The sequence below is a fragment of the Chelonia mydas genome, chromosome 24, assembly GCF_015237465.2.
Source record: "Chelonia mydas isolate rCheMyd1 chromosome 24, rCheMyd1.pri.v2, whole genome shotgun sequence".
Taxonomy (NCBI): domain Eukaryota; kingdom Metazoa; phylum Chordata; order Testudines; family Cheloniidae; genus Chelonia; species Chelonia mydas.
Window position 1 is genome coordinate 13,783,617 of NC_051264.2, and position 71,443 is coordinate 13,855,059.

The window sequence follows — 71,443 nt, forward strand, 5'->3', positions numbered from 1 at the left end:
TTGTAAAGGAAATCACGCCTCACCAATCTATTAGAATTCTCTGACGGGGGACAGAAAACATGTGGACAAGGGTAATGATTGGCTATAGTGTACTTGGACTTTCAAAAAGCCTTTGTCAAGATCCTTCACCAAAGGCTATTAAGCAAAGTAACCAGTCGTGGGATAAGAGGGGAGATCCTCTCATGGATCGGCAGCTGGCTAAAAGACAGGAAACAAAGGGTAAGAATAAAAGGTCAATTTTCAGGATGATGAGAGGTATATAGCTGGTATAGAGGTATATACTCCCACAGTATTCTTGCCAGCAAGTTAAAAAAGTATGGATTCGATGAATGGACTATAAGGTGGATAGAAAGCTGGCTAGATTGTCGGGCTCAATGGGTAGTGATCAATGGCTCGATGTCTAGTTGGCAGCCGGTATCAAGCGGAGTGCCCCAGGGGTCAGTCCTGGGGCCGGTTTTGTTCAATATCTTCATAAATGATCTGGAGGATGGCATTAATTGCACCCTCAGCCAGTTCACAGATGACACTAAGCTGGGGGGAGAGGTAGATTGTTAGGATATAGATATTCAGGCCTGTCTGTAAAGGCCTGTACTTTAAGAATTTAGGGGTATTCTTATCACTTGGCTAGTTCTAGAGGTATAAAAGAAAGAATGAAAATCACTGTCTGCTGGTGTAAGGGCCTTCTCTTACTGTGACAGTTTGAGGCCCTGTTCTTAGGCTAAGGCCTTTGGCTAAGCAGCAGAGGCAGCCATAAGCCAGGAAGCGACCGGTCACATCCTCACATTCCAAACTAGTCACATTGAAAGAAGGTGCTATTGGGCTGTTAGGAATACAATCCTGTCCTGAATACAATCCTGTCCTGATAATTCCTATCACCTCCAGAGAAAGGGAAGTGCCTAGAAAATGTAAAAGGAAACTTAGTTTGATAGCGTCCTGTCTGGCAAGAACTCACTTATCAATAGCTGGGATGTGAAATCCTCACTTCTGTATTGTTTTGTCATTAGAGTTCCCACTTTGCTATTGTTTGTCTGTATAATCTCTGTCTGGTTCTGTGATTGTTCCTGTCTGCTGTATAATTAATTTTGCTCGGTGTAATCTAATTAAGGTGGTGGGATATAATTGGTTAGCTAATCATGTTACAATATGTTAGGATTGGTTAGTTAAATTTCAGTAGAATGATTGGTTAAGGTATAGCTAAGAATATTACTATATAAATTAGGGGCAAACAGGAAGTAAGTTGGGATTCGAAAATAAGGAAAAAGGAACTTGTATTTAAGCTTGCTGGAAGTTCACCCCAATAAAGATCGAATTGTTTGCACCTTCGGACTTCGGGTATTGTTGCTCTCTGTTCATGCGAGAAGGACCAGGGAAGTGGGAGAGTGAAGGAATAAGCTCTCTAACATCTTGGTGCCGGGACTTGGATACATCGCATTGGATAGGTGAGTGGCAGCCTGTGAGTCCCCCTCCCCAACAGTCCACGCAGCTGCTTGGAGGGGGTATGGCGAACTCTCGTGATGGTAGTTGCGGGTTCTGGCAAGCTGGGGTAACGGATTTTTTGAACAAATGGATAAGGAAGAATCAGGGCCCATACCAGGTGCAGGGGTTCACCTGGGATGAGATTGAGAAAGAGATGGGAGAGGTTTTGGGAGACCCCAAGGGAAAGGAGTGTAGGAAAAAGGGAATGGTATTACAAGGTTTGTGTGCTGGGATGGCATACTGGGTAAAAAGGGAAGCTGATCTCCTCCAACACATTAAGGTCTTGGAGGGGATTGTGGATCAGCAACGCATTTTAACAGAAAAATCTGTGTTAGCAGTAGAGGTAGCAGATTTGAAGGCACGGGATGCTGCACGGACAGAGGAGTCTTGTGAGGCAATCCGGAGAGAGAGGGACGAACTGCTGGGGAGAGTAGGAGACTTAGAGGAGGAATTGTATCATTGTAAACATGGGGGCAATGGACTTGGGGACCCCAAACCATCCGCCCCACTAATGGAACTGAAGGAGACACCTCCACCACCCTACCCTGAAAAAACACTGTACCCACCACTGCCGGTGGATGTTGTAAGCCGGCGATCCACAGTTACAGCCCCTGCGAGAGAGGCTACCCGGGAGGAACTGCAGGAGGCAGGAATAGTGGCCCCGGTTGCAGGGTGGGGGGACCATGCCCCACAAGTAGTAGAACAGGCAGAAATCCGCCCCTTGTCCCTGAAGGACTGGGAGGCAGTACTGGGCCGTTTGGGAAAGGTACCCCGGAATGATTGGGATCAGTTTGTGCTGTGGCTAGTGGAGGTGGACAGGGAGATGGAGGGTCTAACTCGTGAGGACCAGGTGATCTTATGGCGTAGTCTTTTGGGACGAGGTACCTTGGGAATCAATGTGGCAGGAGTGGCACACCCATTTCTAATCCCCGGACAGGTGGCAAAACACTTGTTTGGGGTGTACTCTCGTACTGCGGGGATGAATAAGATGAAGCGAATCCCTGGGGAAACAGGGCGGGATACACTTAATCGCATACAGGCATGGGCACGGTGCTGGGTGAATCCCCTGGATGGTCCATGGGTGTTGCCACAGGCAGGGGCACCGGGACCTGGTGGGGGTGTGGAGCAGGGTAGGGGTGTGGAATTGCTGGAGAAATGGTTGGAGCTGAGCAATCCGCAGTTCGTGGGGCATTTAAGGTTGCAGCACCCTGAACTTGCTCCCAATCAGCTACCCCAGTTTCTGGAACAGGCAGACGTGTGGAGGCAGATGCATCAGGGGGAAGAGCCAGTCCATGCGATTACTGCGGGGGATCAATACAAGGTGGAAAGGAGTGGGTCAGCCTGGAGAGGAGGAGGTAGAGGGAGAGTTCGTGGCTTTGGGGGGGTAGTCAGGGACGAGCGGGCAGCTATAGAGCAACAGATCCAGAGACTGCAGGCTAAACTGACTACCCATGATCTTACCAGATCAGGGGGAAAGTGGTCCCGGAGACCAAGGGACTGGGACTGCCTGAAATGCCAGACACACAATTTTGCATGGAGACAGGAATGTGTTCAGTGCCAGGACCCCCGGTCCCCCCATGAACCAGTGGGAGGGACAGAGGTGGGTGCTGCAACTTAGGGGTGCCCTGGGAGGCGTCCTGTCCATGTTCTCAGTTTAGGACGGGATGCATCTGGTCGCCCCACGCTCCAGGGGGCAATCGAAGGGAGTCCCATGAGGGATTTTTTGATAGACACTGGAGCAGCCATCAGTTTAACCACATGGGGGCAGGGGAGACCCTCAGAAGGGACTGTGACAATTGTAGGGGCAACAGGAGGGGAGACACAGTTAACCCTGAGGCGGGGACAAATCAAAGGAATCTGGGGGGAAGGGGAGATTATGTGGGGTTGTAATGATATGCTTAATCTGTTGGGGGCAGGAGATTTACACAAACTGGGACTTGTACTGGATTTAGCCAATTGGGTGTGTTTACTGGGGCAAACGCAGGACGGTCAGGGCTATACCATTCCCATGGGGATAGCCACTATGACCATTAAAGCAGCACATGCCCTCCCATCACCCCCGGCTGGGTGGGAACACATCCCTGTGTGGGCGAAGGATAACCTGGATTGTGGTAGGGGCAGCATGGAGATACTGATGGAGGGAGGGGACCCTCCCCCACAGAAACAGTACCCTATTCCTCGGGAGGCATTGGCAGAGGTGGGGGCAACTATTGGGGAGTTGGAACAGAGGGGACTGATTCGGGCAGTTGCATCCCCTTATAATGCTGCTGTGTGGCCCGTGAGGAAGCCAAATGGTACCTGGCGCCTCACTGTGGATTACAGGGCACTAAATGCTCTGGCCAATTCGCCAGCCTTAGTGGTGGCAGCGTACCCTGAAATGTTGGCCCGTATTGGACCCCAATTCTGAATTTTCACTGTTTTGGACATAGCTAATGGGTTTTGGTCTCTGCCACTAGCTACCTCGTGTCAGTATAAAACTGCATTCACGTGGGAGGGCAGACAATTCTGCTGGACAGTCCTACCCCAGGGATATAGGGACTCCCCTGCAATTTTTCACAGATACATGAGACAGGCTCTGGAGGGGGTGGATTCAGCAAGGTGCATACAATATGTAGACGACCTGTTGCTAATGTCAGGGACAGAGGAAGAAGACAGGGAACTAACTGAGCAGGTCCTGCAAGCTTTGGCAAGAGCAGGATTGAAGGTCAATGGGAAAAAGGCTCAGATGGGACAGACAAGAGTGACCTACTTAGGAGTGGAAGTGTCTCAGATGGGAAGGGAAATCGATAAGGGACGGGTGCAACTGATCCAGTCCCTGCCACTGCCTACGGATGTTAAAAGCTTGCAAAGTTTTCTGGGTCTAACTGGATTTTGCAGGGATTTTGTGGCCAATTATGTAGAAATAGCCCAGCCTCTATTTGACCTAACCCGAGCCTCAACTTGGGAATGGTCAGAAGAGTGTACTGAGGCAGTGAGAGTGCTGAAGGAAAACCTGGCCAGTGCTCCAGTGCTGGCCTCCCCGGATGGGGAGAAATTTTTTTATCAGTATCCTTTGGTATCGGACACTACCATTGGTTGTGCATTAACACAGGAGTATGAAGCAAAGGACCTGACCTGTGGCCTTTGCCTCTCGACTTTTGAGTGCTGTGGAATTGAAGTACGGATGGTGTGAAAAGGTGCTGTTGTGCACCTACTGGGGGGTAGGGAAATTTAAATACCTTACGGAAATGCAGAAAGTAATAGTCCGATCTCATCATGACCCCCTGCGGCTGTTAAACATGCACACTATCTTACAGGGACAAGTGAGTGGGCAGCTTATTGCTAAATGGTTGCTGGCTCTACAGGCAGAAAACATTACAGCAGAGGTGTTAAAGGAACCCACAGTCTGGGTAGCTGGATTACATCTGGCTGGCACCCCACACCAATGTGAAGCCAGCCCAGGTAAAACCCAACATCAGGTGTTTCGGGCGGCTAACCCCAATCAGGTAAAAGAGGGGACACTGGTATGGTTTTTGGATGGAAGTTGTAGGTATCAAGGGGGACGGAAAACTGCAGGCTTAGCTGTTGTGGGAATCAGAGGCAATGAGACAGCCAGCAACATTGGTTTCTCACTAGAAGCAAAGTCAGCTCAGGAGGCAGAACTGGCAGCCTTGCTAACAGCTTTAAATGAAGTGGATCCCAAATTTGAGCCAGAATGTTGGGTGGTGGTAGATTCAGATTATGTATTTCGTGGTGCCACATTAATGCTGAGATGGTGGGCAGATAATCATTTCAGGGCAACAGACGGCTCCACAATCAAGCATGCTACCTGGTGGAAGCGAGTGGAGGAGCTGAGTCACTGTTTTACACGGATCAATGTGGTAAAGGTAAAGGCACACAAGAAAACAGGACCTCTAAGCAAAGGAAATAATCTGGCTGATGTAGAGGCCAGGCGGGCTGCAACAGAGGCACCCCCATGGCCCTGGGAGCCAGAAGAGAGAGTGCCTGTAGCAGTGATAACAAGAAGCGGGGTGGATACAGATTGGGGAGGGCGAATTCGAGAGTTGCAGGAATCTGACCCAGGACTGGAAGGCATCATGAAACTTGGGGACAGGCATGTGCCAAAGGTGGAACTAATGGAAGGGATTTGGTGTGTCTTAACAATTGAGGGACCGGTAATGTTGTGCCCTCAGGGAAGTCGGACGGCTTTCTTAAGCTGGGTGCATGGAAGCTTGGCAGGGGGACACCCTGGGTTTGAGGAGGCACTGGGAACTTTAAAAAGGTTGTGCTGGTGGCCAGGAATGGCAGCTGATTTAAAATCACATCTGGAACGTTGTTTGGACTGTGCCAGGCACAGCCCACCTCACAAGGTGCTAAGGGGAGAATTAATGAGACAAACCCCAAGGGGACCATGGGAAAGAATACAGATTGATTACACAGGACCCTTACCACCAGATCACAGGAAAAACAGATTCATGTTGGTGGTAGTGGATGCTTTCAGCCGGTGGGTGGAAGCTTTCCCCACAAAGTATCAAACTGCCCGGGTAACTGCTGCAATACTGGTAAATGAGGTATTCACTCGCTGGGGGGTCCCAAAGGTGATTGACTCAGACCAAGGAGCTGCTTTTCGGTCAGATCTGTTAGGGGAGCTATCAGCCCTCACTGGAATCACACAGTTGTTCCATATTGCTTATCACCCCCAGGCTGCGGGGCAGGTGGAACGCATGAACCGCACCATTAAAAGTGAGCTAAGAAAGGGAGTGGAAATCGGAGGAAAAAACTGGTCACAGTTACTGCCCTTTGTCTTAATGAGAATAAGGGCCCGAGAATCAAAGGGCACAGGATTTTCTCCATATGAAGCTCTCATGGGAAGGCCTATGGAACGGTGGGAAAATCTACTTACCCCAGTACCTGGGGAAGTCACTACACATGGCTTAACACAAGAATGGATTTTAACTTTAATCGAACATGTAAAACAAGTACAGCAGGCGGTGGCCTGGCGAGATGAGCAAGGAGCAGCAAGAGTCAAAGCATGGTATGACCTGCCTGGGGAGCGTAATCTACCCATGGTGGGAGATCTAGTGATGTACAAGATTCCAGGTCAACACCATCCATTCCCAGCTCCTAAATGGAAGGGCCCCTATCTTGTCCTTGACCAATTAGGGCCCAGTCTGCTATTACTGGGTACAGAGAATGGAGGACGGGAGTGGGTTCACTGCACGCAAATAAAAAGGTACAAACAGGGGATTGGGAAAGGGGACGTGTAAATTTTGTTATGTGTGTATTACAGGTTAATTCAAAAAGGAGAAAAGGATGAAAATTCCCTGGCCCTGGATGGAACAATTACTAGTGCTAATCACAATTGTCACATTTACAAATTCTATTCAGATCCCACGATGTGAAGTGTCAAAAGGAGGAAACACATGGACGGCTACACATGCAACCTGTGGTAATAAAGCTAATGAAGACTATGAGAATCTCCCCATAGAAAGATGTACCACTAATACTCCAACAGGAATTTGGCAGTGTCGGTATATGGTTTATGGATTAGATGGGGGAATCCCAACCAAGTGGAGAATATCAAATTTATCAGGAAATATCGCATGGTACTCCCTGGGTGCTGCCATGATTAACGATAGTGGAAAACACAGTTACCCAGCTATGTGGTTTGTTACAGAGGGTCCAAAGAATATAACCCTCTGGTCCCCTGGAGCAAATGAACCCTCTTGGGAAAATAGGGCCCCACATTTAGGGTGTGATGTTACCATATGTAACCACAATGGTACTTCCATGGAAGATAATCCCCAAGGGTGTGATTGTTATGTACATATTACATTAGGTGTAAAATCCCCTTTGGGACGCTGGGTGTACGATGAGTTAACCATTTTACAGAATGTAACCCTACAGGTGATATGGATGCCAAGTTGGAAGAATCCAAATTTAAAGTGGCCACAGCCTGGAGCCAAGAATATTCCCCGACGAGCAAATGTCTGGGAGCCATTGTGGGAGCAGGTGCAGCCAGCACTTTTTAACGTGTCCTTTCACTCTATTACATGGGTGGTACGCCCCAAGGAATGGTGGGTGGACCAAATCCATCCTAATTGTAGTATGTACATAAAAGGATTGAAACAACAATTCAATGCATGGGTGAGGGGACACACCTGGAATCGTCGTCGGAAAAGGGGATTGTGGGCAGCTGGGAACACTATGCTGGGTACATGGAATCTGGGGGACGAGTGGGTAACCAAACAATTAGTAAACCAAAATGTGAAATTTCGACAACAAATTAATGAATTAATGGCACAGCATCTATCAGCAGTTGCCACAGGGTGGAGGACAGCAGTAGAGGTAAACCTGCAGTTAACTCATTGGGCAGGGGACCTGGTGACATGGGTAGAGGATGGCTTCAGAAGACTAACATGGGGAGAAGTGTGCGTAGGTATTCAAAATGCTCAGTTAATAATGTTAATGGATATTATGAGAGATGCTTGGTCAGAACAATGGCCTTCAGTATTAAATCGGGAGGCTAGCCCATATCTATCCACAATTGCAAAAACATACCCATCTACCTGGAAAATAACATCCCCGACCTGTGGGGAGAGTTCTTGTGTAATTGTTACTATGATACCATGGGAAGGAAATGCAAATAAGGTGGTTCCCTTGACCCCTATGGGAGTAAGTAGGGAAGGGGGAGCACGTTGGGAGCCACTAGGGAATAGGTGGGGGGGATGGAATGGGGTAAACTGGACTGTCATCACATTAAGCAGTTGTATATCCAGAGGAGGAATATGGATGTGCCCCTCTCCTATGACTATGGAGGAGCAGGATCAATGGCCTATTGCAAAGGGGGGGCATTTAGGGGTAATGTATATGGGGTACGGTGTATTCTGTTGGGAATGTATCCAATCCTGCAATATAACACTAGGAGGCAAAATCCTTCCAGTGTATGACAAAATTATGAGCTTCTATACACTGCCACCTGGACTATGGTGCACCAATGGATCAGTGGACTTAATCGTTGTAAACAATCGAACCAGCACCTACTACCCCATACCGTACCAAGTAGTTGAATTGGTTTGGACAATACCAAATTTCACTGTGGATATTCAATGGACACACAATATGGACAAAAGTACACAAAGATTACGAGAGCAACTTGCTGCAAGCGCCAACAGTTGGACACACTTACAATCCACACTACAGGATGGCGCTGACAAAATTTTAACCTTATCAAAGGAGGAGAAGCAGTGTTTTTGGTGGTGGCCAGGATGTTGGACCATACTGCAGTGGTCAGGACTCTCGGTGTTGCTGTGGATTATCATAGCAGCTGGTGTATTGTTAATTATATGTGTGTTACATTGCATATGGAAACGATCAAGGGGGGCACAACCCCCTAGAGAACAGCCACTAATTATAACCTATAAGTAATGTAGTAAGCCCCCCCCAAGTGTACTAGACAACCTGGACCCAACCTTCTCGGGCCCACTATACTGGGAAGTCTGGAACACTAATTGGGATAGGTGTGGTATGCCCGTACGAGAGAAGGTGCAGGGCACTATACTACACAAGGGGCAGTGGGACAAATGGAATATCGACACCTTCCACCTTGATGCCTGGCCCTATCAGGAAATGTGTCGCCATATGTCCTATGCTTTTCCAGGGATACCTGGGCAGGAGGATCCCAAAAGAAAAAGAAAAAAAGGGGTGGAGTGTTAGGATATAGATATTCAGGCCTGTCTGTAAAGGCCTGTACTTTAAGAATTTAGGGGTATTCTTATCACTTGGCTAGTTCTAGAGGTATAAAAGAAAGAATGAAAATCACTGTCTGCTGGTGTAAGGGCCTTCTCTTACTGTGACAGTTTGAGGCCCTGTTCTTAGGCTAAGGCCTTTGGCTAAGCAGCAGAGGCAGCCATAAGCCAGGAAGCGACCGGTCACATCCTCACATTCCAAACTAGTCACATTGAAAGAAGGTGCTATTGGGCTGTTAGGAATACAATCCTGTCCTGAATACAATCCTGTCCTGATAATTCCTATCACCTCCAGAGAAAGGGAAGTGCCTAGAAAATGTAAAAGGAAACTTAGTTTGATAGCGTCCTGTCTGGCAAGAACTCACTTATCAATAGCTGGGATGTGAAATCCTCACTTCTGTATTGTTTTGTCATTAGAGTTCCCACTTTGCTATTGTTTGTCTGTATAATCTCTGTCTGGTTCTGTGATTGTTCCTGTCTGCTGTATAATTAATTTTGCTCGGTGTAATCTAATTAAGGTGGTGGGATATAATTGGTTAGCTAATCATGTTACAATATGTTAGGATTGGTTAGTTAAATTTCAGTAGAATGATTGGTTAAGGTATAGCTAAGAATATTACTATATAAATTAGGGGCAAACAGGAAGTAAGTTGGGATTCGAAAATAAGGAAAAAGGAACTTGTATTTAAGCTTGCTGGAAGTTCACCCCAATAAAGATCGAATTGTTTGCACCTTCGGACTTCGGGTATTGTTGCTCTCTGTTCATGCGAGAAGGACCAGGGAAGTGGGAGAGTGAAGGAATAAGCTCTCTAACATAGATATGCTGGAGGGTAGGGATAGGGTCCAGAGTGACCTAGACAAATTGGAGGATTGGGCCAAAAGAAATCTGATGAGGTTCAACAACGACAAGTGCAGAGTTCTGCACTTAGGATGGAAGAATCCCAGGCACCACTACAGGCTGGGGACCGACTGGCTAAGCAGCAGTTCTGCAGAAAAGGACCTGGGGATTACAGTGGATGAGAAGCTGGATATGAGTCAGCAGTGTGCCCTTGTTGCCAAGAAGGCCAATGGCATATTGGGCTGTATTAGTCAGAGCATTGCCAGCAGATCAAGGGGAGTGATTATTCCCCTCTATTTGGCACTGGTGAGGCCTCACCTGGAGAATTGCATCCAGTTTTGGTTCCCCCACTACAGAAGGGAAGTGGACAAATTGGAGAGAGTCCAGCGGAGGGCAATGAAAATGATCAGGAGGCTGGGGCACATGACTTACGAGGAAAGGCTGAGGCAAGTGGGTTTATTTAGTCTGCAGAAGAGAAGAGTGAGGGGGGATTTGATAGCAGCCTTCAATACCTGAAGGGGGGTTCCAAAGAGGATGGAGCTCGGCTCTTTCTCAGTGGCGGTAGATGACAGAACAAGGAGTAATGGTCTCAAGTTGCAGTCGGGGAAGTCTAGGTTGGATATTAGGAAACACTATTTCACTAGGAGGGTGGTGAAGCACTGGAATGGGTTACCTAGGGAGGTGGTGGAATCTCCATCCTTAGAGGTTTTTAAGGCCCGGCTTGACAAAGCCCTGGCTGGGATAATTAAGTTGGCGTTGGTCCTACTTTGAGCAGGGGATTGGACTAGATGATCTCCTGAGGTCTCTTCCAACCCTAATATTCTATGATTCTCTGATCTGTACTGGGACCAGTGCTGTTCAACATATTCGTAAATGAGCTGGGAAAAGGGGTAAACTGTGTAGATTGTGTACAACATTACTCAAGATAATTAAGATCCACAAGCTACTGGGGCTCTATAATCTCAGCTCTGTTGTATGGAAGACTAATTCCCTGTCCAGGAGGAATTATTGAGCAAGATTCTCTGAAGCACAGCCATGTCATTGCAAAGGTGTCATTCCACATTCCTCCATGTGTCAACCCAATGTGGTTCTGCCTCCTTCCAGGAAGCAGTCAGACCAGCTAACGCACTGTGCTTCCCCTATCCCTCCAGGATAGGAACAGAGAGGGTAGACCGCACAGTGGTCCAGTGCCTGGGTTGCTGGTCTTGCACTCTGAAGAGCTGAGTTCTAATCATGACCGAACTGTCTCGCAAATTGCTTCATCTATGTTTACGCTTGGAAGCATATGAAAGAAGGGAGGCCACTGAGTGTGCTGCTTTCTGTTAAGGAAAAGTTAGCACATGTGACTCCATTTTGGTTTGGGGCCCACCATTGTTTAAATGCCAGCACATCATACACCAGGAGGAGTGATCCTTAGATACTGAATCCCTGTGAAAATCCTCCTCCTTGTCTCCTGCCTGCCGTGACTCCCAGTATCTAGTTTTTGTTAGTCTCTAACTCCCTGTCTCTTGGCCTTGATTTGAGGCCTCCCATTCTGATAATAAAAGTTACTGATGCATGGCTTTAGGACCAGGCTGTGTAATTAACATACTGGTATAGCAAGAGGAATGCACCAAGCAGGGATAAGTGGTAGATAAGACAAGGGTTTGTTTATTGGCTAAGGTTTCCGATGCACGAGGGCAACATGCTTTGCTAAAAAGTATATAACCTTTGTATAATCTGTATTCAGGGTCCCCTCCTGGCTAGCAGGGGGGCACCACGCTCGAGCGTAATAAACTTAGTGTCTTTTGGGAACTCTGCAGTTGTGGACTTTGTTTCTGTGCCTCAGCCTAGATTCGAACTGTGCGTGACCTATCAGGCATAATTCACAGCACTGGTGTGCGTGTCCTATCAGGTATAATTCGCAGCATTTGTGTGCGTGTCCTACCAGGTGTAATTCGCAGCAGTTGTGTGCGTGTCCCCTCAGGTGTAATTCGTAACAGTTTTGGCGATCACGAAGGGACTCTAGGCTCGCCCCAACAACCGAGACTACACTCCTCCTCTCGGACAGCTCCAGCCGGCAGAGGGTGAGTTCACCTTTGAGAACTCCGAGGAGGGGGGGTGTGAGCCGTCGCTTAGGCGATAAGGTGGCACATTTGGTGTCCTTTTGGTAGCCCATTATGGGTTCTGGGCAGAGTGTAATTAAGGGGACCCCTTTGGCTGAAATTCTCGAGAATTGGGGGACTATTTCTGGTACCCATGGGTTAGGTAAAAAAAAAAATAAGCTGTAATCTTGTGCAAGGTTGAGTGGCCAGCACTAACAACTCAAACACCTTTTGACTGGCCACCGGATGGTTCCTTTGCTGGGGAAAAATTAACAGCGCTTAGGAAAAGGCTGGAAAACAAAGCTCCAGCCCAGATGGATTATTGGTATGTATGGAATAACTGGGCTTATGCACATGCGAAAGGACGTCCTCTTTCCTCCTCCTTTTCTTTTTCATCTCAGGGGTCTCCAGCCCCGCTCTGTGCTATGCCTGCTTCTGCCCCTCCTCCGGCTTACCCTCGGCTTTCTGACTTATGCCCGTCACCTCCTTGCTTGCCAATTAGCCGTGCTTTCTGTCCAGGTGACAAGCCTCATGGGGGGAGGACTCGGGTAGCCCTTGTAAGTAAAAATATTTAAGAAAAAAGACCAGGAGGGCTGGGGGCTGGTTAAGAAGCCCACCCTCCTTGTTAATTTGGTAGTGAAACAAAGCTGGTGCTCATGGAAAGGACAGTTCAGAGAAAAAAAACAGGATCATGCCCAAGCGGGCAGGCAACAGATAGAGAGATTGGAAAACAGGTTGGAAACTTGAAGGTCATAGTGAAAAAAGAGGAGTAAATAATTACAGGAATGGAAAACGTAAATCCCGGAATAATACTTGGAATGGTAAAATCTAAGTTAATTGGGTGTTGTTTTGGGAAATAAACAAGTGATTTAAGAAAGAAAAGTAAGAAGTTAACTCTTTAGTTGCTGGAAAAAATTAAGCAGTTAAACTTTATAAAATACTGAAAAAAAAAATTCTTGGTTTCTTTGCAGCCATTTTGGAAAAAAAATGGGCCCTTTTCCAAAGAAATGCAATTATACAGTGCTACTTAATTAATATCTTATTAGGCTCCAAGGGGCTACAATAGGTGGTGTCTTCCTTTTCAGGTCGCTGTGTGTTTGACAGCAGGAGTTAAAAGTAAAAGGCAATCAAAAGTCTGGTAAAGTTTATTGTGCCCTTTTTAAAGTAAAAATCTTTAACCTGTGGATCCAAAAGCAAGCCGGAAAGCATTTGTTTTAATGTAAATTACCTAACTAATAAGGTAGAGGCCACTAAAACCTGGGCTGCCTATAAAACAAATACAAGAAAATATGGGTAATTCCTCTGTTTTGCCTGCAGTTAACAAGGGTATTTGTATAAAAAGGAAATATTTTAAGCAATGACTGACTGCCCAAAAGGGGTAGATCTGTGTTTTATTTTTGTCTTTCAGAAAATCAGAGAAAACTGATGCCAGCTGAAAAGCAATTCAACATCTCATGAATTTACTGGCACAATAGGAATTCTGTTCTGTGTTCTATGTCCTGTCTTGTGGTGTTTGTCTTGTGGCCAGAATTGCTGTGTTTAATTTTTCATAGGACAGTTTAGTTTAAAACTAAATAGAAGGGTTAAATCAAAATGCAGATACTTGTTTTATTCAACTTGAAATACAAAGTGTTTGAATAATATCAAAAAATGTAATATACTAAAGTTTAATACATTTGCTTAAGTAAAAAAAAAAAATTTCATTGGCCAGATCTTTTAATTAAAAAAAATTGTTGTTAAAATTTGCACACCAACAGTCTTTGGAAGCAAGGACATGAAAGGTTAACCCACTCCCCATATTATACATGAGATCCTTCTGGCTACCTCACATTTCTAGCCAGAGGGCTGGGGACGGAGGAAAGCTATTGGACACCAGAGGTTGTACCAAGTGGACTCCTCAAAAGTGGGTGTGCTTGTCCTGGCTTGTTGCTCCAAAGCTCTGTAATAAAGTCATTTTCCTAGAAGGGTGTATGTGGCATACATTGAACAATAAGAACTAAAGTGCTGTATAATGGGCAATGTACATGTGTTCCTTTTTAAACAAAGGTGTATAAGTAAAAAGTGAAAGTTTCCTTTGCAGGTTAATAAAAGCCAAGAAGGGGAAAAGAAATAAAACGGAGAACGAGCTAATTCAACGCTGCAGCTGGCAGGCTCGGTCCAAAGATAAGACACTGGCCTGCCCAAGGACACTACTCACAGCTAGGATTTGGCTAATAGCCAAGAAAGAGGGGGGCTTGAATGTGCCCAAGCAGCTGTGAGATCTGCAACACACTGCCAGACATTAATGAAATGTGTTAGGTCTCTGTATTTACAGGTAAAAGAAGTCCTGCTTCAAGAATCCTGAGCAAACCTGCCATTTGTTAAAACCAGGTGACTGGGTCTAAATAAAGGTCCATCAACAAAAGACTACTCTGGCCCCATGCTGGAAAGGCCCTTATTAAGTCCTGCTAACTACCAACACCGCTGTAAAGTGCCAAGGACTGACTGCCTGGACCCATGCTTCTTACTGCAAAAAGACCCCTCCACCTCGAGATGACTTCACTTCGACTACTGATCAGCCTGTCCCTCCTTCTGGGTTTTTTTTCTTTCCTCCTTTTAAACAGCAGGAAAAAAAAAAAAACCAAGGTGAAGTGCTAGTAACCTCTCCCTTGTCCACTGACAAAGCTAACCTGCATTCAGTATTTGCTAAAGAAACCAAAGCACTACAGGGTGACGTGCTAGTAACCTCTCCCCTGTATAATGCAAAACCATGACTGTTCCAAGAAAAAAGAAAAAACACCTGCTCTGCTAAAACCACCAAAACCCAAGGATTCCTGACTGCAAAAGACACTGAAAATTGGCCTTAATGGCAAAAACAGAGCATTGTACATTGGCAGGGAGGAAGTTGCGGGATGTATTCTTGAAAATGTGAAGTGAAGTGGTGGGGTGGGTTTATTCCAGAGGCTGGAACCTGTGCTTGTACGCAAGTATAAATACCAAAAACGCCTTACAGCCACGAACATTACTCCCACCATCTGCCACCACTCCTTTGCAGGTAAAGGTTCCTGGATCCATCATAGCTACATTAAGTTGGCGCTGGGACCCCCACCTGACCCTGACAAGCCATTGGATGACCCACTTCACGAATGAACACCACGACCAACCCATGGACTAAGCTTTCCAGCTACTGGGACCTTCACAGCTCACCAGGACTTTTTGTGTTCCTGTTTATTGGATTTACATTGGGGGTAGTGTTTTTTGTATGGTATAAAGGAGAATGCCGACATTGGTATGGTTTGCCTGGGGGGTCCTCTCCCTATTCCCAAGTCCAGTACAAGGATGGGAGCGCAATAGTTTCTTGAATTTAACCCGTGCGATCAAACAGGGTGTAAATCGAACGCAGTGTTGGATTTGTATTCATACCCCCACATATTTAGGTCAGGGGGTCCCGTTGGTAGGGGTACCTATCCCCCTTAATCGAACACTCCAAACTAAGCTATGGGCAAACACTACATTTAACTGGAATGTTACAATCCAAATATGGTCTATTAATATGGTGGCTCAGGGTAATTATGCTTTATGTGTGTCACGACGTAAGGGTATAGAAAATACCGTTTTTGTAGGGAATTTTGTGGGGTGCCAGAACACCACCCAAATCAGCTCTGGTGCGGGAGGCCCCTCTACCTACTCCAGGACCCCGTGGCCAGTCCCCAAGGGGTCTGGCTGGTATTGGTTATGTAATCACACAGCCTATAAGGTTCTCCCAGCAGGATAGTGTGGTACATGTACCTTAGGGGCTATAGTACCCGCCGTGACAGTACACCAGAACCTGACTCGGGGAGAGATCCGCAATCTAGTATGGAGGGACCGACGAAGTATTCCTTTAAACCCCCTTTCTTATTGGCCCAAAGGCTTTCACTCCTTTGTGCGTTGGTTTCTGCCATGATTGGGAGTAAGCGAGCTGGAAAAAGCTATAGTTAACATTTCAGCTGCTTTGGAACTAATAGCAAATGCTACTGCAGATGCTCTATCTGCCCTTCAAATTGAAGTCACCCAGCTATCCCAAACTACATTGCAAAACCGCCTAGCCCTGGATTATCTCCTTGCAAATCAGGGCGGGGTTTGTGCTCTGGTCAACTCAAGCTGTTGTGTATTTGTAAATCAGCACCATAGGGTGGAAACTGACATCCACATCCTCAAGCAACAGGCAGCCCTATTCCACCACATCAGCCTCGACACTACCAGCGCGGGAATCCAGGAGGTCTGGGACTGGCTCACCGCATGGCTCCCGGATGTGGGGACTTGGGGACGGCGTATTTTGTATTTACTTTTTTTGACTGTTATTGTTTTTGCGTTATTTTTTGTATGCCTACAATGCTGCAGTATGTGCTGTCGGCAGTTGCTAACCCTGCAGCGCGGTTACTCAGCCCCGATATAGCTTACTGATGTACAAAAAGAAAGGGAGGACTGTTAAGGAAAAGTTAGCACATGTGACTCCATTTTGGTTTGGGGCCCACCATTGTTTAAATGCCAGCACATCATACACCAGGAGGAGTGATCCTTAGATACTGAATCCCTGTGAAAATCCTCCTCCTTGTCTCCAGCCTGCCTTGACTCCCAGTATCTAGTTTTTGTTAGTCTCTAACTCCCTGTCTCTTGGCCTTGATTTGAGGCCTCCCATCCTGATAATAAAAGTTACTGATGCATGGCTTTAGGACCAGGCTGTGTAATTAACATACTGGTATAGCACGAGGAATGCACCAAGCAGGGATAGGTGGTAGATAAGACAAGGGTTTGTTTATTGGCTAAGGTTTCCGATGCACGAGAGCAACATGCTTTGCTAAAAAGTATATAACCTTTGTATAATCTGTATTCAGGGTCCCCTCCTGGCTAGCAGGCGGGCACCATGCTCGAGCATAATAAACTTAGTGTCTTTTGGGAACTCTGCAGTTGTGGACTTTGTTTCTGTGCCTCAGCCTAGATTCGAACTGTGCGTGACCTATCAGGTATAATTCGCAGCACTGGTGTGCGTGTCCTATCAGGTGTAATTCGCAGCACTGGTGTGCGTGTCCTATCAGGTGTAATTCGCAGCACTGGTGTGCGTGTCCTATCAGGTATAATTCGCAGCACTGGTGTGCGTGTCCTATCAGGTGTAATTCGCAGCACTGCTGTGCGTGTCCTATCAGGTATAATTCGCAGCATTTGTGTGCGTGTCCTACAAGGTATAATTCACAGCAGTTGTGTGCGTGTCCTACCAGGTGTAATTCGTAACATTTCTGATGGACAGCGAGGGTGTGTGTGACATTCTATACCTTGGGGGAGTGTACTGTAACCCCCATATGCCTTATTTTCATATAATCATAATCTTATACATAAAGCATGCCTTGTAAGATATCAGGGGCAAGCTTATGCTCTGCTGGGACTTTCCAGTCTAAAGAGCTGGCCACTCCCACCACACAAGCCATGCCAGTGATCTGATCGTAAATAGGCCTCTTGCAGCTGAGAAGGAGTTATTTATTGGGGTTGCAGTGTTCTTGTAGCTGTGTTGGTCCCAGGATATCACAGAGACAAGGTGGGTGAGAGAATATCTATTATTGGACCAACAGAGGTTTTCTTCAGGTCTGAGACGGCTTGTCTCTTTCACCAGCAGAAGTTGGTCCAATAAAAGAGATTCCCTCACCCACCTCTCCTCTCTCATTTATTGGGTGCCAGGACACAGACAGAATTAACTAGCCCAGCGCTGGCCGAGCTTGTGAATTTCAGACGCACTAACAGAGCTGTCTGGTTTCTTAAATCTAAAACAAGTTAGGAGTTTAGGGACCAGGAAATCGAGCGGTTAGTTTGCTATGGAGCCAGCCAGACATTCAAGAATCTGCGCAGGAGGAAGAGCTCTGTGTAAGCTCCAAAGCTTGTCTCTCTCTCACCAACAGAAGTTGCTCCAATAAAAGATATTAGCTCACCCACCTTGTCTCTCTCATATCCTGGGACCAGCATGGCTACCACACCACTGCCTACAAAATTGCAGGATTCACACTGACAGCCCAGAGTTACCATCACACCAGAACACTATTTTCAGGATTCAGGTTCCGAGCATAACGTCTTCATCACACCACGGCACTGACACTACCAGTGCTCTGAGATACATATAGCAGGGTCTGAGTGCCAGGAATTCACGGTCCACGCACCCTGGGACGCATACAGCCGGGTCAGACTGCATGCTCACAATACAGCTTGTACTCAGGGATTGGGTGCAAGGGTTCAGCTGAACACAAGGGCACCTGAAAACAGCTGTACTAACAGCAGGATCTACACTACTGGCCCAGGAGGAGTTACACGTCAGGGCACTAAATCACAATCCCAGTGCAGGATCGGCCCTCGGGGAGCACCCTGCCTCAGTCTATCTCCCTGCCAGTGCGCAGGGCTGCTCCTTAGAGCACGTTTGGCCCAGTCTCCTTTTAAAAGTTCCAAGCATTGGGGTTTCCAGCCCTTTCCTTGGGAGACTGTCCCACATGTAAGCGGGGGATGGTCCCGCTATTATGGGGAACTTTCCTGGCTTATACACGACCCCAGTGAAATGGGCTAACGAAAGGATCTGCGTCCTCGCTCCCACTCCCTTTACCCAGATGCTTGCCTGACCTTGAGGGCTCCCCTTCCATCTCCTGTGTGGCAGAGTCCTCATAACCCCAACAGGGCTGGGCCCAGGATTCCTGGGGGGCTCCACCCCCAACCTTGTCGTGGTCACTCAGGGCAGGGGGTAGGGTGTCCCCACTCCGGGTGCTCTCTCTGCACTGGATGCTTCCCTGACCCACTGATCGTTACAAATATTTCAAAGCAAATACAATTTATTAAATAGCAACCAATTAAAAAAATAAGGAAAAAAACGGAAAGGTGAAAGGAAAACCCGTCGCCCCGCTCTGTGGTATGGGGACGTCACAGCCAGCGTCTCTGGGATGTCAGGGCAGTTCAGTCTGTTCCTCACACGTCCCAGGCCCCTGCCCAGGCCCTGGTCGGACACTTGCTCTGGCGGTGGCCACACGCCCCCAGGCTTTAGGTGGCAGGACCCTTCTTCCCAGCGTTGCCCCCGCCCCGTCGGGGTTATGATCCCTCCCACCCCCCAAGTCTGGCCTGCCAGGCATCTTGGCTGGGGGTGTCTCCCTGTGCTGGGCCCACTGCCCAGGGTCCCCCTCGCTCTCCCCAGCTGCTCACCGCACCCGGCTCCAGACAGCCCCAGCCCCAGCTCCAGCTCCAGCCCCATCTCCACCACTCTGCCTCACCACTGATGCTTCTGCTGCTGCTCTGCCTCCAACCTCCTGGGCTGCTTCTCTGGCCCCTCTGGCTGCAGTTGCTGCAGCTCTCCCCCTCCCAGCACAGGTCTGCTCTGTGGGCTGCCTCTGTGGCTCTGCTCCCAGCACTGACCTGCTCCCTGGGCTGCTTGTCTGGCCCCTCTGGCCGGCGTGGCCCTGCTCCCCCGCTCCACTCGGGCCCCTGCTCTCTCCTGAGCTCGGCCCCACTCTGTCTGACCCAGGCAATTCTAGCTCACTAGGCGGATGGGACCCCCCCTCGGCCTCCTGACTCCCTCATTAGCCTGCCCACCCTGTCAATCAGGCTGACCTGGAGCGTTGGCCTCTCCCCATTGCCCCTGGGGACTGTCAGTCTCAGGGTCCTGATTTCCCATTGACCCTTCTCCTTCCTCTTGGTCCTGGGAGCTAGCCAACCAAAATCCCACTGAGTTTTAGTAAGGGGACCCCTTACACAGAGCCTAAGACATAGATTGTACTGCCAGGAAGGTCCCCCGATAGCTTTGAGTTTCCCCCTCTTAATTTAGTGCTGTTACTCAGAGGACTGGTTTGTGCAGAGCAGGGTAACAGTCCTAGGAGTCACCTTCCCGGCAGTGAGAGAGCTGCACATCAGCCCCTGCCAAGGGGGATCCTCACCTCCACGGCCTTGGGGGAAGGTGTCTGTTTCACCAGGGGGTGGAGAGAGAAGGATGTCGCGCCCTGGGCTCTGGAGAGGGTGTGCACATGGGGAAAGGGGCAGACCTGCTTGGCTTCTTGCAAGCAACTTAAACCACAACAGGGAGGTGTCCTGGGAAGGGAGGAGGCCCAGGTGAGTGGGGGGGCTCTGGGTGTGTCCCTAGGATTCTGGATTGGGATCCAGCAGAGAGAGAGACTGGGCTGTGGAGAAGGTATCCCCATGGGGTGGGGGGATCCCAGGCTAGGGATGCATTGGGATCCCAGGCTGTGGAGAAGGTATCCCCATGGGGGGGGGGGGGGGATCCCAGGCTGGGGGTACATTGGGATCCCCGGCTGTGGAGAAGGTATCCCCATAGGGCGGGAGAATCCTGGGCTGTGGAGAAGGTGTCCCCATGGGGCAGGGGATCCCAGGCTGGGGTGTACATTGGGATCCCGGGCTGTAGAGAACGTATCCCCATGGGGCATGGGGATCCCGGGCTGTGGAGGTTTCCTCCTCAGGCCAGGGGCATCCCAGGTGCTGGGGGCGGGTGTCCGGGGGGATCCTGAGCTCCGTGCAGTGGTGCACTGTGTGGGGCAGGTGCAGGGGGAGGCAGGGCAGAGGCTGCCATAGCCCCCAGGATCTGCTCACTGCACTCCAGCCCCTGCACCCTGCACCACAGCAGCCGCAATCAGCAGCTGGAAGTTGCAAAGTCCTGTCCCAGCCTCTGCAGGGAGAAGAGCCCAGTGGGGCCGCAGCCCCAGTGCCGCCCGGGGCAGAGCGAGAGAGTAGGTGACCGGGAACAGCCCCCCTCCAGCGGTGTTGCGGAGCCAGATACTGGGGGGCTCCAGAGTCTGCTGGGACGGGTGTGGGGGGGCAGTGAGAGCGAAGATGGGTCCCAAGGGGCAGGTGTGTCCCCTCCCCATCACCCAACACTGCACTCCTCCCCCCCCACACCCGACTCAGCTGAGGCCGGAGCTGGGAGCTGCAGCCTGACACGGAGCCTGCCCATGAGATGCAGGCAGGAGGCGGCCCCGGCTGAGCAGGGCCTGGTGTGGGTGGATGACGTGACACTCCCCACTCTCGCCCGCCCCTAAGGCTGGTTTCGTTTGTTAAAGAGTGTCAGGGCCTGGTTCTCCCCGGCCCCCAGGTCTGGTGCCCCTTGACCTGGCGCTGTCTACACCAGGGGTTAGGGCAGCTTAGCTCTGCTGCTCAGGGGTGTGGACTTTTCACACCCCTGAGTGATGTGGCTGGGTCAACCCAATATTTTAGTGTGGCCTGAAGGGCTCATTCGAAAGGCCTGGCCGAGGCCGACCACATGTCAGTGGAAAATCCAAACGACAATGGAGAACCCAAACACCTGGACACAGATGCCTAGTGTAAGCGGGGGATGGTCCCGCTATTGTCGGGGTTACGATCCCCCTCCACGTCTGGCCTGCCAGGCATCTTGACTGGGGTGTCTCCCTGCACTGGGCCTGCTGCCCAGGGTCCTCCTCGCACTCCCCAGCTGCTCACCGCACCCGGCTCCGAACAGCTCAATTCCCAGCTCAGCTCCCAGCACAGACCTGCTCCCTGGGCTGCTCCTCTGGCTCGGCCCGGCACAGCTCTGCTCAGCTCCACTGCTGCTCTGGCCAGCTAGGGTTGCCAGGTATCCAGTTTTTGACCGGAACGCCGGGTCAAAAAGGGACCCTGGCGGCTCCGGTCCGCACCACTGACTGGGCCATTAAAAGTCCGGTCAGTGGTGCAGCGGGGCTAAGGCAGGCTAGTCCACACCTGTCCTGGCACCATGCTGCACCCCGGAAGCGGCCAGCAGGTCTGTCTCCTAGGCGGGGCTCCGCACGCTGCCCTGTCCCCGAGCACCGGCTCTGCACTACCATTGGCTGGGAGCTGCGGCCAATGGGAGCTGGGGGGGCAGTGCCTGCGGGCAAGAGCAGCTCGCGGATCCTCCTGGCCCCCCAGCCTAGGAGCCGGACCTGCTGGCTGCTTCTGGGACGCAGCACGGAGCCAGGACGGGCCGGGAGCCTGCCTTAGCCCTGCTGCACCACTCACTGGAGCTGTCCGAGGTAAGCCCATGCCCCAACCCTCTACCTCAGCCCTGAACCCCCCAAACCTGGAGCCACCTCCGGCACCCCAAACCCCTCCTCCCCAGCCCCACCCCGGAGCCCGCACCCACAGCCCAGAGCCTGTACCCCCTCCTGCACCCCAACCCCCTGCCGCAACCCGCAGCCCCCTCCCGCACCCTGACTCCTTTGGCCCCACCCCCCAGCCTGGAGCCCCCTCCTACACAGCAAACCCCTCATTCCCGGCCCCACCCCAGAGCCTGCACCCCCAGCCGGAGCCCTCACCCCTACCCCCTGCCCCAGCCCAGTGAAAGTGAGGGAGGGTGGGGGAGAGCGAGGCACCAAGGAAGGGGGAATGTAGTGAGCGGGGGCGGGGCCTCGGGGAAGGGGCGGGGCTAGGGCATTCGGTTTAGTGCAATTAGAAAGTTGGCAATGCTCTGGCCGGCGCGGCTTCACTCCCCAGCTCAGCTCCGGCTCCGGCTCTGGCCCCTGGCAGCTCTAGCTCACAGGGAGGACAGGACCCTGCACTCCTGACTCCCTCATTGGCCTGCCTGTCCTGTCAATCAGGCTGACATGGAGCATTGGCCTCTCCCCCCTTACCCCTGCAGACCGTCAGTCTCAGGGTCCTGATTTCCCATCTACCCTTCCCCTTTCTTTTGGTCCTGGGAGAGGGCCAACCACAGACCCCCTAAGGGTCAGTGAGGGGCCAGCAGCCCCTGACACGAGCAACCAAGGCCCCACCAAGAGGTGGATTTCCCCGCCTCTCGGCAGGGAAGCTGAGTGCTGACCCCAGCGGGAGACCAAGGGATTGGGAGGTGTGGGGAGAGAGGGCTGGGGAAGCAGCTGGGGGACACGTGGGGGCTGACCCAGGAGATCAGCCGGAGACAGAACCAGAATGGTCCATGCTTTAACCTTTATTTCCCTGTGCTGACCTAAGGCCGTTCAGCTTCTGAAGCCAGGCGGTAATCAAGGCTGAGCTTGTTTTGCAAAGGCTGCTGGTGCCACTGTAAATGCTCCCTGAGAGCCTTGCTCCATGAAGGGCCCATACACGGTTGCCACAGGCATCTGGCGTGGCTGGGTTCACTGCAGGGGCCATGGAGAGAGACAGGGGTCGCTGGTGCCAAAGGTCCAGACTTGGAGCCAGGGAGGCCACGGGCCTGTCCCTATGGAGCTGTGCGGGCCCTTGGGGTGCGGCCCACTCAAGGGGTCACTCTTGTCTCTCCTTGTGTGTCTGGGCAGTGCCTGGCACTGTTAGGTGCTGCCCAATCTCAGGGTTGCCAACTGTCTAATTTCTGAAAACTGGAGCCACCTGCCCCACCTCTTCCTCCTACGTCCCCACTCCACCCCGCCTCTTCCTCTGAGCCCCTGCCCTCCTCTTCTCTCACAGCCCCACCTCTTACCAGCTTCTCTCCCCCCGGTGGCTTGCTGCTCTCCCCCATCCCTGCTAGGAAATCTGCCAAACCCTCTGCTGCTTTAATGTGTATCCCTCCACACTCGAACTGTGATGTAAGAGTCACAGAGAAATAAATTCAGGCCTGGCGTAAGCAGGGGACCCTCCCTAGGAGTTAACAGCCTCGAGCCCTCTTCTTATCATGGGACTGAATTTGGCCTCTTCCCTTTAAGAGGAGGCCTAACAAGCAGCTTCCCGTCCCAGCGGCACCTCTCTAAACCTGGGGCAACTCCAACTTGAGCAGCCCCAAAGGACTTGCAAACCCCAGATCCAGCAGGCTGCCTGGGAGAGCAGGTCAGAAGGGCATCGCGGCCGCACAGGAGCAGCCAGGCAGCCCCGCTGACGAGCTAAGACACGGCCGGCCTGCACGGCAGCCTCCCGCCTCCCTCTGCGTTGCCTGCCCAGCAGCCTCCTTCCCTGCCCACTTGAGCCCTCCCCACCCTGGAGCTGCCTGAGAGCACGGCCGGGGGACGCGCTGGCTGGCCGGGCAGCTCCCGTTCCGTCCCTCCCGGGGAACGTGCCATACCCTGCTCGGCATGGGCCCCGCACTCTGTCCTCTGTCACAGCCCCGCAAACCGTGCTCCCCAGCAGGGCCGCCTGAGCTGGTGCTTGTGTGCTGCCGCAGGAGCCTCTTCAGGGCTGGGCGACAGGCCGCCACTCCCCACTCCCCGCTCTTGGTAACTGGGTTTTCAGTGGCTCGTCAGTACCACGGCCGGGTGCCCTTTTTGACCGGACTTTTTGGCCGAAAACTGGACACCTGGCAACCCTAGCTGGGACAGGGACTCTCTCTCGCTATGTGTCTGGTCAGAGCCCGGCCATCATCTCAGTGGGGCCTGTAGGTGCTGCCATAACAATATAGGCTGTTTAAAACCAGTACACCTCGTCTTACAGCAGAGATTAACTTCTATGGGATGGTTCAGAAAAGGGGCCATACCTCCTCGTCTGTATTACAGGGGAACATGAGATCCTGCGATTTCAGGGCCATTCTGCTAAGTGTTGTGCATAGCGAGAGACAGGTCATGAGGATCTTAACAATCTAAACAGACTAAGGGTGGTGGGAGGAAAGTGAGGGGAAGATCACACAGCAGCAGCGCCAGAAGTAGAAGCTAGGAGTCCTAGTCCAGCGTGTATCCACTGGGCCACACTGCCTCCCAGACACAGGGGGACTAGTATTCCCACTGGTCAGCCAGCGAAACTGAGTCACATTGCAATTTAAATCTGTGGCAGATCTGGGAATAAAACCCAGAGCCTATCGGCACTAGTCTATATGCACAAAGACATGATCCCTCTTTATAGTCCCACAGGGTGCAAGAAGGGGGGCATTATCTGTTATCTTTCTTGTATCATATAATTATTTCACTTTTTGCTACTTCTGTATTTTTTATTTTCCCTTCCCTATTTTTTCTTTCTTTTCACTTTTTCTACTTTGTTGTAATTTGTTTTTCTGCTGTTTTAAAATCTATTACTATTGTTTCTATGACTTGGCTTTTCCCTGGGGGCAGCATCTGTTTCCACTCCCTTCTGGCAAACAACCACCAGACATCTTGGCTCTGGGCTGCCCAGACGATAAACCGCACCCAGCTTTCCCTGCAGCTGCAAGGGGAATCCCGGCTTGTCCCCTGTGCAGATTCCTGAATGTATGGCTGGCTCCTTAGCAAACTTGTTGCTCAGTTCCCCTGCCACCAAACTTCGAATTTGTTTTGGATCTAAGAAACTGGGCAGCTCCACAGGTGCATCTGAAATTCACAAGTTCAGCCAGCGCTGGACTAGTTAATTCTGTCTGTGTCCTGGTACCCAATAAATGAGAGAGACAAGATGGGTGAGGTAATCTCTTTTATTGGACCAACTTCTGCTGGAGAAAGGGACAAGCTTTCCCACATCTGAAGAAAGTGAACAAACCCACATCTCTCCCCCTGGTTAATTACAGCTGGCCTCCTGATGGCCAAATATGAGTCAGTCAAAGCCTCCCTAAAGTGAGAGGCCAGGCTGCTACTCACTTCCCATTTGGGTCCAGCAGGTGATGGCGAAACTCCAGTCCCAGTGGAGCCGAGGGAACCTTTCCCAGTTAGTTCATCATCACAAGGGTTTGGCATTTGGTCCCTATATAAAGGGAAGAAGCAGAAGCAGAGATACAGACAGAGGGAGAGGGACAAAGTGGACAGCTCCCTCTTCTGCTCCACCTTTGCTGCGATAAATCAAAGGGGCTGGAGGTAAGTGCGCTGGCGGTGTCTTGTTCTGGCTCAGTAGCAGCTGCTGTTTGTTGAGAGGCTGTTTGGAACTAATCCATCCAGCCCGGAATCCCGCTGCCCATCTTGAGCAGGCAGCTCCAGGAGAAGAGACCTGAACCTCCCCAAACAGACCTGCCTAGAGAGGATGTTTCCCCCATGGCTCATGAGTGGTTGGCTTGTGTCCTAGATTGTGAGGCCCCCCCAATCCTACCTGGGATGACCATGGAGCGGTTTATTATCCACAGACATGTCTAAGCCTTTGGCAAGTCCTGTCGAGTGCTTTGCCTTGATTAGGTCATGTGGCAGTGTGTTCCACAGGCTGATTATGTCTTAAGGAAAAAATGTATTTTCCCCCCTTGAATCACTCTTCAGTTTGTCCGCTGGCTCGGAGAAAGGTGGTGGGCTAGACTCCTGGCCTGGGACTCTGGACACCTGGGTTCTCATCCTGGCTGCACTGCTAGTTGACTTTAGGGAAAGTAACTTCCTCTGTCTGTGTCTCAGTTTCCCTGTGTAGAAAATAGAGATAATGCTCACAGCTGCCTTTGTAAAGTGCTTTGAGTGCCACAGGTGAAAAACTGGGTATGATGCTTCCTAAAGGGGCACAAGTGGTTAGGCACTAACCTATCTCTTAGGTGCAATGGCATCAAGTCCTTACTAAGCTATAGACTTTCAGGGTATCCTTGAGCAAGTCACTTAGCCTCCCTGTGTACTGGGGACACCAGCACTTCCCTGTGCCCCCAGGGTAAGCACCATGATGACTGTGAGGTGCTTTGCTAATGGAAGGCCACATAAGTATCTAAGCTACATAATAACATCCAGTGCTGTTCACCAGTAGATCTCAAAGCGCTTTACAAAGGAGGACAGTATCATTATCCCCCTTGTACAGATGGGCAACTGAGGCATGAGGAGGGGCATGACTTACCAAAAATCATCTGAGCAGTGGCAGGAATAGAACCTCGACTCGCACCCTCTAGCCCGGCAGGCTACTCATCAGGCAACATTGCCTCTGTAAGAGCAGCTAAGTCTGTGATAAAAACCGGACCATGGGAGGACATTTCTTCCCAGCCTCAGGGGCTGCATCAGGGAATCTCAGCCCTGGGCCGTTTCTGTGCAGCGCGCCATGTGCTCGCCATTAATTCGAGATGTGTCTTCCAGCCGCTGGACAATGCGCTCGGACATGGGGCTCGGAAAGGCGAAGCTGCTCCTGTGGGCCAGGATGTTCGTGCTCTGGGGTGAGTGATCCAGGGCTCACAAAGGCACCTCTGTCTCTTTCTTCGCAGCATGAGAAGCTCATCACCTAACTGTGGGTGATGCCCAGGAGTTTGTGGTCATGTAGCTTTTACTTGGCCCCCACTCTCGTCCCAGATCCAGGATAGAACCCAGGAGTCCTGACGGGGCTCGCCATGCTGCAGGGAGCAGGATGGGAGGCTGAGCAGGAGGCGCTGTGCTGTGCGGAGTGGGACAGGGGCTCAGCATGGGGCGCTGTGCTGTGGGGAGTGGGGCAGGGCCTGAGCAGGGGGCACTGTGCTGTGGGGAGTGGGGCGGGAGTTCAGCATGGGGTGCTGTGCTGTGAGGAGTAGGGCGGGAGTTCAGCAGGGGGTGCTGTGCACTGGGGAGTGGGGCGGGGGCTGAGCCAGGGGCGCTGTGCACTGGAGAGTGGGGCAGGGGGCTGAGCAGGGGGCGCTGTGCTGTGAGGAGTGGGGCGGGGGATCAACAGGGGGTGCTGTGCTGTCGGGAGTGGGGCGGGAGTCCAGCAGGGGGTGCTATGCTGTGGGGAGTGGGGCGGGGGATCAGCAGGGGGTGCTGTGCACTGGGGAGTGGGGCGGGGCCTGAGCCGGGGGTGCTGTGCACTGGGGAGTGGGGCGGGGGCTGAGCAGGGGGCGCTGAGCTGTGGGGAGTGGGGCAGGGAATCAGCAGGGGGCTGCAGGGAGTGGGGCTGGGGAGGCTAAGCAGTGGTTTCTAGGCTCCAGAGATTGCAAAGGGGGCATTGTGCTGCAGGGAGCAGGGTGGGGGGACTTATTTGGGGTTGCGCTTCCCTTGCAGTCAGTGCTGATCCAAGAAGAGCTGGGGACTAAACCCAGGTTGCTGAGCCCCGTCTAGGGCCTTGACCACATGACTCTTGTTCCTCATTTGCCCAGCTCTCCGAACACTCGGCAATAACAGACAGCACGAGCCAGCAGATCCTTGTGGATTTGTCTTAGTGCTTCAGTTCACGGCAACGGCCATGGGTCTCTTTGTAAACCATTCAGCCTCCCCTGGCTCTAATTGTAGGCTGAGTGGTAATGGAGCTGGCACCAAATGACAATAACTCCTTTTATCAGACATGTGATGGGCTCCTGTACCAATTTCCAAACAAGCCCCTTTGTGCTTTCCCCCACTCTGCCCTGTATGGTGGGCAGGAGCGCCCCGCAAACCTTCACAAAGCCAGCAGATTCTCCACCTTCAAATCCTGCCATGAGGACTACAAAAATCTTGACAATGGTTACGCCGCTGGTCATCTGACAACCCGCCATGCTAAGTGGTGTTGTCTCATTGGCTGTTCCCTTGTTCTCCCGCATCTGTCTGTATCCATCTGCTGTTGCTTGTCTTATGCTTAGTTCAAAAACTCATTCTCTTGTTCTGTGGGCCATGATCAGTAATGCAACTCCTAGAACAACAGCTGTCTTCTTCTTCCACCTGTCTTTCCAGGCATGCCTAACCTTCCTCTCAGTGTGGTATCTGGGGAAATTCTGGGGTCTTCCCCTCCGAGACTTCTTGGAAGAGAATTCATCACGGCCTTCATGCAGAATGGCTTACAACAAACACTCAACAGTGACTTCCAGCTACTCATCACAGGCTATGCCCCGACCACATCGATCACCATCTCCATGAAGAAGCCAGCACTCAGGGTGTCTCTCCAGGTGAATGCTGGCCAGACTGCAACGGTGATAATCCCACCCAATGCTGAGATGGTAGGGGCCAAAGTCTTCGACAACACAGTCGTTGTCCAGGCTGACTATGATGTCTCCGTCCTCTCTCTCAACTCCAAACCCAACTCGGCCGACACCACCCCCGTCTACCCAGTGCAGAGTTTGGGAATGGAATATTATGTTGTCACGCCGACCATGAGAATGGATCGCTATGGAGAGGTTGCCATTGTGGCCTGGGAGGGCCCCACGACAGTTGATGTGTACCTGAAAGGGGCTGTCATTTTCCAAGGAAAGACGCACCTCGGAGGGAGCAGGCTTACCATCAAGCTGGAGGCAAACCAGGCTGTCCAGCTGCAGAGCCCAGTGGACATATCCGGCACAAAAATCATTTCCCAGAAGCCTGTGGCTGTCTACGTTGGACACACCTGTGTGACAAGATCCATCCAGTGTGACCACGTGTCTGAGCAGCTCCTGCCTGTCTCCAACTGGGGGACCACCTTCATCGTGCCCCCGTTGTCCTTTGAGATGCAGTCTGATATTGTCTATGTCTCCACCTCCCAAGCAACTGAGGTGGAAGTTCAAGTTGGGATGAGCAAGAGCAGTAGGGAGCTGCTAGCTGCGAAGGCTGTGCAGTACAGAATCCCTAGCTCCAATGCCTTATACTTCTCCGCTAGCGCTGGGATCCAAGTCATCTTCTTCTGCGATGGTGGGACCAAAGGAAACATCAGATACAACCCATTCTTCATGGCCATCCCAGCCGTCTCAAGCTACTGCCAGTCCTATCACATCTACGGGCTCAAAGAGTTTGAGAACTACGCACTGATCATCGCCAAGACATCGGAGTCCGCAGGGGTCACCGTCAATAAGAGACCACTGCGCAATGTCCTGTGGAGGCCAGTTGCAGGCACAGAATACTCTTGGGCTGAATACAGCCTTGGCAAAGGGTTCCAGGTCCATAACGTGGAGCACGCCAGCTCCCCCTTCGGCCTGCTGAGCGTTGGGATCGGAAACCAGAAGGCGTATGGCTCCCCAGCCATTTGTGCCAGTGGTGAGTACCGTGTCGTGGATTCTCTCCACCTCTCCTTAGCACCCTCCTTCTCTCCCCTTGATTCAACCTCAGGATTGTTCTCTATAAATAAGGCAGAGAGATAAACACCAGGGTGGGAGAGGAGTCATTTAAGGGTCAATGCTGACACAAGAACAAATGACTATAAACTGGCCTTGAATAAGTTTAGGCTTGAAATTAAATGAAGGTCTCTAACCACCAGAGGAGTGAAGTTCTGGAACAGCCTCCCAAGGGGAGCAGTGGGGACAAAAAACCTAACTTGTTTTGAGACTAAGTTTATGGAGAGGATGGTATGATGAGACTGCCCACAATGGCGTGTGGCTCATCAGTGACTGCTATAACAAATGTCTCCAACTGCCGGTGATGGGACACTAGATGGGGAGAGCTCTGAGTTATGACAGAGAATTCTTTCCCAGGTGTCTGGCTGATGGGTCTTGCCCACACACACAAGGTCTAATTATCACCATATTTGGGGTTGGGAAGGAATTTTCCCCTAGGTCAGATTTGCAGAGAATCGCTGGGGGTGGGGGTGGGGGTTGCCTTTCCCGGCAGCATGGGGCACGGGTCACTTGCTGGTTTGAACTAGAGTAAATGGCAGATTCTCTGTCCCTTGAAGTCTTTAAATGATTTGAGGACGTCAGTAACTCAGACAGAGGTTAGGAGTTGGTTATACGAGTGGGCGGGTAAGGTTCTGTGGCCTGTGATGTGCAGGAGATCGGACTAGATGATCATGATGGTCCCTTCTGGCCTTGAAGTCTGTGAGTTAGGGGGAGCTGCAGTTGCTCAGCTTCATCTGAATCAGCCCCTGGGTTCTGTTGGCCATCCCACGCCTGGCACATCAGCTGGTTCTGTTGAGCACTGGGGCCATGTCAGGCCTCACTCCCCAGCAAAATCCATTGGAGATTATGGTTTTTTTCAGATCCATGCAGAACAGTGAATTGCCGGGAGAAGGAAACATGCAGGATTAAGAACGGCCAGGCAATATGCTTCCATGACTACATGGGAACCTGCCAGGGGTCCCTGACCTCCCAGTACTATACCTTTGATGGTCTGACCATGGACATCCAAGACACCTGCACCTATACCATAGCCAAGTACTGTGGCCGTGACCCCACCCTGGAGCCCTTCACCATCAAGGAGAAGAACAGCAACACGGGGAAACAGGACAGTTCCAACCTTGGGTTGACCACCATCCACGTCTATGGCTACAACATCTCCATCTACAAGAGAGAGAGTGGAGAAGTCAGAGTGAGTTGTCTGGCTCAGTTCACTTTTTCACTTATAATTAGAACTGGGCACATTTTTTCAGATAAATACTTTATTGAACAAAAGAGGCAGTTTCAGTCAATCCAAACCTAGTCCTGAATTTGACACAGACGGTTTTAGCCAGTCACAAAATGGCTGAAGGAGTTGCTGCATGGCCAGTTTTTAGCCCATTCTTTAGGGTTCTCAGCCAGGAAACAAAAGATCCTTGTTCAAATCCTACCTCTAGAACAGGCCCCAAATGCGCTTTAGCAATTCCCCAAAAATTCATCCCATTCTACATATAATACAGTGTTGTTCTGTAGCCCTCCACCCACACTGTACGGGAGTGAAAAACTTCAGAAGTGGAGACAGCTGAGCGAAAATCAGCATTTCAGTCCCCTGAGGAAAGTCTGGATGTTTTAATGTTTGCTGCCATTACAAATCAAGATGAAGTTGAAATATCAGAATTTTTCCTACAACGAAAGTTCCCAAACATTTTGATTTGGAAATGTCACATTTCTAGTGTTTCAAAGTGCTCTAGAATCCACATGCATGCTCAGATTGTCTTGAAAATTAGTAAAAAGAAAAGGAGGACTTGTGGCACCTTAGAGACTAACCAGTTTATTTGAGCATAAGCTTTTGTGAGCTACAGCTCACTTAGTATGCTTGTTCGAGGCTGGGGTAGAGACAGTGGCGTGAATTTGGAGTAGTTTGCCCATAAGAACAGCCATACTGGGTCAGACTAATGGTCCACCTAGACTGGAATCCTGTCTCTGACAGTGACCAGTGCCAGGTGCTTCTGAAAGTTTGAAGTTTAGGGACACTGGAGCTTAGGGCTGCGTCCCTGACCCTCATGGCTAATAGCCATTGATGGCCTTATCCTTCATGAACTTAGCAGATTCTTTTCTGAACCCAGTTATACTTTTGGCCTTCACAACATCCCCTGGCAACAAGCTCCACACATTGTGCGTTGTGTGAAGAGGTACTTCCTCTTATTTGCATTAAACCTGCCGCCAATTAATTTCATCAGGTGACTCCCAGTTTTTGTGTTACGTGAAGGGGTAAATAACACTTTACTCACTTTCTCTGCACCAGTCAGGATTTTATACACCTCTACCAGATTCCCCCTTAGTTGTCTCTTCCCCAATCTGAACAGTCCCAGTCTTCTTAATCTCTCCTCCACTGGAAGCTGTTCCACAACCCTAATCGTTTTTGTTTCCCTTCTCTGCACCTTTCCCAATTCCAAGATACCATTTTTGAGATGGGACGACCAGATCTGTGCAGAGGGGTTCCAGAACCAAAGGGCCAATCGCTCCGTTTTGCCTGTTCTTGTGTTGTGTTTTCCTGCACACCCGCGGCTCAAACTATGGTACTGAATTACCCTAAATTCAGTTTACCTGGTTTAATCTGACCTCAGGTGGGGTCTAGCTCCCAGTTCCAGGCTGGGCAGAGCAGTGTGGCCTAGTGGCTAGAGCATTCAAAAGACCTGAGTGTTATTGCTGGCATTGCCTGCTGAATGATGGTGAGTGAGTCACATTTCTGCTATGTGATCCAGTTTTCCCTTCTGTAAAATGGGGATTATGATAAGGACCCCCTTAGAAATGCACTTCGAGATCTACTAATGAAAAAAGCATAATTTAAGAACTAGTGGCCATTACTTTAACTTTTTATTTCCTGGTTTTGAGGCGTTTAAGTTTAGCCACAGTCTAGATTCTGGGAGGGCACAAGCCAGCGCTGGGTAATATTAACCCTGCATTCACAAAGTTTTTTGGCAGTGAATTTCCCTTGTCTTTTGCCTTGGTTGGTTTTTTGGATATTTGTGGCAGTGAATCGTTACCCAGAGAGCTCACAGTGGCAGTAAGAGCGAGTGTCATGGAAAGAGCAATAAAGCCTCCGTTTCTTCCCCCTTCTCTTTTGTTAGTTAAACGACAAGAGCGTCAGCCTGCCGGTCACCCTGGAAGCTGGGAAAATCAAGCTCTCCCAGAGCGAGAGACGTCCCACCCTGAAGACGGATTTCGGGCTCCAGGTGGGGTATGACAGCGACTGGGCTGTGATCGTGACTCTCGCCAGCAGCTATTTTGGGAGCACTTGTGGGCTGTGTGGGAACTTCAATGGTGACAGTGACGACGAAGAGACGCTCTCCAACGGCACCAAAGCCTCTTCCGTCCTGGCCTGGGTTGGTAGCTGGAGAGTGGAGGACTCAGACCCCGCCTGCAGGGATTCCTGCCAGGGGAAATGTCCGGTGTGTGAGGAGAGCAAGAGGCAGCTCTACGGGGGGGACAGTCACTGCGGGGGGATCAGCAAAGCGATAGGAGGGCCCTTCAGAGAGTGTCACCCCAGGGTGAGCCCTGACGAGTTCTTCCACAGCTGCGTCTACAACGTGTGTCTGAATGAGGGCGACAAGAGCATCCTGTGCCAGGCGCTGGAGGCCTACGCGGACGCCTGCCGGGAGCACGCGGTCACTGTCTACGACTGGAGGACGCCCTCCGGCTGTGGTGAGCATGGCAGCTTGTTTTCCTTATTGACACGGAGGGAATAGGGCTAGTCTGTTGTTTCCCCCTGTTGATGGGGCAGATGGGGAGGGATGTGAGTGTGGAGAGGGAACATGCAGGATCCTTGGGCATTGGAGTCAGCACTGACACTGAGGGGAGAGCGCCCCTTACCGAACCCCCTGCTCCGCCCCCTGCAGCACGGCGCCCCCTACCGATCCCCCCTGCCCCGCCCCCTGCAGCACGGCGCCCCCTACTGAACTCCCTGCCCCGCCCCCTGCAGCACGGCGCCCCCTACTGAACCCCCGCCCCGCCCCCTGCAGCATAGCACCCCCTACTGAACCCCCGCCCTGCCCCCTGCAGCACAGTGCCCCCTTCTGAACCCCTGTCCCACCCCCTGCTGCACGGCACCCCCCAGTGAGCCCATCACCACTATTTCCTGTGGCACCATGTCCCTATACTGAGCCCCCTGCCCTGCTTCCTACAGCACTAAGTTATTTTTACACCCAATCTCTGCTTCTCCTTGGCTGCTGAGATCTGCCTGGCTCCCAGTGCCAGGAGCTTTGGCTGCAGACATGCAGAGAACAGTGAATATTGTGCATGACCTTTCATTGTCTGCATATGGGAATTAATTCCCTGGCCCATCCCTGTTGGCTCGTACAGCATCCTGCAAGGTGGATAATGCACTGGGTGCTGCTCACATGTACTAATCTGTCTGTAGCTCTCACTGTCTCTAGGCAGGTTATTTAGTTCACTGCAATCTCCCCCTCTCTGACCCCCTGACAGCCCTGCCCTGCCCTGAGAACAGCCACTACGAGGCCTGTGGGAACGCCTGCCCAGCCAGCTGCTCCAACCGAACTGCCCCCTCCTCCTGTCGGGAGCCCTGTGTGGAGACCTGCCAGTGTGACGACGGTTACGTCCTCAGTGCTGGCCAGTGCGTCCCTGTGGGGAGCTGCGGATGTGACTACAATGGCCGATATTACAAACCCAAGGAGGAGTTCTGGGCCGATGAGAACTGCCGCTCTCGGTGCAGATGTGACCCCAGCCTGGGCACGGTGGTTTGCCAGGAAACCAGCTGCAAGAGCAATGAAAGATGCGTCATTGTGAACGGTGCCCACCGATGTAAGGCAACTACCTACTCCACCTGCATAGGTACTGGAGACCCTCACTACACCACCTTCGATGGGAAGAAGTATGATTTCCAAGGCACCTGCATCTACCAGTTCGCGGCTCTCTGCTCCGAGGACCCCACACTCACCCCGTTCAACGTCAAAGTGGAGAATAACAACCGAGGCAGTAAGGCCGTGTCCTTCACCAAAACAGTGACCTTAGTGGTCTACAATGTGACCATCAGCATGAGCCAGGATCATCCACGCAAGATGCAGGTAGGGATGCAGAGGTATTATTGGGATCGCTTCTGAAATTTTGCTGTCTAGTCTATATCCTGGAAACACAACCCGGGTGGTTTCCATCTTCCCATACCAGAGTTTGAACTAGTTGAATATTTTCGCATACAAATATTTGGTTGAAAAATGACCTTTATTCGGTGGGAAGAAATTCATGAAAATGATTACATTTGGGGTGGAATGATTTGGTTTTTGAAAAAATGTTTGACGGGCACTAGAAATGCAAACTGGATCCACTTTGTTTTTCATCTTCCTTTCTTTTTTATTGTCATGTTTGGTCCCCTTTTTTTCAGGTTGCTCAGCCCCACTGCCATTGTCTGCCAGTGTCATAGAGTCATTGAAAGGGGGGCTGAGTGGGACCTCGAGAGGTCCATCTGAGTCAACCTTTTGTTTCAAAGTGTAATTTTGAAATGATGTTCCAAACGTTTTGTTCAACCTGATCAAAAGTGCCAGGGGGATTCATTTTGGTGAGAAAACCTGGACAAATTCAATTGTGGTTTAAAACCAACTGAATTTGTGTTTTTTCGGTTCAGCCTCTGAACGCTGCTGTTAACACTCAGAGGAGAACCTACCCGAGTATTTGATCCAAATGTCCAAGCTCCTGAGTTCTGCAGCCCTTGTGCCATCAGCCAAATTCTTTGTCTTCACCCTAACACCCTGGAGTAGAGGAGAGGCCAGCCACGTAGTTTCAGCAAACTCTGAGCTCCCAAATGGTGCCCTCGGGTGTTATACCCTATTTGAGGGTTCACGAGAGGAAGACAGTCCTATTATTTCTATTAGACTTCCCAAATGAGAGCCTAGGTTTCAGCTCTCTCCATTTCTCTGTTGTTTCTATCAATATCCAGAACCTGGTGCCAAGCTGTCCTGCAGTGGCTCAAGAACATGAGTACCAACCTCAGGCAGACTGCTAAAAACCAGGGCACAGACCACAAACTGGTTATGAGCATAGGTGCCAACTTTTCCCGGCACCGGTGGGTGCTCGTTCCCCCCCTCGCCCCCAGCCCCGCCCCGACTCCACCCCGCCCTGCCTCCTCCTGCCCCTGCCCTGTCCCCATTCCAACCCCTTCCCCAAAGTCCCTGCCCCAACTCCGCCCCCTCCCTGCTCCTATGGGACTCCTTCCCCAAATTCCTGCTCCAGCCCTGCCTCTTCCCGGAGTGCGCTGCGTTTCTCCTCCTCCCCCTTCCCTCCCAGCGCTTGCTGCCGTGAAGCAGCTGTTTTGCGGCATCAGGCGCTGAGAGCTAGGGGGAGAAGCGGGGATGCGGCATGCTCAGGGGAGGAGGTGGAGGCGGAGGTGAGCTGGGGTGGGAGGGCGGGGCGGTGAGCTGCCGGTGGGTGCAGGGCACCCGCCAATTATTCCCTGTGGGTGCTCCAGCCCTGGAGCACCCACAAAGTCGGTGCCTATGGTTGTGAGTTCTGTACTTAGATTTCACCCACCAAATATCAAGTGTAAACTCCTCACACACTACAACAGCCTAACCATGGAGTCACAGCCAGTCCCCGTGGGTAGTCCAGTCTGTCTGCTACCTTGTGATAGATGGTTCCTCACACCAAAAGTCAAAACCACATTCAGGCTACAGCCACTCCCAAAGGACCTGTCACTTACCCCAGGTAGCCAATCCTATAATAAACTATCTAAAGATTTATTAGGGGGGTGGAATACATGATTTATGAGGAGAGGCTGAGGGAACTGGGATTATTTAGTCTGCAGAAGAGAAGAATGAGGGGGGATTTGATAGCTGCTTTCAACTACCTGAAAGGGGGTTCCAAAGAGGATGGATCTAGACTGTTCTCAGTGGTAGCTGATGACAGAACAAGGAGTAATGGTCTCAAGTTGCAGTGGGGGAGGTTTAGGTTGGATGTCAGGAAAAACTTTTTCACTAGGAGGGTGGTGAAACACTGGAATGCGTTACCTAGGGAGGTGGTGGAATCTCCTTCCTTAGAAGTTTTTAAGGTCAGGCTTGACAAAGCCTTGGATGGGATGATTTAGTTGGGGATTGGTCCTGCTTTGAGCAGGGGATTGGACTAGATGACCTCCTGAGGTCCCTTCCAACCCTGATATTCTGTGATTCTATGAATAGACCATTGACTGTCCACGTCATGTCTTTTACAGGTGGATGGCGTTTTTGTGGACCTGCCCTTCTCCCACCAGCACAAGTTCAAGGCCTACATCAGTGGCGTTCATGGTTTCATCAAGACCAACTTTGACCTGAGAGTGAGCTTCGACTGGTACAGCTATGCCAGGGTCATCATACCCAATACGTACGCCAACGCCGTCTGCGGCCTCTGTGGCAATGCCAATCAGGACCCCAGCGACGATCTGACCATGAAGGATGGAACTCAGACATCTGATGAGATTCAGTTCGCTGACAGCTGGAAGGTTGGTGATGTCCCGGGGTGCTCGTCTAGTTGCACCGGGGACTGCTCAGTCTGCAGTGAGGCTCAGAAACAAACCTACAAGGGACAACAGTACTGCGGGATCCTCACCCGACAGAACGGGCCATTCAGACAGTGCCACGGGGCCATTGACCCTGCTCCCTTCTTTGATGATTGTGTCTTTGACACCTGCCACTACAAGGGTCATCGTGACACTCTGTGCAGCGCAATCAGTGCCTACGTGACGGCCTGCCAGGCCAGGGGCATCCGGATAGGGCAGTGGAGATCGGCCTCATTCTGCAGTAAGTGTCACTTCCTGAACATGTTGCTATATATAAGTTTAATACAATCAAAAACTGGCCAGCGAGCACATGCACCAGCACCCTCTGCTGGGTGGAATCAGAACTGCTCACCCATGTGTCATAGGCAGAGCCTTTCAAAAAACAGGGGAAGTAGGGACATTTAATTAAAAAAACCCTAAATATTCAAGTTTGTTTGCATTTTGCAGGGCTCATAATCTAACAATTTTCCATTTTTCCAACTTTATTTGTGATTTTTATTAGAATTTTGGACATTTCAAAATTTCTAATTTTAGACATTTGAAAATTTCATTTTTCCATGTGTCTTGATCTCCTTTTGGCATTTTAGTCACTGTGCAATAAAATGAATTATATCCAGGTTGTTTTTCTCCACTTTTCTTGTTTTCTTTTTTTGCCCTTTTATTACTCTGAAAATTTCAAAACTTCTCAAGAATCAAAGAGTTTAATTTTTTCTGTTTTTTCAAAGTGGAGGAAGTTTTGAAAAGTGAAATAAGGAAAAGTGAGAAAAATGGGGGTGGGGGGAGGAAAGACACCAAGTTAGACATTATTCCTTGTACTGCACTCACTGGCAAAACAGGAAAATCAAAGATCTGACTGGTTGAATTGTCAACATTGTCAACATTTTCAATTTTAATGAAAAATTGGAGAATTATAAAAAACTGAAAGCTTTTTGTGAAAGCTTTTGGTTTTGTGAAAAACAACAACAACATTGTTTCATCCAAAACAAGTTTTGAATGAACAATGTTAACCTACTCTAAAGAAAGTCTCTTAATTCTCAGATGTGTCCAGTGCGTTGATCTCTCTTGCTAATATGGGCAGTTTGACCTTCTTGCTAAATCAAAACCTCCAGCAGTTTTGAGCTAACACAAGTCCAATAAAAACAAAATCTCATGCGTGACAGTCCTTCACCCCACGACATCAAGAGAAGGGGTTAAAAACAGAACTAGTCAGGAATTTTCCCCCCAAAATATTTGTTTGTTGGAAAATGTCCGTTTGTCAAAACCAAAACTAATTGAGAAAAAGAAAAGAAGCAGAGTGTTGAAAGTGTCAGAACATCTTGTTTTAACATTTTTGAAATCAAAACTTTTATTTTCTTGAGTCAAAATGACTTTTTGTTCTGAAATCTTAGTTCACTTATACTAAAAAATGTTTATTTTTTTAAAAAGGTCAAAATCTAAATAAAACGTTTTGAAATGGTCAAAGCAGAATCTTTTGAGTGATCGGATCAGAACTGGTTTCAGATTATTGCACTATGAAAATGCTAAAAATTTCTGCTTTTTGCACCATTTCAAAAAAGGCCAAAATTCAGAATCTCATACTCTTGCGGGAGGGATAAAATTGTTTTCTGCCCGGCATTAGAGAAAACATTGACTGCGTCTTCAAAAATCAGATAAATATAATAGAGAACCACAGCCACACGACAATAGCTTGCTAGTCATATGGTGATTTCATGGTGTCATGACAGAGGAGAGTTAAAGCACTTTGGTTGTCCTAATTGTTCATTTTCATGCCTCCGCACCTTTGGGTTGCTTTTCAGTTTAACTTTAACTCTCAATTTCCTGGGTTTACAATGCCTGGTGGTAGGATAATTGCAACATCCCTGTAATGTATTTTACCTTAAATTACTGATATAGATTCTCAGCCTTAGCGCCATTTAACAAGTTTTGGCTAGAAACTGATATGTTATTGTTGTTGTTGTTGTTGACTGCACACTGCTCTAACCATTAGACTCTGCTCCATTCCCAAAGCTGGGGATAGAACCCAGGCAGTGTGACTCCCAGCCCCCCTGCTCTAACCCACTAGACCCCACTTCCCTCCCAGAGCAGTAGTCACCACTTCTTTTCCAAGACTTCTCGGTATTAACAGAGATCTGCATGCTCAATCCAATGTTTCCTGCAGGCCTCACCTGTCCCCGGAACTCTCACTACGAGTTCTGTGGGAGCAGCTGTCCTGCCACCTGCCACAGTCCCTCGGCTCCGGACAGATGCGAAGAGCCCTGTGTGGAGGGGTGTTTCTGCGATGCCGGATTCATCTTCAGCGGAGACCGGTGCATCCCCATCACGCAATGCGGCTGTGTGCACCAGGGCAGGTACTACCAGAAGGGAGAGGAGTTCTACACCAGCGCCTCCTGCCAGGAACGGTGCCGGTGCCAAGAAAACGGGGTCGTCAAGTGCCAGGCAGCCTCCTGCAGAGCCAGTGAGGAGTGCAGGGTGGAGAACGGAGTCCTGGGCTGCCACCCCATGGAGTATGGAACCTGCGTAGTCTCCGGTGACCCTCACTACGTCTCTTTTGATGGACGGGCCTTTGACATCCAGGGCTCCTGCGCTTACACCTTAGCCAAGGTCTGCAGCAGTGACCCCCGGCTGGTGGAATTCTCCGTGGTGGTTGAGAACGAGAGTGCTGGCGGTGGCCGCGTGGCTCGGACGAGGGCGGTGGTGGTCTCCGTGCATGGTTACACCATCTCTCTGGAGAGGGGGAGGAAGTGGAAGGTGGCGGTAAGTACCTGCTTGAGATTAGTCTCAATGAAGCCAAGTGAGTGACTCACACCATTTGTGATCCTGATGTGTGTGTATATATGTGTGCGTGTGTAACCAGGAAACAGCTGCTGAGTCCCCACTATTGACGGGTGAATTTCCCTCTCATTGGCACAGGTGGGCGGGGAGCTCTACACCCTCCCACTGACTACGGATGATGGGAAACTTCAGATCAACCAGGAAGGGAACAACATCATTGTCCAGTCTGCCTCTGGCCTCCAAGTCTTTTATGACACTGCCTCCTACCTCCTAGTGTCCGTCCCCAGCACCTACAAGGGACACATGTGTGGTCTGGCTGGCAATTTCAATGGTGACAAAAACGATGACTTCCTGCTGCCCAATGGAAAGAGCACCCAAAGTTTGAGCGAGTTTGTCGCCTCCTGGAAGGTGCCTGTTGATGGTGCCATGTGCTCCAACGGCTGCGGTGAGAAATGCCCCACCTGTGATGGGGCCCAGACAGCACCGTACCAGTCTGAAAGCTCCTGTGGGCTAATCAGAGCTACCTCAGGTCCCTTCAGAGACTGTCACTCGCTGGTCACCCCGGCCAAGTACTTCAACCACTGTCTCCACGACATGTGTGCTGCCAACGGGACGGGAGAGACCCTCTGCCAGAGCCTCCAGGCCTACGCAGCCGCGTGCCAGACAGCCGGGGCCAAGATCAGAGCCTGGAGAACAGCCTCCTTCTGCCGTGAGTTTATAGAGCAACCTACAGCCCTGGTCTTTCCTTTGGCTTCATTTCAAGCCCATTAGCCCCCAGAGGATTTTTTTTTTCCAGATGACAACTTAGAGCTCAGGTTTATTATATCTTCGAGTGTTTGTGGCCCCTCTGTAGCCTTGTCATCTGCAGCATGCCTGATTGCAATTTATGCACCTTTGTTTTTATTGGTTTTGTCCAGCCAGACCATGGGTCTTTGGGTCAGGATTGGAGGAACATTGGTGACCCAATGCAGGACACACTGTCCTCTGGCTCTGACTCCAATGTCTGGTGCTCTGGGACACTGTACTGCAGTAAATGCTACGGTGAAGCCATATCTGAGGTGATCCCACCACTGAGTCAACCCACCACAGCACCCAGCTCTGAGCTAGGTGGCACTGTGCTAGACAGTGTAACTATGTCTTCAGTGGAAATTATTTTTAAACCTTCTCTCCATCCTCTTTCTCTCTTGCTTCTCTCTTTCCAGCCCTTGCCTGCCCGCTCAACAGCCACTATGAACTGTGCACCAAGTCCTGTGATTTCACCTGTGCTGGCTTGTCCGCCCCTGCTCAGTGCACCTGGAAATGCTTCGAAGGCTGCCAGTGCAACACTGGCTACATGTTCGATGGGGAGGGGTGCGTGTCCATGGACAGGTGCGGCTGCATACACAATGGACGCTACATCAAGGTGGGTCCTGGCTGTTCTGTGCAGTTGATGCCTTCAGAGTCTTAGAATAACAGGGCAGAATTGGTAAAAAGTATATGAGTTTTGTAAGAGTTTCTAGTTGACTCCACCAAGAGAGAACGGAGTCCATTAGTAGGACAGACCCAGGTTTCATTTTTCCATCTTCATTTCCTGGTCTTTGATTTTCATTTATGGTTCTCATTCTGTTCAGATGTCATTTCCGTGGCCCATCATCATGATCTGTCATTGTTGCCCTCGTTCTTGACTGTGATTGGTCATCACCTTCTTCTGTTATCTTTTCCTTCTTTCTTTGGTCATCATGCTTATCCTTTATATGTTACCCTTTACTTTGCCTGCCTTGTCTATTTAAATGTTAAGCTCTTTGGGGTGTGGGGTCTCTCACTGTATGTTTGTACAGTGTCTGGCACAATGAGGCCTCATTCTTGACTGGCCCCTAGGCACTACCATAATAAATACAAAATAATTGTCCTTGTTTCTTGGGTCATGAACATTGTCTTTTGTCTTTGCCTTCTTTCCTGGGTCACCACTGACACCCTTTATCTTTTCCTTCTTTCTATGGGAGTCACTATCATCCTTTAATTGCTTGTTTCCTTGATCTTCACAGTCATCCTTTCTCTTTTCCTTCTTTCTTTGATTGGTATCCTCTTTGGTTGACACCATCATCCTTTGAAGTTTCCGTGTTTCTTTGATCATCACCATTGTCCTTTATCTTCTCCTTGTTTCTTGGGTCATTGCCTTTGTCTTTTTGTTCTTTATTTGGTCATTATCCCCTTTGTCTTTCCCCATCTGGTCTTTAGTCTCCTCTTGGTGAGAGTTTCCCTAGGTATTCTGACACTGTTGCTGTTGATCTTTGGAGGCTAATATCTGACTTAACAGAAAGTTTTAGAAAGTTGTTTATTTTGGAATTTCCCTCAGTCCAGGGAGAGTGTCATCTCCAGTGACTGCTCAGAGAAATGCACTTGCCACCCATCAGGTGGGCTCATCTGTGAGAAAAACAGCTGCCCCATTGGAGAGATCTGTGTGCTGAGGGATGGAATGCATGGATGCGTGAAGCAGGAAGGCCGGTGCATAGTCTCTCTGGGTGCTTACCTCACCACCTTTGATGGTGCCAAGGGGAAACTTCTCTACAGTGGGATGTACAAAGTGGCCTCACTCTGTGACGAGAGCTCCCCTGCGTGGTTCAAGGTGGTGGTAGACATCAGCGAATGCACCAAAGACGGAATACCAGCTGGTGCGGCCATCTTTGTTTTTTTCCGATACGCTCTTATCACTGTGAACAATAACATGGAGACCTGGGTAAGAGGGGGCCGGGTTGGAATATGCTGAGCCAAGGGGGCAAATCTTCCTACATCAGTTGGAGCACAAGTGAAAAATTCTTCACTCTGATCTAGTGTCTCCAAGGCCTTGATAAATATTAGTGAATTAATCCCCATAACTCCTACCTGGAACTAAAGTAAGGGGCAGGAGGGGGAAAATACCAGAGCTTGTTGGGAATTTTCCAACAAAATCTTTTTTTCATCAGGAAATATCAATTTGTCAAAACCATATCTGTTTGGGAGGGTCAATTTCAATAAATCTCCCAGTCCAAAAAACTGTAGAAAAATTCATAAAGAAATTGTTGAAACGTCCCATTTTGACCTTTTCTAAATGACAAGTTTCGGCTCAAAACAACTTCTCATTTAGAAAAGTTAATTAATTTATAAAAACAAAAAAAGGAAAAAATTTAAAAAATCAAAATCAAAATGAATCATTTCAAAATTATGGAAATGAAACATTTCAATTGATCTGATTCAAAACAATTTTCAGAATATCAGGATTTTTTTCAACATTTTGACTTTTCTTCCCATTTCAGGATGGCAAAAAATGTCAAAAATCTCAATTATTTTCATGGGATGGGAAAACTTTTTCCCTCTCAGCTCTAGAAAATAGAGATCCCCTATGTCTGCTGAAAGAAAAGGACAGGGCCCTATATCTCTCGAGCTCTGGTAGAAAGTACCCTTCCCTACTGCTCTTGGTGAGTGCAAGGAGATCTCCCACTATGGTTTCAATCTGCTTTGACCATTGAATGGGACAGGCCTTAGTATCCCCAGAAACTCAGGCATAAACTGATCAAATGTCTTGCCTAAGGTCAAATAGGGAGTCAGCTGAGCAGTTGGGAATAAAACCCAGGAGTCCTAACTACAAGCTCTCCTTGCTCTAACCACCAGACCCCTCCCAGAACCCAGAATAGAGCCCAGGAGTCCCCCTGCAGCTGCATCCACTTGATCTTATTCTAGACCCCATTGACTTGTAACAGGGTCCAGGGACTCTAGCTCAGTCCCTGCTGCTCCATCTCACTCACCCCCACATTCCTCAGCTCTCCCGTGACCTCCCCATCTGTGCTTTCCAGGTGAATGGGCGCTCAGTGCAGCTCCCGGCAAAAGTCTCTGATGCTGCGTCTGTGATCAAGTCTCAGGGCGGCGTGGCCGTGGTCCAGGCCTCAGGGATGCAAGTTCTGTTCAGCCCCAGTGGGGAGGTGACGCTGAGGGTGGGCGAGAGCCTGGCTAACAAGCTGTGCGCACCCTGCGGGAACTTCAATGGCGACGTCTCCGACGACTTGCGGCTGCCCAGCGGGCAAATCGTGGGGAACATCGCCGAGGTCATCGACGCCTGGAAGGCCAAGGACTTTTTAGGATGGTGAGTGGCTCTGCAGATGCGGCTTGTTCAGTCAGTGCCTAGCAATGACTGCTTGTAGTTGGGATACAGAGTTGGGCTGGTTTTATAAGCCCTGGGTACTAGCAGAGTGTAGGGACAATCCTGTCCTGGGACTAGCAGGTTGTAGTAGATGGGCATTCAATGGGGCTTCTCCGTCTTTTTTGATTCTGTCCACAGTGACTGACACACAAAGGCAAGATGCTTCTCTGGCTGGTAAGTGACCTGCTCTTTCTAATACATCACGGCATCAGCTCTGCATACATCTGATGGTTTAACTGGGCTGGTTTCATCAACTCTAATTGCTTTACAATAAAGTTTTCTGTGACTTAATTTCCTAGGTTTTTATTAATGGGTCAGAGGCTGGGCAAAAGGTTGGAACTGATCTATGAAGGGAGTAAAAGGGAGAATAGAGCCAACCTGTTTAATCATAAATGTCTTTTTGACCAAACTAAGAATTTCCATGCACAATTTTTGCCTTGGTCAAAATTGTTTGGGCAGTTTGGGAAAAATGTTTGAAACTAACCTAACTGAAAAATGTTTAAAAAGGTTATTTTGTTTGGAGGCAATTTTTTCCCATTTGGTTATTTCACCCCTTTCTGTTCCTTTTCTACTGGAAAAATGGAAAAAAGGGGGAGTAAAAAAACAAAAAAAAAATTGCTTTTGAGATTAAATAAATTTTTTTGAATTTTTTCTTTGAAAAAAATTCCCAGACATTTTTTGAAACAAAATGTGTTTCTTTTGTGATTTTTCATTTAAATTAAAATTTAATTTTAGTAGGAGAGCCCCTGATGACAGATTCTTTTATTCATCAGGAATAGCACATCAACAAACCTCTTTCCCATTGTAGGATAAAATCAGATGGGATAGCATAGACCCTGACAGAGAAATCTTATATGTTCACATAGTCCCTCAAGCTTATTTGCTCCGAGTCCGTCATGTCTAGGGGTGCAGGACTGGACAGGATCTCCTGGATCATTGAGTCCAGTCCCTGCTATCACAGGCCACCATGTCCTATAATTCCAGTCATAAATGTATTAAGCTCCATCTAACACTAGTTAGGTTGTTTGCCCTCATTCCTTCCAAAACGTCACTCCCCTAGAAATCTTCAGCTAATTTCCAGCCTAAATTTGTTCATGTCCATTTTATTCCCATTTGTTCCGGTGCCAACATTGTCCTTTAGCTTCAATAGCTTCTCCCCCTCCCTGATGTTTAGTCCTTGATGCATCTACAGAGGGCAATGATATCCCCTCTCATCCTGTGTTTTAAGCTAAGGAAACCAAGCTCTTTCAGTCTCTGCTCATAAGGCTGCGTTCCCCCGATCATCCTCACACCCATCTTCTGCACCTGTTCCAGTTCGAACTGATCTTTCCTGAGAAGGGGTAACCAGAATTGGACACAGTATTCCAGATGAAGTCTTCCCAATGTCTTATATTGTTGCATTCCCAATGCCATTGTATAAGGCCTAAGGACACCCTTCAGATAGTGCACACCTTCCAGATTCTGCCATCAGTGAGGCCAGGGGTGCTACAGACAACAGCCTTTATCACTACACAACCCTGATTCATCCCTGAGCAGGTCCAATCTGGTCACTGAATGAGACCGGGTATAAATTCTCTGTTATCATGGAATTAAAGATCCTAATGCATATACACAAGGGGACTGAATTAAGATTACACAGGCAACCTTAATACTGGCATTTCCTAATTTTTTGAGGGTTTGATTGTGGAAACATAAAGTTCTTTTAGTGTAATTTGAATTTTCTAAAAAGAAAAGGAGTACTTGTGGCACCTTAGAGACTAACCAGTTTATTTGAGCATGAGCTGTAGCTCACGAAAGCTCATGCTCAAATAAACTGGTTAGTCTCTAAGGTGCCACAAGTACTCCTTTTCTTTTTACGAATACAGACTAACACGGCTGTTACTCTGAAACCTTTGAATTTTCTGTAACGTTTTTGTTTGATTTCTCTATGAACAGTGTATTTCTAATCAAAAGCCTTTGAAATTGTACTCTTGCTAAAAGCTGTCCTTGGGATCTTTCTTTGTTGACACATCTTTTAAACAAGTCGTCTATCCATGCAAAATTTACTAGTGAGGTTTATCTTGAATAGATTTGGGGTAACAAATAAATTGGGGGGGGATGGATTTCTGATCATTTTTACCCATTTTTCATCGTAATTGAACTTTTATGAACCAGTGGATAAACGTGAAGCGCTGCACAGATAAATTATATGCTCATGTGCTAGATAGAAGTTATGTGCTGTACACATAAGCTTGATGGGCCATGTGTGCAAAAGCATAATGGGAGTGTGCTTATAAAATAGATACACGCTGTGTGCATAAGCATGTGTACAAATAAGTAAGATTAATAGATTCTAGGGCCAGAAGGAACATTATCTAGTCTGACCTGACTAGAACTGGCCAGAGAATCTTACCCAGTCATTTTCCAATCAATCCCATAACTTCTTGTTAGAGCTATAGCATAACTTTTAAAAAGACTTCCAGTCGTGACCCAAAGACTGCAAGTAAAGGACAGTCTGTCCCATCCCCAGGTCAGCTACTGCAACAGTTAAAATGTGTGCCTTATTTCTAGCCTAAATTTGTCTTGCTTCAGGTTCCAACCCCTGGATCTCATTCTGCCTTTTTCTATTGGATCAAAGAGCCCTCTCTGGTCAGAAATCTCCTCCTTCTAGAGGAGGTCCTTACAAACCATGATTAAGTCACCTCTTAGCCTTTTTTGAACAAGTGAGATAGATACAGCTCCTTTAGTCTCTTGCACTAGGGTGGGATTTCCTGACTGTGGATTATTCTGTGGATCATTGGGGGGAGGGATAGCTCAGTGGTTTGAGCATTGGCCTGCTAAACCCAGGGTTGTGAGTTTAATTCTTGAGGGGGCCATTTAGGGATCTGGGGCAAACATTGGGAACTGGCCCTGCTTTGAGCAGGGGGTTGGACTAGATGATCTCCTGAGGTCCCTTCCAACTCTGATATTCTATGATTCTTGTGCAGAACTGGTCAGGAACTTTATGATAAAACAGAAAGAAAAGGAGTACTTGTGGCACCTTAGAGACTAACCAATTTATTTGAGCATGAGCTTTCATGAGCTACAGCTCACTTCATCGGATGCAACGATGAAGTGAGCTGCAGCTCACGAAAGCTCATGCTCAAATAAATTGGTTAGTCTCTAAGGTGCCACAAGTACTCCTTTTCTTTTTGCGAATACAGACTAACACGGCTGTTACTCTGAAACATGATAAAACAGGTTTTCTTCAGAAAATGCCGACAGGTCAAAACCAAAACTTTTCATGGGAACGAACAAGTAACAACACATTTTTCGCTGAGATAGTTTTCTCAGGTCCAGGATGGAATTTCTGGCCAAAACCAGAAAAAGATCCACCCCAGAATAGCCAAGAGCCTGGTGGGGAGGGATGTTGGAGAATGACAGAGCAGAGACTGAACATAGGTCATCTATTTTTCAGGCAAGTGTCTTAACCCCCAGGCTACTGGGTATTCTAGGGAGGAGCTTTCTCTCAATGAAAAACTTTGAGAGGTCTTGTTTTTGTCTCCATGCGGAATGGGAAATTTTTTGAAATCTTGACAAGTTTTGCAGGGCAGTAAACATTTCCCACCCATCCCTTCTCTTGTAGCTCTTTTCTGAGCCCTTTTCAAGTTGTCAGCATCTCTTTTTTAAGTGTGGACCTCTGAACTGGACCCAATACCAGGAATGAGCTCATAAATGCCATACATTGAGATAATACCATCTCCGACTTGACATTCCACTACTGATACTGATGGGTCATGCACATAAACCTGATGGACTGTGTGCACCTGGGAAGTATTAGCGCCATTGTATAAGGCCTTGGGCTGGAGCATGCTCATTCGCTCCATAGGGGTCGTGCATATGCAGTCTGGTCACATGTAGGGGTGTGAGGAGGGGCTGGAGCATGCTATGTGAGGGTGGAATTTTTGGAGAAATTAGTTGTAAAATTCAAAGTCTCTACTGAGCATGTGTGAACTGAGATTTTTGCTCAAAGTTAGGTTTTTTTCACAGTGGTGGCAAAAGGCACCTCCCTAACCTCAGGGTGACTGTCGCACTAAATTTTAAGTCCTTACTCCAAAATATGGAGGTGCTAGAACTTCTCAAAGAGATGGTGGAAAGATTTTTTTTTAACATGGGCAAAGCAAGGTATTGTTCCTTAATTTCATTCTCAGAAAAGTCTCAACTGTTTTAGTTGTTGTGCCTCAGGGTAACTTTCAAAAACAAAACAACCTGAGGCAGAGGCCCAGCATGGGAAACTTCAGCCTGAACAGTTGACGTTTGGCAAAGTTAAAAGCAACTGAAAATAGGGCCTTGTGGGAAACCTTAACCATAGATGGTGCCACCGGCCCAGCCTATAATGTAAATGTATCTACCTTCAGAATGCTGCAACAAGGAGGGTAAGTAGTATCACCCCAGTTTTACAGAGTGGGAAACTGAGGCACAGAAATGAAGTGGAACAGAACCCCAACCCGTCCCATTCTAACTGCTACAGCCCACTTCTGTCCCAGAGCCAGGTCTAGAACCCAGGCATCCTGACTCCTAGCTCCCCCTGTTCTAATCACTAGACACCACTCCTCCCTCAGAGCCAGAAACTGGGAGTCCTGACTCCTAGCCACCACTACTCTACTCTAACCACTAGACTCCACTCCTCCCAGAGCCGGGGATAGAACCAAGGAGTTCTGGCTCCCAGCTCACCCTGCTCTAACCACTACACCCCACTCTCCTCCCAGAGCCAGGGGTAGAACCCAGGATCCCTGGCTCCCAGCCCCCCTGCTCTAACCGACCAGATGCCTCTCCTCTGCCTGAGTGGAGAATAAAAGACTGTATCACAATAATGCATATACAAAAGAGGGCTGAATTAAGTTTTTACAGGGCCACCTTAACTGTGGCATGTCCTTAGTTTTGACCACGTGACTTAGCAACCTTACTGTTTAAAATAGCTTTTGTGTGATATATATATATATATATATATATATATATATATATATACACACATATATATATAGACAGTCGCTCAGCCCACCCTCCTATAATGTAAACATGTACCACCAGAATGTGGCAGTGAGGAGGGTATTATCCCAGTTACACTAAGGGGGAAACGGACGCACGGTCATACCCAGACCAGCCAACCCGATGGCTTGTTCCCTGTTGACTCTGGGTTTTCACACTCTTCTGCAGAGCAGTGGGGAAACCACACGTGCCCCCCCCCCCGCTCCCCCCATCTGATTGGCTGCCTTTTCCCCCATGATTCTGCCTCGCTGGGGAAGGGCAGCCAGTCAGAGCCTGGTCTCTCAGCAAATGTCACAAACAGCACTCTCCTCCCCCATCCTGTAGGAAGTGAAAAGGCTCGGCTTTGGAAGGGGAGTCATAGAATCATAGAATATGAGGATTGGAAGGGACCTCAGGAGGTCATCTAGTCCAATCCCCTGCTCAAAGCAGGACCAACACCAACTAAATCATCCCAGCCAGGGCTTTGTCAAGCCTGACCTTAAAAACTTCTAAGGAAGGAGATTCCACCACCTCCCTAGGTAATGCATTCCACTGTTTCACCACCTTCCTAGTGAAAAAGTTTTTCCTAATATCCAACCTAAACCTCCCCCACTGCAACTTGAGACCATTACTCCTTGTTCTGTCATCTCCTACCACTGAGAACAGTCTAGATCCATCCTCTTTGGAACCCTCTTTCAGGTAGTTTAAAGCAGCTATCAAATCCCCCCCTCATTCTTCTCTTCCGCAGACTAAACAATCCCAGTTCCCGCAGCCTCTCCTCATAAGTCATGTGTTCCAGTCCCCTAATCATTTTTGTTGCCCTTCGCTGGACTCTTTCCAATTTTTTCACATCCTTCTTGTAGTGTGGGGCCCAAAACTGGACACAGTACTCCAGATGAGGCCTCACCAATGTTGAATAGAGAGGAACGATCATGTCCTCGATCTCCTGGCAATGCCCCTACTTATATATCCCAAAATGCCATTTTGCCTTCTTGGCAACAAGGGCACACCGTTGACTCATATCCAGCTTCTCGTCCACTATAACCCCTAGGTCCTTTTCTGCAGAACTGCTGCCGAGCCATTCGGTCCCTTGTCTGTAGTGGTGCATGGGATTCTTCCATCCTAAGTGCAGGACTCTGCACTTGTCCTTGTTGAACCTCATCAGATTTCTTTTGGCTCAATCCTCTAATTTGTCTAGGGCCCTCTGTATCCTATCCCTACCCTCCAGCGTATCTACCTCTCCTCCTAGTTTAGTGTCATTTGCAAACTTGCTGAGGGTGCAGTCATAGATTCATAGATACTAAGGTCAGAGGGGACCATTATGATCATCTAGTCTGACCTCCTGCACAAAGCAGGCCACAGAATTTCACCCACCCACTCCTGTGAAAAACCTCTCACCTATGTCTGAGCTATTGAAGTCCTCAAATCCTGGTTTAAGACTTCAGGTAGCAGAGAATCTTCCAGCAAGTGACCTGTGCCCCACGCTACAGAGGAAGGCGAAAAACCTCCAGGGCCTCTTCCAATCTGCCCTGGAGGAAAATTCCTTCCCGACCCCAAATATGGCAATCAGTTAAACCCTGAGCATATGGGCAAGATTCACCAGCCAGATACTACAGAAAATTCTTTTCTGGGTAACTCAGATCCCACCCCATCTAACATCCCATCACAGGCCATTAGGCCTATTTACCATGAATATTTAATTACCAAAACCATGTTATCCCATCATACCATCTCTTCCATAAACTTATCGAGTTTAATCTTAAAGTCAGATAGATCTTTTGCCCCCACTGCTTCCCTTGGAAGGCTATTCCAAAATTTCACTCCTCTGATGGTTAGAAACCTGCAGCTAATTTCAAGTCTAAACTTCCTGGTGGCCAGTTTGTATCCATTTGTTCTTGTGTCTACATTGGTACTGAGCTTAAATAATTCCTCTCCCTCTCCAGTATTTATCCCTCTGATATATTTATAGAGACCAATCATATCTCCCCTCAACCTTCTTTAGTAAGGCCATCCTCCAGATCATTAATGAAGATATTGAACAAGACCGGCCCCAAGACCAACCCTTGGGGCACTCCGCTTGATACCGGCTGCCAACTAGACATGGAGTCATTGATCACTACCAGTTGAGCCCGATGATCTAGCCAGCTTTCTACCCACCTTATAGTCCACCTTATAGTATAGGCTGCTGCCCTTTCAGCCCTATAGCCCCCCACCCACAATCTAGCAGGGCCTGGGCCTGTCCACAAACTAGGCCCCGCTCCCTTGTGGGTGGAGTTTCCCTTCCCATTCCCAGCCAGGCCCCTCCCACCAGGGGTGGAGCTACCCCGTCTATGTGTCAGTGGGGCTGGGCTCTGGGATTTGAGGGGTGCAGGAAGTGGCCGCTCTCAGCAGCTCCCCATACAAAACGGGAGACTTGGGGTGAGGGAGGAGGTGTGGCTGGGGAGCAAGATGGCACCAGTGCTAAGGGGGCAGCTGGCTACGGGGGTTGGGTGTGGGGGTGACTGGGGGCAGAAGAACATGGCACCTGGGAGTTCAGAAACAGGGGGAGAGGGCAGGGCCAGGCCAGCCAGCATCACCTATTCAGGGAACTGGGATCTTCTGCTTCCCAAACTGGATCTAACTGTTGCAGAGACAATCCAGGAAGTTTTTGGAAAGCGTAGGGGACAATTTCCTGGTGCAAGTGCTAGGGGAGCCAACTAGGGGGGGCGCTTTTCTTGACCTGCTGCTCACAAACTGGGTAGAATTAGTGGGGGAAGCAAAAGTGGATGGGAATCTGGGAGGCAGTGACCATGAGTTGGTTGAGTTCAGGATCCTGACGCAGGGAAGAAAGGTAAGCAGCAGGATACGGACCCTGGACTTCAGGAAAGCAGACTTCGACTCCCTCAGGGAACAGATGGCCAGGATCCCCTGGGGGACTAACATGAAGGGGAAGGGAGTCCAGGAGAGCTGGCTGTATTTCAAGGAATCCCTGTTGAGGTTACAGGGACAAACCATCCCGATGAGTCGAAAGAATAGTAAATATGGCAGGCGACCAGCTTGGCTTAATGGTGAAATCCTAGCGGATCTTAAACATAAAAAAGAAGCTTACAAGAAGTGGAAGGTTGGACATATGACCAGGGAAGAGTATAAAAATATTGCTCGGGCATGTAGGAAAGATATCAGGAGGGCCAAATCGCACCTGGAGCTGCAGCTAGCAAGAGATGTCAAGAGTAACAAGAAGGGTTTCTTCAGGTATGTTGGCAACAAGAAGAAAGCCAAGGAAGGTGTGGGCCCCTTACTGAATGAGGGAGGCAACCTAGTGACAGAGGATGTGGAAAAAGCTAATGTACTCAATGCTTTTTTTGCCTCTGTTTTCACTAACAAGGTCAGCTCCCAGACTGCTGCGCTGGGCATCACAAAATGGGGAAGAGATGGCCAGCCCTCTGTGGAGATAGAGGTGGTTAGGGACTATTTAGAAAAGCTGGACGTGCACAAGTCCATGGGGCCGGACGAGTTGCATCCGAGAGTGCTGAAGGAATTGGCGGCTGAGATTGCAGAGCCCTTGGCCATTATCTTTGAAAACTCGTGGCGAACGGGGGAAGTCCCGGATGACTGGAAAAAGGCTAATGTAGTGCCCATCTTTAAAAAAGGGAAGAAGGAGGATCCTGGGAACTACAGGCCAGTCAGCCTCACCTCAGTCCCTGGAAAAATCATGGAGCAGGTCCTCAAAGAATCAATCCTGAAGCACTTAGAGGAGAGGAAAGTGATCAGGAACAGTCAGCATGGATTCACCAAGGGAAGGTCATGCCTGACTAATCTAATCGCCTTTTATGATGAGATTACGGGTTCTGTGGATGAAGGGAAAGCAGTGGATGTATTGTTTCTTGACTTTAGCAAAGCTTTTGACACGGTCTCCCACAGTATTCTTGTCAGCAAGTTAAGGAAGTATGGGCTGGATGAATGCACTATAAGGTGGGTAGAAAGCTGGCTAGATTGTCGGGCTCAACGGGTAGTGATCAATGGCTCCATGTCTAGTTGGCAGCCGGTGTCAAGTGGAGTGCCCCAGGGGTCGGTCCTGGGGCCGGTTTTGTTCAATATCTTCATAAATGATCTGGAGGATGGTGTGGATTGCACACTCAGCAAATTTGCGGATGATACTAAACTGGGAGGAGTGGTAGATACGCTGGAGGGCAGGGATAGGATACAGAGGGACCTAGACAAATTGGAGGATTGGGCCAAAAGAAACCTGATGAGGTTCAATAAGGATAAGTGCAGGGTCCTGCACTTAGGACGGAAGAACCCAATGCACAGCTACAGACTAGGGACCGAATGGCTAGGCAGCAGTTCTGCGGAAAAGGACCTAGGGGTTACAGTGGACGAGAAGCTGGATATGAGTCAGCAGTGTGCCCTTGTTGCCAAGAAGGCCAGTGGCATTTTGGGATGTATAAGTAGGGGCATAGCGAGCAGATCGAGGGACGTGATCGTTCCCCTCTATTCGACATTGGTGAGGCCTCATCTGGAGTACTGTGTCCAGTTTTGGGCCCCACACTACAAGAAGGATGTGGATAAATTGGAGAGAGTCCAGCGAAGGGCAACAAAAATGATTAGGGGTCCGGAACACATGACTTATGAGGAGAGGCTGAGGGAACTGGGGTTGTTTAGTCTTCAGAAGAGAAGAATGAGGGGGGATTTGATAGCTGCTTTCAACTACCTGAGAGGTGGTTCCAGAGAGGATGGTTCTAGACTATTCTCAGTGGTAGAAGAGGACAGGACAAGGAGTAATGGTCTCAAGTTGCAGTGGGGGAGGTTTAGGTTGGATATTAGGAAAAACTTTTTCACTAGGAGGGTGGTGAAACACTGGAATGCGTTACCTAGGGAGGTGGTAGAATCTCCTTCCTTGGAAGTTTTTAAGGTCAGGCTTGACAAAGCCCTGGCTGGGATGATTTGATTGGGGATTGGCCCTGCTTTGAGCAGGGGGTTGGACTAGATGACTTCCTGAGGTCCCTTCCAACCCTGATATTCTATGATTCTATGATTCTATGATTCAGAGTCCTGGGGATGGGTGGGGAAGCGGTGCCAGAAGCTTTGCCTCCCCTTCCTGGGGCAAGCTGGGTAGGGCGTGGGGAGAAGCAGAGTGGTCTAGGTGGCCAAGAGAGTCCCCAGAGGATGTACAGAGGGACTCTGTTACAAGGAGGCAGCCAGGGCGTCCATCCCAGCTCACGCCTGGACATGTTTTCTCTTCTAGCCACGCTTCTAACGTCGTGCGAGCTGACCTGGAAGCTCCATTGGTCCCTGCACATTAGACGGCGCCAGGGTGGGTTTGGCCCAGGAATTCCCAGTACACAGAGGGCTGGAGACAGCTGGGACTCACCGCGCCGTGCGTGTGGCTGAAACCCTGGGCTGATGTGTACACAGCTGTGTGAGGGAATTGGGCGCGCCACTTTCCCAGCTTTGGATATCTCAGCCTAGACACGCACACACGCACACGCACACACGCATTGTATAGAGCTGTCTACCGTCAGGGTTGAATTATCAAAAGCAGCATAGAGTTGCTTGAAATTTTTTGGCCGAAACTGCAGAATTGGTGACACCAAAACGTTCCACAAATTTGTGTAGATTTTTGCCAAATTGCTCATTAAGAAAAAATTCCAAGCAAAAAAACAAAGGGCTTTGTCTTGATGTTTTCAAAATAAAATGTTTCAATTTTAATTTCAAAATTTCCTTTTATTTTATTTTTTAAAGATCCCAAAGCATTTTAAAGAGGTCAAAATTTAAATGAAATGGTTCATTTGAACCTCAAACAGTTTTTGTTCAACTTTTCAATGAGCCAAAAATGACAAAAAGTTGCATTTTTGGTCCAACCCGGAACAGTTTTCCCCCCCTGACTTTTCAAAATTGTAAATGAACCAAAAAAATCAATTTTGCCCATCCCTGTTAGGCTCACAGACTTTAAGGCCAGAAGGGACCATCATGATCATCTAGTCTGATCTGCACATTGCAAGCCACAGAATCTCATCCACCAACTCCTGCAGTAGACCCATAACCTGTGAGTTACTGATGTCCTTAAATCATGATTTAAAGACTTCAAGTTGCAGAGAACCTACCGTTTACTCTATTTAGTTTAAGCCAGCAAGTGACCCATGCCCCATGCTGCAGAGGAAAGCAAAACAACCCCAGGGTCTCTGCCAATCTGACATAGGGACATATTCCTTCCCAACCCTAAATATGGTGATCAGTTAGACCAGGGCTGGGCAGATGGCAGCACACAGGCCAGATCCGGCCCACCAGACGTTTTAATATGGCCCCCGCTCCGGCTCCTAAATGTTGGCAGCAGCCTGGAGGCTCCACTCGGCACACTACCCCTGCCCCAAGTGCTGTGCCTGCATCTCCCATTGGCCAGGAACCGCAGCCAATGGGAGCTGCAGAGGCGGTGCCTGCAGATGGGACGGCGTGCAGCGCTGCCTGGCTGCGCCTCCGTGTAGGAGCCAGAGAAGGGACATGCCGCTGCTTCCCGGAGCTGCCTAAGATAAGTGCCGCCTGGAGCCTGCACCCCTGAGCCTCCCCCCACGCCCCTACCCCCTGCCCCAGCCCTGATCCCCCTCCTGCCCTCCAAACCCCTCGGTTCCAGCCCAAAGCACCCTCCTATACCCCAAACTCCTCATTCCCAGCCCCACCCCAGAGCCCCCCCACCAATACCCCATCCTCCGCCCCAGGCCAGAGCCCCCTCCCGGACCCTGAACTCCTCATTTCTGACCCCACCCTGAATCCCACACCCTCAACCAGAGCCCTCACCCCCTCCCACACCCCAACCCCAATTTTGTGAGTATTCATAGCCCGCCGTACAATTTCTATTCCCAGATGTGGCCCTTGGGCCAAAAAGTTTGCCCACCCCTGGGTTAGACCCTGAGCATGTTGGCAAGATCCACCAGCCAGACACCTGGGAAAGAATTTTCTGTAATAACTCAGAGCCCTCCCCATGCAGTGTCCCAACGTTGGCCATTGGGGATATTTGGTAATAGCAGTCAAGCATGGGCCATGTACATCACACCATCCTCTCCATAAACTTATCAAGCTCAGGCTTGAAACCAGTTCAGATTTTTGCCCCCACTGCTCCCCTTGGGAGGCTGTTCCAGAACTTCTCTCTTCTGATAGTTAGAAACCTTTGTCTAATTTCGAGCCTAAACTTGCTGATGGCCAGTTTATATCCCTTTGTTCTTGTGTCCACCTTTTCCCTTAACTGAAATACTATTAGCACCCAGCACAATCAGGTGTGGGGACATGCTTCCCCGTGGCTCCTTTGCAAATTCTACCCTGAACGGTTGAAATGCTGCTTTCTCGTTGTCCATTTCCAGCCAGCCCTGCTGATTTGGGGATAAAGCAATAAACGTTTTTATAAACTTTTGCCACTGTTTGGTTGTTTTTTTCCACAGCTACGTAGCTCAGGCTGGCCCTCCTGCCCCATCCCTGCTGCTCTGGATGAGATCAATGGGCTCATCTACCCGATGTGCCCCTTACTGTGCCAGATCAGACCCGTGGGCCCATCTAGCTTGGTATCAGGCCTCTGACAGCGCCAGTGTGGAATGCTTCAGAGCAAGGGGTCAGCTGCCCATAATGTCCCAAGACAGAAATTCCTTCCTATACCCTGAAAGAGGGTCAACTTGTACCCCAAATCCAAAGGAAAATGTGATGGCATAATCCACATCGTTTTAACCTACCCTGCAAAGAGTCCTGCTCCCTCCAGGGCACTGGGACCCCATTGCCAATGCCCCTCAATCCTGGTGTGGAGCCCCCTGCTATCCCAGCCCTGAGCTAATCCCCCCACAGTTTTGCCGGTGCCCCTCAATCCTGACCCACAGCCCCTGCTATCCCAGCACTAGGTTCCCTCCACCCACCCCACTCTGTAATTACTTAGTAGATTGCATCCTGGAATGGGCCACCAGATACCCCAAGAGAACCTGCTTCAATACAGAAATAAAACCCCCTCCCATCACACACCCCTAGTTGTCACCTACCACCCCACACTGGAACCCATAAGGGGTATCATCATCAAACGATTACAACCCACACTTGATGGGGACCCCATCCTAAAAGAAATCTTCCTTGAACCCCTTCTTCTGACCTTCAAACAGCCCCCCAGCTTTGCCAAGCTCATCCTCATAAGAAAACTCCCCACTGAACAGGACATGCCAGCTCAAAGCAGCACCCGACCCCACCAGGACGACGGATGTAAAACCTGCAGGTATATCCCCACTGCTACAATGATCAACACTCTCCACAACACACCTTTCCCCCACCCCTCCACATACATTTCCTTATCACAACATATGGGGTACCTCATCCAGGGCACTAAATGCCCCAACAATAGCTGTGTGGGTGAAACCAGACCATCACTGTGCTCTCGAATGAACACACACAGAAAAATGATAAAAGACAAAAACACCCCAAGCACTCCACAAAGACATCACTCCACATCTGACCTCTCTGTCCCCATCCTCAAAGGAAACCTGCACAACACCTTCAGAAGACGAGCTTGGGGGTTTAAATTCATAACTCTGCTAGACACTAAAAAATCGTGGACTGAACAGAGACACTGGATTTATGGCTTAGTACAACAATCTGTAACTTGCTAACCCCCTTCCCTCCAGCTTCCCACTCCCCAGGACTGGGGGGTGTTAACAGGCCACTTAACCTTGAATGGTCCCTTGAAATAAGTGTTAACTTAGGCTAAACAATCTGTTCTACCTTGTATTTAACTGTGACACTCAGAAGAGCTCTGTGTAAGCTTGAAAGCTGGTCTCGCTCACCAACAGAAGTATATGACCTCACCCACCTTGTCTCTCTTACATCCTGGACCACCAGCACATGGCTACAGCTCTGCATACAAATCAAGATCCATACAGGTTAATCTCCAGATGGCAAACTACTGCTTGTAGCCAGGGCCGGATTTCCAATTAGGCACAGTGGGCACTTGCCTAGGGGCGCTAGCGTTCAGGGGTGCCTAAAAGTTAAAAACTTAATACATACATGGTTAAAGGTGGGTAGTGTAAGTTTCTTTTAAAAATTATAAACAACCCAACAATACAGTAGAACCTCAGAGTTACGGACACCTCGGGAATGGAGATTGTCCATAACTCTGAAATGTCCGTAACTCCGAGCAACACCATACAGACTTCAGCCACTGTGTGTGTGTGTGCGTGTGCGTGTCCCCGTCCCTCGGGAGCTCCGGGGCTCAGGGCTTCAGCCCTATGTCTCCGTTCCTGGCTTCTGCCCAGAAGGTGGGGTTGGGGGGGCACCAGGGCTTGGGGCTCCCCACAGCTCCTCTCCCAGTTTCAGTGGGGGAGGGGTGTGTCGGGGCTTGGGGCTTTAGCTATGGGGGAAGCACTGGGGCTGAAACTAGCACTCCCCTCGTAGCTAAAGCCCGGAGCCCCAGTGACCTCCTGAAGCCGGGAACGGAGCTGCGGGGCTGAAGCCCTGAGCCCTGGCACCCCCCATGGGGCTAAAAGTGGGAACAGAGCTGTCAAGCTTCCTTCCCTACTCTGAACTCTAGGGTACAGATGTGGGGACCTGCATGAAAACCTCCTAAGCTTACTTTTACCAGCTTAGGTTAAAACTTCCCCAAGGTACAAATTAATTTTACCCTTTGCCCTTGGAATTTCCACTGCCACCATCAAACTTTAACTGGGTTTACTGGGAAACGTAGTTTGGACACATCTTTCCCCCCAAAATCCTCCCAACACTTGCACCCCACTTCCTGGGAAAGGTGTGGTAAAAATCCTCACCAATTTGCATAGGTGACCACAGACCCAAACCCTTGGATCTTAGAACAATGAAAAAGCATTCAGTTTTCTTACAAGAAGACTTTTAATAGAAGTAAAGGAATCACCTCTGTAAAATCAGGATGGTAGATACTTTACAGGGTAATTAGATTCAAAACATAGAGAATCCCTCTAGGCAAAACCTTAAGTTACAAAAAAGACACACAGACAGGGATAGTCATTCTATTCAGCACAGTTCTTTTCTCAGCCATTTAAAGAAATCATAATCTAACACATACCTAGCTAGATTACTTACTAAAAGTTCTAAGACTCCATTCCTGTTCTATCCCCGGCAAAAGCAGCGTACAGACAGACTCAGACCCTTTGTTTCTCTCCCTCCTCCCAGCTTTTGAAAGTATCTTGTCTCCTCATTGGTCATTTTGGTCAGGTGCCAGTGAGGTTACCTTTAGCTTCTTAACCCTTTACAGGTGAGAGGATTTTTCCTCTGGCCAGGAGGGATTTTAAAGGGGTTTACCCTTCCCTTTATATTTATGACAAGAGCCGAGAGGCTGAAGCCCTGAGCCCCAACCCCCCCCCTCCGCCCCCGGTTCTAGAGCCCTGAGCCCAGTGCTCCCAAAGGTCAGAAGCCTGGACCCTTCTAACTACTGAAGGAGAACATGTAAAAGATATGGACTGCAAGGGTATCATCAGCGTGTTTGCGGAGCAGAAGGAATAAACGTGTGCCATAAAGTAGCACCTATCTGCTACCTATGTGATTGTTTTAATTACATGTATTTTTGTTATTGTATTGAATATATATTTAAATTTATTTAAATTTATTTTAGCTCTAGTGGTGATCCTGGCAATTTCAGACCGGTAAGTCTAACATCAGTACCGGGCAAATTAACTGAAACAATAGTAAAGAATAAAATGGTCAGGCACATAGAAGAGCATAAATTGTTGAGCAAAAGTCAACATGGTTTCTGTAAAGGGAAATCACGTCTTACTAATCTCTTAGAGTACTTTGAGGGGGTCAACAAACGTGGACAAGGGGGATCCAGTGGACATAGTGTACTTAGATTTCCAGAAAGCCTTTGACAAGGTTCCTCACCAAAGGTTCTTACGTAAATTAAGTTGTCATGGGATAAGAGGGAAGATCGTTTCATGGATTGAGAACTGGTTAAAAGACAGGGAACAAAGGGTAGAAATAAATAGTACATTTTCAGAATGGAGAGAGGTAACTAGAGGTAACTCAGGAGTCATCGTGGACAGTTCTCTGAAGACGTCCACGCAGTGTGCAGCAGCAGTCACAAAAGCAAATGGGATGTTAGGAATAATTTAAAAAGGGATAGAGAATAAGACAGAGAATATCTTATTGCCCTTATTTAAATCCATGGTACGCCCACATCTCTAATACTGCATACAGATGTGGTCCCCTCATCTCAAAAAAGATATACTGGCATTAGAAAAGGTTCAGAAAAGGGCAACTAAAATGATTAGGGGTTTGGAACGGGTCCCCATATGAGGAGAGATTAAAGAGATTAGGACTTTTCAGCTTGGAAAAGAGGAGACTAAGGGGGAATATGATAGAGGTCTATAAAATCATGAGTGGTGTGGAGAAAGTGAATAAGGAAAAGTTATTTACTTGTTCCCATAATATAAGAACTAGGGGCCACCAAATGAAATTAATGGGTAGCAGGTTTCAAACAAATAAAAGGAAGTTCTTCTTCACACAGCGCACAGTCAACCTGTGGAATTCCTTGCCTGAGGAGGTTGTGAAGGCTAGGACTATAACAGGGTTTAAAAGAGAACTGGATAAATTCATGGAGGTTAAGTCCATTAATGGCTATTAGCCAGGATGGGTAAGGAATGGTGTCCCTAGCCTCTGTTTGTCAGAGGGTGGAGATGGATGGCAGGAGAGAGATCACTTGATCATTACCTGTGAGGTTCACTCCCTCTGGGGCACCTGGCATTGGCCGCTGTCAGTAGACAGGATACTGGGCTGGATGGACCTTTGGTCTGACCCAGTATGGCCATTCTTATGTTCTAAATTATCGTTTCTATTTCTTTTCATTTCATATTTTACGGAAAACATGAAGGTCAGCTGTAGGCGGGCGGCGGGGGGTGCTGAAGACACTGCCTGGGGGCACGTAAGGTGTAAATCCGGCCCTGCTTGTAGTGTGACCTATCTGTTGCTGACACCTCCCAGCTGTCAATGTCGCACTGTTTCACGTCCTGCTTCCGTGTGTCCTGGAAGCAAGTCTCCTGGCCTCCTCGTGTGCGGTTTGCCCTCTTTCAGGTCGCCATGCAGCAGCTGTTTTGGCATTCTGGTGGCGTCCATCCTCAACACACGTGCCCAGTCCAGGTTACTGCAATGCGCAGGCCAGATTAGCCATTAGGCTAAGACGGCTATAGCCTTAGGCCCTCCTGTTTTTTAGACCCTACTGGTCAGGCAGAGGGCGTGGCCAGGGCCAGGGGATGGCGGGGAGCGAGCTTGCTCACGCAGCCTTGCTGGAGCGCTCAGGCAAAGCAGCCCCCTGTGGCTGGGAAGGAGCTCAGCTGCAGCCAGCCAGCCAGCAGCTTGCTGCGTCTTCCCGCGCTGCAGGAACACACTGCCAGGGATCCGGTTAGCCCTGCTGACCCGACGCTAAAGATCCACTTACCACGGGAACCCATGCCAGCCGTGGGTGTCGTCCGAGCAGGCATTGCCCCCCCCCCCCCATTTCTCCAGAGCTCTGCTTAGCTGTTGGGGAGGGAAGAGGCTCCCTCTGTCCTTCTCCTCCACTGAGGCTGGCAGGCAGCTCCAGGACGCTGCCTCCTGGGTCCTAGTGCCCATCACCATCCTCTTCTATGTGTGCTGGGTCCCCTTTCTGGACAACTGGTGAGTGCCTTTGTGGTGTGGGGCAGGGATGGTAGGAGGAAGGGGCAGTACCAGAGCAGGATGGGGGAAGCTTGCACAGAACCTGCACACACTCTATCCAGCTCCAGCCAGAACGATTGCCCCTCCCATGTATAAGGAACAAGTTCCCACACATTTGTAGGAAAAACAAAACAAAACATCCCATTCTGGATACCACTCCTTTAACTTTTACAGAACCTTCCATCGCGGGGCTTCAGAGTTATGATGCACTGCGTTCAATACTGCATTGAACTCTACTAAAAATCAAGGTAATCCAGTGTTTTTCTTTGATGTATTTTTCTGTACTGGGATGCACAGGCCATCAAGTTCTTTCCTTATGCTCAGCCTCGTTCCACGGGCCAACGCATCTTTGTACTTTTAAGGGGTTGCAAAAGCACTGGAGGAAACTCAACACACAATGCTCTAGGTTTCTCCCTCCCCCCTCCTGCAAGGATTTTAAATCTACTTCTTAGCGGTCTATGATAGAAAGACTGGCTGAATAGGCTAACGGCAGGTTCTGTCCATTTGCTGGTTCTCTATCCGTTCAATCCACCATAAAAGTACCTCACATTTGATTTCTTTTGAGTTTCATTCCAAAAACTTAAAGCTAAATAAATCTGAAGTTAGTCCTCATTTTTCTGCCTCAACTCAAACTAACTTCTTCCCCGAGTGGAAAACGTTGGATAAGCACGGATGTGATTCGTGAAGGGAATGAGAACAGAGGCCAAGTCCTGCTGACAGTCACACCTGTGTAGCCTTATTGACTTCAGGGAGAACAGATTTTTGCACAAGAATAGATTTTGGTCCCTTCTGCTTTTTCAGATCTGGTATAAGCAGAATCTCATTCACTTTCCTCCCCTAAACTTGGAGCACTTTAAGAGGGGCGGGGGGCGGGAAAGCAAGGTCTGCTTGATTTACACCTGCAAACGAAACGGGAACACCAGCCTTAAACAAACACCAGACCTGATGTAACACGGGTGTCATCACAGCAGCCATGGTTGGACTGTTCTTCTGAAATATTCTTAAGGGTTCTTTTAAGATGTTGATTTTTAGTGTAGTCTTTTTGTTCAGGGGGGCAGAGAACACAACAGGGAATAGCTCTGTTTTGTCAGCTCCTAGTCATCCAAAAGCTGACCGTCTTTAGATGCAGTTTGTTTAATGTTTGTACAGTGATTTTGAAGAGCTAACGTAGTACAGAAGTGCTAAATATTATGACTGGGCTGGGCAACCATCTAAAGATCTGTGCCACTTCCAGCTGTATGGCGGTTCAATGACAAGACAGAACACAGCTTTTAGCAAGCAAGCAGGCTGGTCTCTGCTAACGGGCTGCTGCCTGTCAGCTTTCCACCTTCCCCTTTACTCTCTCTCTTCCCCCGCGCATTACATTCTCCAACAGATAAAAGGAATACACTGGCTTTGTTTAACATTCTTATTTACCAATTTCTATCTACCGCATTCCTTCATGTCATCTGGGCGAGATTCCAAGGTTGATGCCCTTGAAAGGAGCTGTGTGTGCACAAGTCCAGCACAACACTCTGGGTGTGCCCTGAATGTTGCCAAGCGCATAAACCTGTATGAATCCTACATCCCCTCCTTTTTTGTTTATTTGTGCTCTGCCATCTCATGGTAGCCATCAATTTGCTTTTGCAAGCCAATTAACTCCCGGACAGACAAGGTCATAACTCGTGGAGCCTGCCAGGGCGGGTCTCGACAAAGCCTTAACAAAAAGGGAATACCTTGTACACAGCAGCAGCAAAAAATAAGCTTAAGAAGGTAAAGTGTAATTGGCCAGGCCCCAATTAGCCATGCTAGAGTACTGGGAAGAGAGGTTCGAGTAAGCGGCGAGCATCATCTCATTCCCAATTTCCTCAGGGTGATGACATACTGGAATAAGGCACGTACCTAACAATTCTTCAGCTGCTACAAAATCAGATAAACAAAAGTGGGTAACATTTGCTATTGAAGCCAATCTTTCCCACAGGTTATATGTCATTCGGGCCCGTAACGGAGGAAGTGCTCCCGAGCCAACCCCTACAGGGAATAGCAGGCACAAAAGGCACACAATCAATACAGAATTAGCAGTGATTTGGGCGAGAATTGCCACAAACAAAGTCTCAAGAGTCTCTGGCTGTTGGTTTGCTGCCAGTCTTCGTTGAGCCGCAGCGACCAATGCTTTCACTGCTCCCCATGTCACGGGCTGGCTTGGGACGCTACATCTCCTCTGTCTCCGTCCCGCCGTTGTCGACCCGGGAGGCACCGCGTTCTCCTCCAAGGTTAGCTGAAACTCCGGTATGGGGTTCGACAGCTCCTGGTGCCACGCCATGCTGTTTCAGTGCCGGTCGCACACACCGGGCAGGAACCCACAACAGTCCTGCAGGGAGAGACACAGCAGCATATCCCCGACCCCAAGTAATTAAAGGTACTGGGCCCAACCATTGCGGATCGGGCAGCTGACGGTAATAGACACGCGGTCTTTCCAGTACCTCGGACTTGTGAAAATGCCGATCCGGGGGGGTCTGCTGATCTGCGTTCAGCGTTAAATTATTTAAAGGAAACAAAAGGATATGCAGTTGTTGCTGAATGTCTCCTAAGATTCGGAGACGCAGCTCCCCTTGTTTTAATTGTTTGTCAAGCAAAGTTTTTAGCGTGTGATTTGCACGTTCAACAATAGCTTGGCCTGTGGAATTATAAGGGATCCCGTGTTTGAGACGGACGTCCCATTGGGCACAAAACGTGGAGAGGGCTGTGGAGCAATAGGCTGGGGCATTATCCATTTGCCACAGCTGATTCGCTGCGGTACCTCTAGGGTTAACGGCATAAGAAAGGGTAGGGGCAGCAGCGGCACAGTGGGGGCAGGAACGAACAATAGAACGTGCATGATCAGCAGGAATGTGAAACTGTCGGGCCAAGACAGAGGCAGACTGATGAAAAAAGGAATGGCTTTCAATGGGGTCAGAAAAAAGGGAATTTATCTGACCACGTAACGCGCGATCGGCGCGCGCATTGCCCTCAGTGAGTAGCCCAGGCAGAGGGCTATGACTGCGAATATGAGCAACAAAATAAGGGAAATTGCGAGTGGTGAGGAGATACTGTAAGGACAGAAACAGGCAAAGGAGGTCCGCATCGACCTGAGGGGTAATGAGGGCAAGGGGTAAATGATCAATTACCTGATAAACATAATGCGTGTCCACGATCAAATTAAAGGGACAATCAGCAAAAAGTTGAAAGGCCAAAATAACAGCAGCTAATTCCAAGGACTAGTAAAGCTCTCCAAGCGCTGTGCATGCAAATATTGTTGTACAAGTGAATGAAGCGCTTTCAGCTTTTCTAGAGGGAGGGGTCACTGATCAATCCATACGGGCTCTAAGGATTGCCATACCAATGGTAATGCGGATGGCAAGGTGGGTGAGGGAGGATTTTGGGCCATTATATATTAATATCGAGGGTGATGTCCAGCTTTGTAAGTAAATCACGGCCCCAAATATTGAGGTGGACAGGGAGCACAAAAGGGCGGATTGTAGCAAGGGCACGGCCTCCTGGTTTAGAGACCGTGACCCAAGACAAACTTTGGCGCCCGGGTTTGCTACCCCCGATCCCCCACAACTCTTTAGAAGGAACTGTTGGCCAACCGACCGGCCAGTCCTGATCACGAATCACCGTAACGTCAGCTCCAGTGTCCACCAACCCTGCAAAAAGGAACATTATTTAAGAGAAGTGTTAACTGAGGTTTTGAGGGGCGGACCGACATTGTCAGAGCAACAAGTGGAGAGGACGTGTTGTGAGACGGCGACTGAGCCAGCGTCGATCCAAAGCCGCCTCCGCCCCGGGTTTGATCCTCTGTGGCTGGCACCTGATAGGGGACTAAAATCAATTGTGCAATTGACCGTCCACGTGGGAGCGACTGCGGAAGATGGGTCCATACCTGAACCTTAATAATGCCGGTGTAATCGGCATCGATGACCCCGGGGATGACATGTGAGCGAGGGAGAACGAGACCCAAAAAGCCGGCAGGGAGAGGTCCCGTCACCTGTGTAGGTATGGCGCAAACCTCCCCTGGCAACTGAAAATCAGCGTCTTCCTGCATAATCAAATCAAGCCCTGCACTTCCGGCAGTCGCCGCCCTCATTGAGTCTACGGATTTTAAGGCAGAGGAACAGTTGTGTGAGTGGGAAACACCCCCGTTTGGCCCTGGGTTCGGGGGGGACCTGTCGTTCGGTTTCCCGACCCACTACGACACTGATTAGCCCAGTGATAGCCCTTCCGACACTTGGGGCACTTCTTTGAGGGGCGGGTGGGTGCTGTCAACGAGCGGCACTCCCGCTGAAAGTGACCCTCCTTACCACAGCGGTAACAACGCTTCCCCTCCTTCCCGCTTTTCCGCAGGGCGGCGGCCAGAACTCCAGCTTTATGTGCTTCGGTTCCGATGTTTTGGCACACCCGCAGCATGTCCGACAGCTCTAGAATTCCAGAGGCTTGTGCTGCCTGGAGAGCACGGCTGCAATCCTCGTTCGCATTTTCAACCGCCATTTTTAACAGGATCTCCTGAGCTGCCGCAGGGTTATCCACCTGTCGGAGGATAGCCTCCTGAAATCTGTTGGTAAAATCCATAAAGGACTCTGATGCACCCTGACGGATACTGGCAAAGCTTTTGGTAGGCTTGCCTGAATCCGGGACCTTCCGGAAAGCATGCTGGGCGCAGGTGGAAATAATGGGGAAGACAGCCTGAGGGAGTTGAGACTGCAGCTGAACAGTAGCAAACTGGCCCTCCCCTGCCAAGTGCTCATAAATGATACCTTGCTCTCTATATACCTGGGCTTGGCGTTCCGCCATCTGCCGATACTCACTAAGCCAAATAACATACTGACTAGGTGTCAGCATCATGTGCAACAGCGCCTTCCAGTCTTCAGGGATCAGGGTGTACCCACTACCTAGCCCTTCAAGGAGACCACGCACATACGTACTAGTGAGGCCGAACTCACAAATCGCTTTCTTTACCTCTGTGATCACCGAGTAAGGCAAACTGACCCAGTTTGCAACCTGGTTGCCCTGGCCATCGTCCTGCCAGGTCACCGGACAAACTGAGACCAGATCAGCCAGCTCCTCTGCTGTAAGATCTGAGCGAGTCCTCGCTGCGTGAACCATTTGTTGCACCAGCGAAAGCCCCTGAGCAGATGCAGACGACCCCCCGGGGGGCCCCGGAGCATGGGGCCCCACGGGGGGACGGTAATCACACACCGGCTCCGGTGGGGAAGGCCAGGGAGGCGGTGGTAATAGAGGCACTGGGGGCGAAGCAGGGGGAGGGATGGTTGCAGGAATGGACGGGGGTGGCGGGATCGGCAGCCCCTCTGTTGACGCGGGAGAGGGTATTTCCGAGGCGACACACTGTGTCGCATCGTCAGGAGGGGGGATGGCTGCAGGAGTGGACGGGAGTGGTGAGAGCACCAGCCTCGAGAGGGAGGGCCTGTCCGAGGCGACACGCTGTATCACGTCGCGGCAGAGGTGCCAGGCATGTAAAGCCTGCACGGGCGCCCGAGGCTCTTTGTGCAATGTCTGGCCCAACCGCTCCCAGTCCGCTAGCTTAAGGGTTCCGGCTTCAGGGTACCACGGGCATTGGGCACTCACCTCCTGTAGCAGGAGAGTGAGTTCTCGAGTGGGGCAGTCATGCTGAGCCTTACGCAGCAAATACTGTAGCTCATTGCGGTGTTGCACTTGCAAAGCAGAGAGGGAGCTTCCCATACTTACCACAATGAAAAATACTCACCGGGATCCACGAAGCGGATGAGTGACGCGTCTGAAACCCTTGCCGGGCGAGGTGAGTGCTGAGGGCCCCACGTTTGGGCGCCAGTTGTGGCAGTTCAATGACAAGACAGAACACAGCTTTTAGCAAGCAAGCAGGCTGGTCTCTGCTAACGGGCTTCTGCCTGTCAGCTTTCCACCTTCCCCTTTACTCTCTCTCTCCCCCCGCGCATTACATTCTCCAGCAGATAAAAGGAATACACTGGCTTTGTTTAACATTCTTATTTACCAGTTTCCATCTACCGCATTCCTTGCTCTCGGGCCTTGAGCCCAGTCCTGGGAGGCTTCCCACGGTTCATGTCATCTTGGTGAGATTCCAAGGTTGATGCCCTTGAAAGGAGCTGTGTGTGCACAAGTCCAGCACAACACTCTGGGTGTGCCCTGAATGTTGCCAAGCGCATAAACCTTTATGAATCCTACATAGCTGTTACCTTTTTCTGACAGAAAGTTTAAAACAAACAAATGCAAACCATAGGGGTCTGGTGCACACAGAACTCATGCTTACAAAACCTCATGTCAGAGTTGCTGATCACACATTCTAGAATAGATAATACTTAGTCCAGCCATGAGTGCAGGGGACCGGCCTAGCTAATCTCTTGTGGTCCCTTCCAGTCCTACGATTCTATTCTATGATTCTAATTGTGGCAGAGCTTGGTGACAGGATGGCCTGATGTGGTAAATCACTGGAGATTAACTACACAAACTGGATATCATCCCACAACTATATTTGGGTTCAATGTGAAAACAGTAATTCATTGTCCTCAGCCAGTGCAACACGGGGAGGCAGCTTTCAGAGCAAGACAGCCTAAAATCCAATGCCACCCCATGTAATTTTCCCACGATTACTTCCTCTACTCCAGTGGGTTTTACACCTGAGTGGTTTCATTTTACATAATAAAAGCTGGCTGCCTCCCAGACGCAGTCAGAGTGAGATAGGGTGTGTGGTGTAGAGGCCATAGCTTGGGGAAACACCCCCAGGGCTGGGCTTTGCACTGTGCCAGGGGCGAGCTGAGGGTAGAAGCACCAGGCTGAAAGAGGAGAGCAGGATGGGGGCTATTGCAGTGTTCACCCTCAGATAGACGAGCACTCGGAGGAAGGAGGGCCAGGAGAAGGACAGCATCACATCCCTCCTGCTACCTCTTACTCAGAAGTATCTGAGAATTGAGAATTGGAGAATTGAGTGTTGTGAGAGTAGAATAAACCTGTTAATTTTACATAAATAAATAATATGTAAACACATATGTAGAGAAATGTTTGATGACTTCATAATTTTTTTGCAATTTGTCATTCATACTTAGGCCCTTCCCTCCTGTTAGCCTTAGGCCCCTCATAACCATAATCCGGCCCTGGCGATGCAATAAACGTGGTTTCAATCCCTGCGGAGTGATTACGTTCCAGGACCTTGTTACTGGTAACTTTATCCGGCGGTGCGATGCAGTGCATGGCACGCAGATATTGTAAATGGAACTCATCTAGCAGTTTAACAGAGCAGGTCCAGGTCTCACACCCAGCTCACAAGTTAGGCTGCTTTATAGACTTTTAACTTCGTTTGAAGCTTCCAAAGGCTGCTCAGTGATGAACTGGCTTTGTTGCTATGACTTGTCAGCACCTTGTCTGTAGTAGCAAGGTTACGACAATACATACACACTGAATTACCAAATTGAAATATAAAGCTGAAGAATTATTAAATAGTAAAATTAAGGGCTTTGTTAATCATAGTTTGAAATTTTATAATTATGGCTACTGATATAATTTATAATTATGGATGAGGTAACACTTAGCCCAAGGCCTCTGCCTAAATTTTTCTCACATAAGTATTTTTGTTTTTTGCAAGTTTTTTCCCCTTACATAGATTTGCTAAAACAATGCTGCTGCGGACAGGACAAAGGTGCTGTTTTGTTCATGGAATGTGTTGCGCTGGAAGATTTTAGGTAACAGGAGAAATTAATTAGTATGACAAACATGAAATTGTAAAAGTCCCTTTTACTGGGAAAAAGAAGGTCAGGATGACATGAAAACACAAATGACATGGAAATTGTATAAACAGCAAAACCTGTGTAAATTGATGTTTGCGTATTTGTACTGTACTGGTTACGCAGACAAAGGCTTAATGCTGATTGGAGAAAAGATAATGAATATGTTATGTGGAAACGGAAAAGGATCCAAATGAAGGGAGGGATCCAAGTTGGAGACGTTTTGGAGCGGAAACTGAAAGAACAAGACTGAAGGACCAGGGAGCAGCCGCTCCGACAACCATGATGAAGTTCAGATGAGCTTCCCAGTACCCTGCATGGCAAAGGAATTTTTGATAATGCGCTTTGCAATCTAGCAGAAAAAAGTCTCGCTAGATCCATTGGTTGGGAGCCGAAGCTACACAAATGCAGACAGAAAATCAGGCATTAATTTTTAATAGGGAGAGTAATTAACTGTTGGAACAACTCACCAAAGTCATGGTGGGTTCTCCATCACTGGCCCTTTTTAAACCAAGATGGGATGTTTTGTGAAACGATCCGCTCTAGCTCAAACAGGAATTAATTCAGGGAAGGTTTCTGGGCCGTGTTATACAGGGGGTCAGACGAGTGCATCACACTGACTCCTTCTGGCCTGGGACTCTCTGGAGCCATGAACACAAAGCACTAGCATGGCCCACAAAATGTGCAGCCCTGACCAGATGTTAAGAGTACAGCTAGGACTGGAAAATGACATTTTCCTCCTGCCTCAGAACGATTTGATCTTTGGAAACAAAAATTAGGACAAAAATGTCAAAAAAAAGGAAACTTTTGATGGGAGAAAAATCTCTGAAATGTTCAGTGTCAGGAGAACTGCAGTTTTTGGTTTGCTCCCGGCTTTTGCTGACCTCCTCCACTGGGAGCCGGCTGCACAGGAAGTGTTATACTTAGAAAATGAAAACCAGCAGGATCTTATTACGGGGATAAGGCACTATGCCGTGTTTATTGTGAATACAGAAAGAATCAGAGGAAGCAATCAGTAAAAGCTATAACATTCCATTCACTCATTCATTCATTCACACACACTCACAAGTTCTGCAAGGTTGTTATTATAGTTACCAGCCTAGAAGTTGCTCAGGCCAAGTCACTGGTGAGGCAGCCTGGACACAAAGATGGAGCAGAGCCTTGTCAGATGCACATTTGATGCTCCTGGAAGTTGGTTGCAGAACCAGACCCAAAGTCCTCAGGGTCTGTCTTCCATAGAATCATAGAATATCAGGGTTGGAAGGGACCTCAGGAGGTCATCTAGGCCAACCCCAGCTCAAAGCAGGACCAATCCCCAATTTTTGCCCCAGATCCCTAAGAGGCCCCCTCAAGGATTGAACTCACAACCCTGGGTTTAGCAGGCCAATGCTCAAACCACTGAGCTATCCCTCCCCTCCTTTTATAGGGATCCATCCTCATACAAGTCTATGGGATTTACCTCATGCTGTTCTCATGTCTGAAGTGATAGTCAATCACGCAGATGGCATAGCAATGACGGTCCTCTTCGGTTCTTCGGCCTCCCTGCCCTTGGGGTGTTTGGGGGTGGATTCTGTTGTGCCCTCAGGGTTATTGCCCAGTGCATTCTTTGGCCACACGGTCCTGTCGTTTACTATGATTCTAAGGCCTCCACCTTTTATTACTCATGCAAACAGACAACCACAATCACACTCCATTTCACTTCTCATATTTCCTATCACATCTGCATTTTATTACCTAGTCCTTCTTTAACAAAACCATTCTAAAATCACTGGGGCACGACAGGCTCCA

General features: G+C 49.3%; 1 protein-coding gene across 1 annotated transcript; it reads left to right on the forward strand.

Annotated features, from left to right (window-relative positions):
* Positions 1–25,694: 25,694 nt before the first annotated feature.
* On the forward strand, positions 25,695–56,633 carry LOC102946282 (IgGFc-binding protein). The gene is made up of 13 exons (XM_027834422.3): positions 25,695–25,774; positions 26,948–27,024; positions 28,481–29,749; positions 30,687–31,015; positions 32,934–33,507; positions 34,288–34,886; positions 37,019–37,583; positions 39,501–40,096; positions 40,253–40,823; positions 41,317–41,516; positions 42,450–42,830; positions 43,924–44,210; positions 54,478–56,633. Exons 2-13 carry the CDS (start codon positions 26,958–26,960, stop codon positions 54,533–54,535), a joined length of 5,496 nt encoding a protein of 1,831 aa, XP_027690223.2. The 5' UTR covers positions 25,695–25,774; positions 26,948–26,957; the 3' UTR covers positions 54,536–56,633.
* The last annotated feature ends 14,810 nt before the right edge of the window (positions 56,634–71,443 follow it).

What these genes read in the sequence shown, in the direction of transcription:
- LOC102946282 (XM_027834422.3), top strand. Translation starts at nt 26,958, where the DNA reads ATGCGCTCGGACATGGGGCTCGGAAAGGCGAAGCTGCTCCTGTGGGCC. An exon ending in ATCATCCACGCAAGATGCAG is followed by an intron (nt 34,887 to 37,018) that starts GTAGGGATGCAG and finishes TGTCTTTTACAG; the next exon opens with GTGGATGGCGTTTTTGTGGA. An exon ending in ACAATGGACGCTACATCAAG is followed by an intron (nt 41,517 to 42,449) that starts GTGGGTCCTGGC and finishes AATTTCCCTCAG; the next exon opens with TCCAGGGAGAGTGTCATCTC.